The 72,089-nt window shown below is 32.8% G+C and overlaps 1 protein-coding gene across 1 annotated transcript; it reads left to right on the top strand.

Moving 5' to 3' along the window:
- Nucleotides 1-19,110: 19,110 nt before the first annotated feature.
- Nucleotides 19,111-57,114, top strand: LOC118189289 (BTB/POZ domain-containing protein 2-like). Its single transcript, XM_085823056.1, has 3 exons — nt 19,111-19,279; nt 47,572-47,818; nt 55,576-57,114. Exons 1-3 carry the CDS (start codon nt 19,111-19,113, stop codon nt 56,306-56,308), a joined length of 1,149 nt encoding a protein of 382 aa, XP_085679182.1. The 3' UTR covers nt 56,309-57,114.
- The last annotated feature ends 14,975 nt before the right edge of the window (nt 57,115-72,089 follow it).

The following is a 72,089-nucleotide window of genomic DNA, read 5'->3' as shown; positions in this document are numbered from 1 at the left end:
TGAATTTTGGTTTACTAATACCAGTCTTAATTTTCCTCAACTTTCATAGTTTAGAAGAGGTCTATTCATGTCAATTAGAGATTTTGTATAAATCCATATAAACCAATCGAAGGTTTAGTGACATCTCTTTCGGTATCAGTATTGATATCAGTATAATTCTATTGAAACCAGAAAAGGTGAATTCATACCAATACAAGCAGCCGAAAGTTCTGACCTTGATGCTAGTTACTTGGGTATCAGTTGATAACAGCCAAAAAAAAAAAAAAAAAAAAAAAAAAAATTCACAACTACACAGAGATTAGTACAAACAAGTTGATATCTATGGGTATCAGAAGAATTTAATGGTTTCTATGGACCATTTTGACACCAGTAAAAGAAACCAGTAGAGACCAATCGAAAACAGTAAAAGGCAGTAGAAACTCATATAATTCTATAGGTACCCGTGAAAGGTTTTACTGCTTTCTATGGTGCATTTTTAGCAGGGTATAGAATGTTCTAAATTATCATTATAATCTAAAATTATTTCATGGGGCTTATTTTGTTTGAATTATGAGTAATAATTTTTTGCCAGTACTTTTTATTAGAATCACAGTATAGACTCTTCTTCGGTTTCGTTTTCGGAACAAGAATTCTTTCAACAGATGCATGAGTTGAAGATGCATTAGTTTCCTTTTCGGAATAAGAAGTCTTTCAACAGATGCATGAGTTGAAGATGCATTAGTTTCCTTTTCGGAATAAGAAGTCTTTCAATAGATGCATAAGTCTAGAAAGAGTTGAAATGTTCAAGACATATATGATTAATGTCTAAGAACTTTGAAAAATTATCAATATTGTTTAAAACATTTTAACCATATGAAGTTCTCCCGAAGTAAACAAAATCATAAACCCGCAACTTATTTCCCAAGGATGAATTGGAGCTCTGGGAGGATTATGCGTAGTCTCCTGCCATGTACTGCAACTTTTAGGTGTGCTTGCAGTGTCAGAATCTATACGTAGCCATCATGTATTTATACGTGCGAGTGCTTTTATGCTCTGTATACTATCGGTAGTATTCTACCGAAACACGACCTTAATAACGACTTTACTCTCATTACAAGGTATTTTCTCCTTCTTTTCAATATGCGTTTCGTGGTGTAACGACTCGGCGCGTATTCGAAAGATCCGGGTTCGAGTCCCAGGGAGGGTATTGCGCATTTTTCACATCTCCCGCATGAAAGCAACCGAATGTCTCTCTACAATGGTCCCCGAACAATGGTGGATGATGTTTCTTCACCACCAGGATTGTATGATTGGGTTCCCTTATCCCCAATCGCCATTTGAAAGGGGGAGTATATAAGATATTTTCTCCCTCCTTTCTGCATGCCTTCGGGGTATTCGAAAGGTCCAGGTTCGAGTCCCAGCGAGGGCTTTGCTCATTTTTGAAATTTCCTATTTCGATATAACCTAATGACTCTACATTTATACTACATATATCGTTGGGTGCGTACGGGCTCGTCATAGATTGAATGCACAAGTCCGATAAAATATTGATAAAATTTATTCTTATCACAACCAGTGTAATAAAACGCTGGAATTATCCTCAGAGATATTCGCATAATATCACAGTTTAACGCAATATAATCAGTAGTTATATTTTAAACTACTAAACCGTTAAATAGAACGCACACCAAAGCTCAGAGAAAGCTAATCCGATCTCGCCACGAATCCGCTACAATCAACAACAACAGTTATCTAAACAACTGAGCTGAGATGTTTTTCTCCGGCTTTTATAGCTTTTTAAATTGACCGCGTGAGATATTTCTAGCAATTTCTGGAAAGTAAAAAGAGCAAAATTACGGTTACAGCTAAAATAATAGTTAAAATACATTTATTGAAATTAAATATCAATTACAGAAATAAATTTTATTTAATTATTAAATTAAATTTAAATATCACGTAATATACACATTGAGTTGGGCCATCGGCTGTCCATATTTATATTAAATAAATTAAAGCCCTAAATTATATTTAAATAAATTAAATAATGAAGAATTTGCATAAATATATGTATGTTTCTCGCTCTGTGAAAAATCAAGGCTGCCTAGAGACATCCAGTTCTGAATAACGTAGTCCTCCACTCGAATATGGCCATCTAGGAGTCTTTAGAATATGGAATTTATTATCTACGTACGTACGTAACTCAAAAACGAATAGTCTCATCCAATTTGTTACCCGGCTCAGTGATCTCAGTTTCTTTACTCTTATATGTTTGTAAATTGTACAATTTTCCTTTAAAAAATGATTGAATTATATTGTTCTTCTCTTCCGGTTAAGGTTTTTATGCCTTTAATAAATCTCTATGCAATATTTTTATAATTATCAACTATTTTAAAGTTGTTTCCGTGCCGCTAAGCCTCATAATTTTCTTAATGTTGGCCATTGTTTGCTTACATTTGAAACAGCAGGATAGTGGATTTGTTGCCAATCTAGATAATCTTAGCTTCGCAACAACAAAGATAACGCCTTCATTTATTATTGCGAATTAAATCATGCTTAATCTTTTCTGGAATTGTTTCGAGGAAATAAGTGTTTAAAATTTACTTCGTAATTTTTAATACAGATATTTTGAGTTTTTATGTATTTTCGCCTTGTCGCGAAGTGATAACTGAATTAATTGAATGAGAAATACTCAATCGTCTGTGAAAAACTTTTCTTTTTTGTTTTGTTTGCTTAATTTCTTTTATACATCGTTCTAGCTTTATTACAGTATTTGAATAGAACATGTGGCAACGATTAGATGATTCTTCAAATGATGTAAATTTTGTGCATTCTGATTTATAATATGAACGAAATATAATACTGTTAAGTGAACCTAGCGCCAGAGTGTCGCTATGGTAAACAAATAGAGTGAATTTTAAAGAATACATTTATTCTGTTGCGATTTATGCGCTGTCGGCGAAGTAGATTTAATTCAATCCAATACGTTTAAATGAAATGCAAGAAAAAATGCTTATAATTTAATATTCTGTACAAGGAAGTCATGTGGTGTACACATCAGATTTTTTATAATAAAGTTTTTTAAATGAATAATTAATAATTTATAATTCATATTTAAGCCAGAATTTAGAAAATGCTAATTAAAGTATTAAGTGATGTCAAATGAATGAAGGCCAGAAGTCTTCGAGCTGGTGAGCGTGTGGATAAAGGCAAGGTTAGGCGAACACGGGTAATTTGAATCCGACAAGTAAGACATAAATTTTGTGAACGTAAGACTAAAAAGAATACATAGCAGATACAATAAGAGAAGATTAACATAAATCGTAAAGGCATTATAATAAATATTACATAATATATACATTGAGTTGGACCATGGGCCTGTCCATTATTTGCTAGGCCGTTGTAGTCCATAATTGCAAATCTTAATGGTCGGTTTGTTAGTTGTTTTTTGTCTTTCGTGAAAGCTTTCAGCAAGTTTATAATAATATGAGCGTAGTTGCTCCACACCCAGTCCTTCATGATTTCCATTGTTGCAGATATACCACTCCGCTTTAACTATTTGCCTAAGAACCGAATTTTGGTAAGTCTGTAATTTTTTCCTATTACACTTTTTGTATAGGCCCAAACTGAACTAGCATAGCATAGTAATGGACGGAGAACGGTCTTATAAATGAGTAACTTGTTGTCAGTAGATAAAACACTGTTTAGAGCAATTAAAGGGTGTGATTTAACTTTACGAACTCGAAACTTTTGGATAATAGATGTAATGTATGGGTCCCATGTAAGAGTTTTGTTGAGGATCAGCCCATGATAAGGGACCGGCTTGGCCCTGGCAATTAGGATGCCATTAAAAATGAGATTTTTCTTGAATTTACTTTTTTTTTTGGGGGGGAGAAGCATAATAGCCAATGTTTTATCCACGTTGACTTGAATTTTCCATTTTATAAGCCAAGTCTCTAATGTTTGGATGTAGTTTTGTAATTGTTGAATCACTGTACCTACGAATACACTTTGTGCTAGGATAGCAGTGCCTTCTGCATACATAGCCAATATTGTGACACATATGACACACATACGTCGCAGACTCGCAGAGTCTTTTTCCAAGACCCCCCCCCCAGAATGACTCCAAAATTAAAAGGGGTGATTGACGGATTACTTATCTTGTTCCATTAGGATCACAGCGGGGCTGTTTCAGGAAAGTAAAGAATAGGGACAGTTGCCTCCAGATGCTACCAAAGAAATTCTAAGGGAGATTCTTTGTAGCTACCCCGTCAACGTGTGAGATCTACAGCAGCTTTCTCCCTTTCTATTAGCAAAAAACTCTGATGTGTGTGCGCCACACGACTTCCTTCTACGAAATGTTAAATTATATGCACTTTTTCTTGCATTTCATTTAAACTTATTGGATTGAATTAAATTTATTTCGTCATTAGCGCATAAACTGCAATAGAATTAATGCATTCTTTTAACATAGCCACACTCTGGTCCTAGGTTCGCTTAACAGCGTTAAATTTCATTCATTTTTTAACTCAGAATGCACAAAATTTATATCATCTTAAGAATTATCTAATCGTTGCCACATATTCTACTCAAATACTATAATAAATCTAAAACGATGTATAAAAGAAATTAAGCAAACAACACGAAAAAAAAAAAAAAAATAAGCTTTTCACAAAGTATTTCTCATTCAATTAATTCAGTTTTCTCTTCGCGACAAGGCAGAAATACATAAACTCAAAATATCTGTATTGGTTAATAATTCTAAAAATATCGCATGCAGATTTACTAAAGGCATAAAAACCTTAACCGGAAGATAAGAACAACATAATTCAATCATTTTTAAAGCAAAAAAATGAACAATTTACAAACATATAAGAGACAAACATATAAGACATTACTTTATGTCTTTATTATTACAAACGTATAAGAGAAACTGAACTCGCTGAGCTAGCTAACAGATTGAATATATAAATATATTTATATACGTTTGGTGCAGCCGATTGTAACCAAAATACGAGATGCACATCTACATGTTATAGCAGTCCTATATACAAAATTTAAACGTTCTGAGGCGAATCCTTTTTGAGTTTTGGGAGATACATACGTACGTACAGACACCACAAAAATTCTCTTCAGAGTTCATTTTAAATCAGTTTTATAATTTTTTTTGGGGGGAGAGTCCTTTATTCTGTCCTTATGTACGGATGTCATGGAAAAATGAATGTTAAATTGCATTCGATAACGGTCAAAATGAATATTTTCGTTGAAATATGATGCCTGAAGTTTTTCGCGATTACAATACTTTCTTTTTACTTCGTACAAGGAAGTAAAAATGAATATGAAGCCTTTAAATGCTGTCTTTTCAATTTTTATCGATTCCTTGAGGATCTGATCTGTATATTATTCTCTGAACTATGAATTGCATTGAAATGTTATGCCTAATATATGCATTTTATCACTTCACCAAATGGAAATATTACTTGCTTTAAATTTCACGATGACTATGATGTGTCAATTATGAATGACATTGTTGAACTGAAAATTTCGAAGTTGTATTTCATGGTGGAGGACCTTTTTAAAGAAAACTGGCTCGTATACACGTTACACATGGGGAAAACCACGAAAACACCCATGCAGCCAGTCCGTTCGCGGTATTCGAACCTCGGACCGAACTACCAGAGTTCAGCGACTTTACCGCTCGGCCACTAGTCGGCTGAAATTAAATAACGAAGAATCTGCATAAATGTATGTATGTTTTTCGCATTGCGATTAAACAACGGTACCTAGAGCCATCCAATTTCGAATAACGTAATCAGCCTGCGATTATGGGCATCTGGAAGCCTAAGTTTGAAATCTGGAATTTGTTTTGTTATCGATTTCATATTTTTTAAAACTTTAGCGAAATTTTTGATTAGCAAACTCAAGGCTTTCAAAGCGAGCAATGGCAACGTTATACAGAAAAAAACACTTTTATCTCCAGCGCACGAGAATGTTTATCAAAAATTCTAAACATATGCTCATTTTAAAATTATTTTGCGATATTGCTCTTGAACTGAATTTTATGGTTTTATTGTGTTTTTGTTAGTTACCGTAAGAACAGTGACATAATAGAGAATAAGAAAAGAAACTCGTTTTCACTGTAAAAAATGGGACGTAGGTTTATGTGCAGTCCCATGCTTTGAGATGTATCATACAAAAGAATAATTTTAATAAATAATAATTTTTGTGATATAAGCAAGTTATTATTTTTTAATGCGAAAGTATTATCTCAAATAAAAAATTTCGTTTTTTGAACATTATTTCAAACAAAACTGAGAGGCTAGTATTGATATGATGACAGGAAAAAAAATGTACTGTAACAATAAGGTAAGTTTAATTATATGATGTATGGTAAAAAGTACAAGAAGTTCCCCAATTTGAAAGTACGACAGAACTATATTTGAGAGTGAAATAACTGGAATACGATTGCGACATAAAATATTACTCTGGGAATTATGGCTCATCTGAGCGATCATATGATTTATATACGTCTGTGTAAATAATAGGTCCGAGAGAATTTCTTAAAATTTTTACTGTAGCCTCTGGTAAAGGACATTTTTTAAGGTACATTCAACGCAAAATCAGGCAAAGGAAGAGTTAGAAGCAAAACAAATTTGACTTATTTGTAAAGCTTATGTATTAAACAAAAGGTAAAGAGCAAAAAAAAATGCTATATGTTTGATATTATTAAAAACATTAGCGATTTTTTCTCCCTGGAGCAAATTACAAAAAAAAAAAAAAAAAAAAAAAAACCTATTTACAAGAAACCAATATTACATGGTTGGTATGATTGTTAACACATTCTTTGTCTCCCAGACGATGCAATACAGTCCGTACAACGCCTAAGCATGCTGAGTATCAAATTATCGATCTCATCTTGAGGAATATTACACCACTCAAAAAGCAATGATCTCCGAAGTTCCGGTAGACATGTAGGATGAGGTTGACAGGCTGCATATCGTCGGCCAAGCATGTCCCACACGTGCTGTACTGGATTCCAGTCCGGTGAGAATGCTGGTCAGTCCATACGGGTCATAATCTCCGATTGAAGGCATTCGCATACGATGTTTGCATGGTGAGGACAGGAGTTGTCATCCATAAACACAAATTGTGCGCCCATGGCGCCCCGAAACAAACGTACATGTTGTTCCAGAATGACGTCCCGATAGATTTGGCTTGTCATTGTTCCAATTTGAACAGGCAGGTCAGTTCTGGAACCCAGAATAATTCCACGGCAAACGAGCACTCCTGCGCCACCGTAACGGTGTCGTTCAATGATGTTTTCTTGGTGGTAACGGGTACCTGGAGCTCTCCATATGAAATTCCGGCGAGAATCAGACTGCAAGCTAAACCTGGACTCGTCGGAAAACATCACACAAGCCCACTGTTGCGGTGTCCACAATGTATGTTCTCTATTCCAGGCTAACCGCAGGCGACAGTGAGTTGCAGTAAGTGGAGCGCATCTTACAGGTCTACGAGCATATAGACCAATCTGCCCTAAGCGTCTGTACACGGTCTGCCTTGAAATTGTCGTACCAGTGGCTGAAGAGAGCTGACGAGACAGGTCTGAGGCTGTGCTCCGCCTGTTTCTTTTGGCAGTAACTGCCAAATACCGGTCCTCATTTGGCGTTGTTAACCCTGGGGCGACCTGTGCTGTAACGTCTACTCACATTACCATCATCTTGGAATCGTTGCCAAAGCCTGGAGATGACACTCTGGGCAATTCCAAGTTTGTCTGATACTTCCAGTTGAGTACGCCCACATTTTAGACGGCCGAAAATTCTACCATGTAAAAAATCATCCAAATGCGTCCTTTGTATCATAACTATTCGATTATTGCACTGAAATGCTTATAAAGCGCCTGCGAACAATTTTACTTCTTTGCCTGTATTCCTCATATATCACTCTCTTACGCTCTCGTCATTGTGACGTACCATCGGTGTCATCTGGTTACTTCCTGAAATTTGCGTATGATTCTTGAAGATGTGTGTAGTGATTTTACAGGTGATATATTTATTTTAGAGTTCGATTACCGCGTGACTCCGAATTATCCTTAATTTATGGCATTGAGTGTAAAAAGAATAAGAAGGGAAAATGGCTATAAGGGTTAGATGTATCTCATTTATACACGACTCTTTACGCAGTGTTACGTTTTCTCGGTATTTATTTAATACTTACAGACTTATGCTAACAGTTAAAATTTAGTATTTGAATCAACACATAATTTTAAAAACAATGTGAAAAACTCCATTTTATACATAATTATATCATTTAAAATATACAAGCTATAATGTGAGCCTACCTATACCAAACCAAACCTATACCCAAACTTTAAGAAATAAATTTAGATAAGTATTTTAATTCACCTAAACAAACTTTAAGGATACTGAAAATTTTAGTAGCCTTATCAAAGCAAAGTAAAGGGTAGCCTTATCAAATTAATAATAATTCTTGAATACATATATTCTATCTCTATGTATATCCAAGATATGTGAATTATATCCAAGACTATGTATATACATAGTCTCGGATATAATTCTAGAAGTTACTTACTTTTATGCGGCTAGAATAAGCAAAAAGGGAATATTAATGGCATTATAAAGAAAAACACTTATAATTTTAAAAATTAAAAAATGACCAAGAATTTGCTGCTTAATTTTATTATGAACATTGTTGAATTTTCAGTCCATTATTCAAAATAATGACCACTCCTCTAGTAATCTATTTAACAAGAACCGTTAAAAACGCTAGCTACTTTCTTATTCTTTGAAATAGGCACTTCACATAATTAAAACTTTCCTTGTTGTAGAAAAACTACAAGTTTAAAAAAAAAAAAAAAAAATACCCTAAATTAAAAAATTGCAATTTTTAATAAGAACCTTAAATATTTAAGCTAAAGAAAGATCTTTTTATCACATAAAGAAATTAAATCTTTTAATTAATTATATAAAATATACGGGAAATAAGTCGATCACTTTTTGTTACAGTGCATCAAGAAAATAATAAAACAAAATTCAAGGGCATTTCAAATAGACAATACTAGCTAATGCACTTATTTTTGATTTAAATAAAACTTTTACTTGACAATTAAAAATTAAATTTACATTGCAATAGATTTGGTGTTGGGTGCAAAGGGGAAAAATATCTGCTCTAAGGAGGAACTACACAAGTCTTTGTGTTTTATGTTGCTCGTTAGGGGGTCGTTATCCAGCATTCTTCAGTGTGACATGTATTTTGTTCAATCTGATTTGAACAGAATTTCTAAATAGGTTTTCACAGCTAGTGAAAGGGGGGGGAGAAATACTCTGAGCCAGTTTTTAGACACAAAAAGTTTACCTTTGGAATAAAAATGGCACGAAATGTTTGCGATTTTGCTAAGGGCGAACTTACTTTTGTGATAGGTTTAACTCCTTCTTGTATTGTTTGTTAGTAAGAATTCTGTAAAATATTTTACGTACGTCTTCGTTTTAACCCGAAATCCTCTAATTTTGCAACGCCATTGGCTGCTTAGAGTTTTCGTGATTTTGCCTGGATTACCATATTTCGCCTTTTATCACTTACTTGGCAAATAAAACAAATTAATGGCGCTGCTCAATATCAGTATAATAGTTGAGTATACGATAATTTTTAGCTATACTGATATAAACGTAGATTACAAAACTAATAAATAAAATAACGTTAACGAAAAAATAAAACATAAAATAAAGTTGGTTTTTTTTTTTTTTTTTTTTTTTTTTTTTTTTAGAAAGTACATCTAGTAAAATATTCAAGAAGAATTCTCATTCATCCTAATTACTGGGACGAAGCAGTTCAGATGAAACATTTTTCCAAATCAGCTATTATTAATATTCTTTTCATAAAAATAAATATGCAAATAAATTGTTGAACATGCTATTTTTGAATTTACTGACGTTTCGAGTACATTTTTCGCAAATTAAATTTCAAATTTTTAATTTCTTAGCTTTACATTATCTTTGATAGCACTGCAGGGAATTTTAATTATTCTCATTTCAATTATTTTTTTATTTATGAAAAAAAATACCGCATATATGATGAACAAAATTAAGTTAAGAGTGTTCAATTAAAAAGCAGTAATACTTAGAAAAGAGTGCATTTTATAAAAGTGGGCTTAACAAAAGTCATTAAAAATTTTCAATGACCAAGTTCTGAAATCCTCTTCTTAACATATTGTTAACAGAAACCTGAGAAGTATGCATAGTTGATTTCCAGATGTATGCAAAAATACTCCCTAATAATAAACAGCAGGTTTCACTTAATGAATTTTAACAATTAAAGGGTGTCATTGAACTTTAATGACCCCTTTAATTGTATCAACTTGCAAATTATTGAGACAATTTTTTTATTGCTCTTGTTGTTTTGTTTATATAATCATCTATAGCAGTAAAAGTAACGTCTGTTTTATGACTCTAAATGTATTTTCTACAGAAATATATCCCAATTTGCTGGTCCACTTTATTCAATTTACATTTTCAAAATTTCAGAATGCAAATCATATGTAGTTCAACATCGTCTGTAGTACCAAAGAATCTCTAAGAAATCACCTTAGAGAATCTCCTTAGAGAATCACAGAATCTCCTTAGAGATTCTTTGATAGTACAGCTCTCGAAAAATTTTATGCTTCTAAACTTATTAATCCTGAATGTACACTAATATAAGAGCCTTGTTAAAAATTTTCAGGAATTTGAATAATTTTTCTTAAGCTACCGTATTATCCAAATTAATTAAATGTCACTTCAGAAATCTGTCATAATTCAAGTCATTTTTCATAAATTATATATAATGTAACCCTTATTATGTTTCAGCAGTAAATATGAGAAAGAAACTATTACACAGATTAACTCGTACACAGTATTCACCCCTCCCCCAAAAAAAGGTTTAGCGTGCGTGACAAATATAATCTTACATTCTTCTGTATAAAATAAATGTTAAACAATCTGAATTTGAACATTAGTGAAATAACAATTTTAATGAAAGAAACTGGATTACGAATCTCTGTTTCAAGTGCTTTAAGAAATTCAGTACCAGCTAAGAGACTTGAAAATTAATTTGCATTACTAAAATTTTACAGTAATATCTTTTGGTAGTACTTCTCAGGAATATCTTTAAACGTCTTCCTTTTTTTATCGTACTGTCTATTGAATTCCATTCACAGCATTTTAAATTAATAGTAAGGTCCGTTTTCCAAAAAATACCTATATTTAACCTTAGAGAATTAAAAGATTAAGTACATGAGAGCATGTTTATATCATTTATTTTGTTTGATAAATTTTATAACTACCCCAACCCTTTTTTCTGCAGTAATCTTAAAATGTGTTTACAGAGGAAAAAGTGACCATCTCTTAATTTTTAAATGAATTCTCAGTAAATGTATTTAGATGTACAAAGCAGGATGTAATGAAGTTACAAGATAAGAATATTTTAAGAAGTAATTTTTTTCTTAAATAAATGATAAAATTAGCTACTAAGTAATTAAAAATTGCCTGATGATTTATGACAATTCAATTTTGAACCTTTTTTTTAACATTACTGTGCTACAGCAAACTGGTCGAGTCCCAACATTGTGTACATAATATTATCAACGCTTTTTATTAATTGCATCAATGCTGTAAGTGCTCATAAAGTTACCAGATAAATACGTTTAATGCATTATACATTTGTAATTAAGACATTTTATTAAAAATAAGATGAACACATAAATAATAACTATTACATATATTACTTTACATTTGCTCAATTATTACGTTTTAGATGCTCAGTTTCAGTCATGATTTTAAATATAAATATATCACATCAAATGGTAATTTTCTTGTAACTAGATTTTTGGCAGCTGCATGAATGAAAAAAAAATATTTTCTCGCAATGCTAATGTTTGCAATCTTGCAGGAATGATAAATGCAATTGCACAGTTATATATATGTAACATATTCAGGAGCAGGAAGTTTGATTGCGTAGAATTGTTGATCCATAATGACTAGGAAATTGGAGGCGAAGGCAAATCTTCAGTTTTATTTTCAGCAACATTTTGCGACTGCACAAAAGTCGGCACATTAAATGTAACTATTCCAAAAGGCTTACATTTTTGATAACTTTATAGCAAGAAAGCAGCAGTAGACAGACAGCAGTCTAGCTAGGCCAAAGCGTGGAAAGCAAGTGTGTAATGTTCAGGATGAAATCTTAGGTCAAACTGAGTTAGTTTTGGTTCTCAAAGCATGTTGATTAGATAGTTAATATTTCTGTAAAATTACTATTGGCTGGTTTAGTTCCATTTACATCATCATAATTACGTAAGAATCATATGACATAGATTTCTCTCGAAATGGCGCAGTGCAAATAGATGTTGCTATTTTTAGCATAGAGAAGGGACATTTTCATTGCTAATTTAATCTCTAACATATTACTTTTTCTTGCATATTTTTATATAGTTTATATATATATACATATATATGAACTATATAATATATAGCAGGTCCTGCCCATAAGTTTTTGTATATTTTGAGTAATAGCATACCGCTATTTATTTTTTCTGTACGGAATTGCTTTTCCATTTTTACACCTTAATGTGTGAATGTATGCGGACGCGTCGGGAAATTGGAACAGAGAATTGAGACTAAAGTTTTTTAGACATAGTAGGTTATTTAATACATTAAAAATTTGTCGCGCAAAGTGTTCAATTGTCTGTTTCGTCCAAACGCGTAATGGGGTTAGCTTAGTTCGAGGTTCATTTTAAAGAAATTTCCCTTGAAAAGCCAAAATGAGCTTCGAATTGGGCTAATTAACCATTTTCCGCTTCTTAATTTTAATATTTTTGTTTTTTACCTTGTTCAATTGATTAGTATTTTTCTGTGTTTATAATTAACTTTTTATTGAGCATATAGCCAATTATTTTACCATGTTCAATTCATTTTTACTATGTTAAAATTCCTAATAAGTTTAGCAAATAGTTTTTTTTATTAATTTAAAAAAAAAAAAAATTCTCCTTTTCACACTTTTCATAGATACTACATATGTTAACTCAAATTGTAAATATTCCAATTTTTTCCTCCTCTTTCACAATTTCATAATAACTAAATATACTTATAATGGAGTTTTCTCGGAGCCACAGTTTTTGGTAACTTTTTGGCGAGCTTTCTAAAATTTATCTTCTAATTTCCTTAATTTTGCAGCACAATGAGCAAAATTTTGACCGAAATTGGTCTTTTTTGTTTGTTCGTATATTATAAGCTAGAATAAATATAATTGCATTTATGGAAATTGAAAAATGATGGAAAAATTATGTCAGCTCTTGTGGAATTTTTTTTTTTTTTTTTTTTTTTTTTTTTTTAAATATGGTGTAAGGTCACCTCGCACAGATACGCTTACCTCACATCTTGATTTCGATCATTTTACGAAAGTGTTGATCAAGACTTGTGGAATTGCATGCCACTCTTCTGAAAGTGCACTTCTAAACCATACTACAGATGAAAGTATTAAAAAATTGTAATGAAACATATATGCTCGTTTCCTGCTGCAGAACAAATGAAATGTTGGTTAACCCTTTGACGCGCGCGATATTGTTTTTATATTTTTTTTTTAACTAAAAGCTTTAGAAATTGAATATTATAATCCTAGAGACAAATAATATATGAATTTAAAAAAAAAGTCTATTCTTGCGCATTGTTTTGTGGGTGGTGGTCGCACTATGAAACCACCGCGCGTCTAGGACTTTGAAACTTACCTAGGTACTAGGAAAAAAAAAAAACTTACCTTTCTCCGTGCGCGTTTACAATAAATAGCGAAATTTACGAATTTTAAAAAAGAAATGCATGTAGAAATTGAATAATATATATATTTTCACAGTATTTGACAAAGTAAAACGTCAGAAAAAATTAAAAAATAAACATTTATGTAATTTTTCTATAGCAGTGAAAGAACCTACATAATAAGGAAGTTTGGCTACATAGATTAAAAAATAAGGATAAAAAATTTTAATTTTTTTTTTTTTTTTTTTTTTTTTTTTTTTTTAAGAACAAATATTTTTTGTGGCACTGTTCAAAACAAGTTTTATCTTTTTTGGTACACGCATACACCCACATTGCAAGTTTCGCACATGTATCTTCTATACTGTTTCTTCCTTGTGCTACAAAATGTACACGGATTGGATCTAAATTTCATTGGTATATGTCCAGCGTTATTTAGTTTTATTTCATCTGGCATGTGAAATTTTTCTCTTTTTTTATGTTAATGGGGGGGGGCTTGATCTTTTTGACTTTGGTACGGATCATTCGTTTCCCATTTATACTTATTTTATTCGTATTTCGTCCCAAAATATTCAGAAAATAGTTTTAATTATAATAAAACTTTACCCGCTTTCTATTTTTAATTACAGCATTAAATTTAAACCACAAGAAATAATTTATAAAATCACAATACTAGCTTGGGGAGCATGTGTGTTGAAGTCAGAGAAAAGTCTCTGGAAAAGAAAGACCTTTTTACTGGGCAGGTGCATGTATTGTTTAGTAATAAAATAACTCTGTGGTTTCAAAACCCCTTATCTATATCCGGGTAAAATAAACATTCCTATTTGAGAAACAAGCAAAGGCCATTGTGAAGAGCAGTGGTTTCAAGGCGCGACCACCCAGTCAAAGAATATGTATAGACTTTCTTTGACCGAGCCTCGAGAGGATTGTGAGCATTGTGCATTGTGTCACAATGCTCTAGCATTGTGCATTGTGTCACAATGCTCTAGTGGTGCAGTGGTAGCGCCCTGAAACTACAACGCAAATGCGATACATGTAGAGGGATTTTTTTATATATGCAGTTTAATTATTGCTATTTTTTGTTGTTTATGATAGAAATCATGATGTGCGACAAATAACTTTTGAAATTTAAAGTTGTTCATATTAATATAAGGAAGTTATTTTGTCTCATTGAAAACGAATTTTAAAAGGCATCCGATTTAAAGTACTAAGGCCTAAAACATGTATGATTCTGCAGTCATTTTGTGTTATTTAGAGGTAAAAGATCAGTAATCAATCGGTTTTCACTCAAAAATTTCGGAAGGAAGAGGAGAAAAAAAATTCGAAGGGCACGACCACCACGCGTCAAAGGGTTAATATATAACACTGCTGGACATAAGCATCTTCACCATGTTTCAACATCGAATGACATTTGGTTTTAATTAGCTTTAAAGCTGAGGTAGAATAATTTGGGGAAAGCAGTATGTTGTGATTTTTAATACTAGCGGTAAGTTTTAGGGATAAAGGTCAATAATACTTGTATAAAATAAAATTAATATATCATTCTCATTCTAGTTTTATAAAATTATGTGGAGCTGAATGAGACAAGAACATTCCATAATGCCGCTTCAGAAATAGTGAGAAATTTAGTTCTAACTCCGATCAAAAATTCATCAAAGATTTTTGTGAAAACTCAAGTTTTAATTTTGAATTGCTGGATGGCTTTACAAAGTCCTTTTGCACTTTATAAAACAGGTAATTAATTTCCTTAATGTCTTTAAAAATTTAATCTTATTAACGTAATTCTTTAAGTCTTCTGAATGCAGTTTCTTTAAATTCAACTATTGAATTGAATTTTCGCAAACCCAAAATTTCTATTTGCAACCCCATTTGGTGTATTTTGATGTATTTTAATTCTGGCAAAGCACACGAGGGCTATCTGCCTAAGGGAAGGGATGCCTTCGTGGAGGACTTTCTAAGGGAAACTGGCTCGTATACACGTTACACATGGGGAAAACCACGAAAACGCCCATGCAGCCAGCCCGTTCGCGGGATTCGAACCTCGGACCGAACTACCAGTGTTCAGCGACTTTACCGCTCGGCCGCTGGTGGGCCGCAACCCCATTTGGAGTCACGACAATAGTTTAAGAAACTTTGATCCAGACAATCAACATTATTTTTCTTCAAAAATTTCCTTCAGGTTAAAGCATAAAATACCGTATATACCCGCGTGTAAGTCGATATCCCCAGGCTTTTGAAAAGAATTTTCATAAAAACAATTTTGTCGCATGAGCGGCGCCGCCGATAAAACAGCATGCCGATGTACTTGATAAAAATTACTTACTTTTAGTGAATTTTTGTTTATTTCCACTTTAGCACATGATAAAATTTTTAAATATGTACAAAAGTTTCAAAAAATTCCATTTCAATCCTTTAAAGTCAGAATCTGTAAATAAATCATGAAATTCTTTTTCAGTCATTAACGAGTCATCATAAATTTCACCACTGGATTCATCACAGCTAGTGTCATTATCATCACTTCCTAAACAGAAAATAAAATCAAAACAAACTTAATAAACAAAACTAAGAGATAAAATAGAAAGAATAAATAAAAATTTTGTATTTTTCCCACATGAATGATATATTTAATAATCAATTTCGCCAACATGTCATTGATTGGCAAATATATATATATATATATATATATTTTTCTTTAGGTTCCACATATAAGTCGAACCCCTTCTTCAAAGTTTGATTTTTTTTTAAGATTGTCAACTTACGCACGGTTATATACGGTATATGGAATCTCTAATTTGTAAACTTTCAAATTCTTTAGTGAAGTTTTTTTCATTAAATGGGCGGCGATCAATGAGCAAGTCCCTTAACTGTATTTCTAGTTCAAAGCGATTTGATCTAGAAACATTCAGGACAAAAATAACACCTCTGATTCTATTGTTTCCACACACAAGAAACTGTTAACAATATTTAAATGATTAAAAATGACTTGTAAAGTGAAAAAGATCTTTACATGTCGCAATACAGTTGAAAGAAAACTTTAACATCCATGGAGTATTGTCATAAATAAGAATTGCTAAAATACATCCACAAAGTTAAGCTAGTTGAAATATGAGTAAGATTAAAATTATAAAGTAATTACATAAATGCAAGAATTTTTTTTATTTCAATATATTTTGCAATTTCACTGATGCTATAACTTCGATAGCAAACTTATTAATGTTTTATAATTTTCATTAAAAAAATTGTCCTCTAAATGTCCTAAAAGCACTTATTTCCAAAAAAGCTATTTAAAATCAGACAATCTCGGAAACAAGGGCCATTGGGACTTAATAACAGGTCCCATTTTAAAATCAAATCAATATATTTGCTCTTATGTGAATAATTTTTAGACATAAAATATCACTATTTATAAATAGCCGGCATATGAAAGATCAAAATCCGAAGGAATATTGACAGCTTCTCAGTCAGAAGATTGGAGGCCATTCAATTATCAATTGCTTTTCTGCTTCAGTAGATTTTGTAATGGTGCTATCTGATGCAGGTTTTTGTAATTTAACATTTTTGTTTGGTGGTTTCCTTGTTTTAGAAGTTTTGAAACAGACTTAAACACACTAACTTGTAATAGAATTAAAAAATAATCTGATTGTTTACGTTCCTGTGTTAGAATGGCGCCAAAATGGATGATGTCGTTTAGATTTTAAATATCCTTAATAAATTCAACGACTCTTGGTCTATTTAAACCAAACTGAATACATTTAATAATAAAAATATTCATACGTAAACATTTAGTAATAATTCAACAGTACAGATAAGCTATAAAATAGGAATTACAGCCGTTACAGGTCAGCTACGCTTTTAGCGACCGAATTCTACGAACGACAAATCTCAAAAGCGTGTTGCCAACGCAGGGCAACGAAATGATGAAAATTAATTCGATAGGGGTGGAAGTGAACACTGATTGCAGTGTAATCAATTGTATTTATTACACAAAATGCAACAGAACATCCAGAATCAAATTCATCTATGATTAATCATGTGATTAAATGAAAATCATAAGGGTTCGTGCCTGTGCCATGAGTGCTATCAATACATATGCCCAATTTTATTATTATTATACATTTAAATGCATCCTATTCATTCTTCAAATCTAGTGATGAAATAAGTTTAGAAATTATGCAAATTTCTATTTCAAGACGAGTAAATTTTGTCTCTTCAAGATACACGGCATGTACATTTCACTGATGAAAAATGAAATTACAACGAGATAAAAATAATTTATCTGAAAAAAAAGAGCATATTTCTTTTCCAGTTGATAGCATTACGCATAGTAGATGATGGTAGAAATAAATTAAAAATTTTGGATGCAATCAATGGATGTTTACCAAACGGAATCCACGTGGAAAACACGATTTTGCACAAATTTTGTTCTATAAACCAGTGCTCCGCAACCTTTTCTCACCTGCGACGCACAAAAAATCTTTCTGGAATTTCGTGGCACACCAAAGAGTTCCGAGTTATTAAGGAAGTGCCGAAAAAATTCTTACAATCACACACACAACAGTGAAATATATAAAAACATTTAAAATAGACATTATTAAGGAAAAAAAAATTGTCATTGTGTATTAAATAGATGATAAAAAATAACAAAAATACATGTATTTGATTGCAGCACACCTATATCCTACTCATGGCACACCGGTTGCGGAGCACTGCTATAAACGATAAGCAGAACCACTGTACATTACAATCAGTACGCTATTTCATTATTATTTTTCATGTTTGACTAAACATGAAAAATATCTTATTTCCTTAGTGTTGTAAATGGTTTTAAGAAAATATAAACTACACATTTTCTTACCTTCGAAGTTGGAAAATGTAAGTTCATCGCATTCAAGTAATATATCGTGCATATCCCCAATATGCTCTCTTAATTGTTGATAGCTTAATGAATTTCTGCCGCAAGATGGACCAATTAAATTACCTTCTACTGATTCAGGTAGTACATTCATGCACATTACGTAAATGGAGAAATAAATAAGAATGAAATTGAAAATATCTTTCTGCAAAAAGTGCAAATTTCTTTTTTAAGAATAATCCATCCAGAATTAAATACCTTTGTACACAATGCTGGAATATTATGCAAGACCGACGGCTGGCTTTCAGTCCTGTCAAAAAAACTAAAATAGCGATGGAAAAATTTTGCTACACAAATTTTCGCCAACTCCTAAGACAACCCGAGAGGATTTCGGATAGAATTGAGACCCTCCTAATATTTTGGACCAAAAGGACTCACTTCTATAGTAACGAACGAACAGAGGTTTCTTAATGGAAGACATCCGGTATGCTTTCTAAAAGTTTCGGGGGGCATGGTTCCGCCACCCCTTCTCATTCTTGCCGTGAGGTATGGCAAGAAGTTGTAAAATGTGCAGTGAATTGGAGGAATCGAACATCTGCGAGTAGTTTAGTAGGTATGGATCACGAAGGCCGCAGTATGGACAAAGACTTTCTTGGTATGGATAACGCGAACGACAAGGTGAAAAGGTCGTTTTAGCCAAAGAATCTGTAGAAATCCAAAGAATCCCTTACAAATTCTTTGGTTTTAGCCCGGGTGCGCGGAAAAAAAAATCTTGCATGTCTTCTCTGTCTACATTTTGAACTCTTAGATTGTTTTGAACTCTTAGATCTCTTAGATTGTCGTAAGGCTGCATTTTGAACGCATCAAGATCGGATTTGAAACTATGGCTTTAGCAGGTAACTTAGTTTTTAATAATTTAGACTATTAATTTGATTTTTAATTATGCTTAAAATAATATGATGTAAGGATGCATTTATATTCCGTATAATAATGCCTTAGTACTTTATGAACATTTATAAAACTTCGTACTTTTGCGGTCAGCTGTATGTTTATTAAAATGACTCGCGGATCATTCTACCATGTGTCTTCATCCCCGAAAATATTTCGGTAATTCATCATAATTTATGAATTCGTAGAATTTACGAATGAACCTTGGCAGAAAAAAAAAAAAAAAAGTAAAACTAAACGTAAAAATAACAAAACTATAAAGATATACTCGAAATTTCGAAAATTCGTGTTCGAAAAATTAATAGATAAACGTATATTTTTTCTTTACAATATACACATATGAATTTAGGTATAATTCTTGAGATTGATCCGGCTTTATTCATATGTCTTAAGTATAATTTGCTTGTATTTCAAGGACTTAACGTATAATTTATAAGAATTTTAGTATATTTATGACGTATGCGTAAATTTTTCCATTTTTTTAGCGCAAGCATGTATTTTTAGCAAAAATGTAGTACATAAATATTTACATAATATTAGCATATTAATAAATAAAAATTTTCGTAATATCAGCGAAAATTTACATAAAATTACAGAAATATTCCAAATTTTTTAATGCCCATAAATATATATATCAGTTATAAATTGACGTAAATCTTCCTTATATTTTCCTTAACATGTACGTTTAATTTTAGTAAAAATTTAGGTAAAGCTCCTGTACATTATAGCGGGCAGAAATATGAATTTTGAGGAAAAAACACCGAACTATTATTTGGTGCTTTGGCTGAACCATGAATTGGCAATACGTTGAACCAAGTATGGGGAATGTTGAACCATAAATTGGGAACACATTAAATTAAAGTGGCCACATGTCCCGATTTTGGCGGGACAATCCGGCTTTTTGGAGGACTGTCCCGCATCCTACCGATTTTTAAAAATGTCCCGCTTTTTAGAAAACATCTGCATTTCTTATTTTAAATGTACTGTAAAAATATATTACGTACTTATTATTATAGTAAATATAAAGTAATAAAAATACATAAATAAAAAACACATAAAATGCATGCAGAGTAAACTAAATTAGGCGATGTAACAAGTTAGATTTACTAGGTGATGTTCGATCATTGTCGTTGCGTATCGTCAAGTAATATGTATTATTAACGGAGGAACAGCTAGCATTAGCTGAAGGGCTATTTGCTTTCCACACCTTTGCAAACAACAATCAAAGTTTCAGATCAACTGATTGTACGTCGCAAATGATCAAAACATTGTACCACAAAAAAATTTGCATGTGTAAGGACAAAAACCGAAGCAATTAGTCGTAATGTTTTTTCACCATATTCGTTTTCACAATTGCAGAAAGAATTAGATAAATGTACATTTATATCCATATACGAGTATTATGGTGCTTCCAACCACAAAGATTTAAAATTATTTCCCACAATTGTTATACTTTTTGATCCAGAAAGAGGAATTAAAATTAGAATATTAGATTTTGTTTCATTGCCGCGTGAAACTTCATAAATAATTTTTGATACAATAAGTACTATTTTAAAAAAGAATAATTTGAACAATAATATTATTGCCTATTGTGAGGACAACACTAACGCAAATTTTGGTTTTAAAGCTAGAAGAAGCATCAATAACATTTTAGTGAACATTTGAACCAAAAAATTATTGGAATAGGTTGTTCAGCGCACATTCTACACAGTACTATTCAAACAGCATTTGACTTACTTCCAGTGGAACTTGAAAATATTATTGCAAAAATTTATTCATATTTTTATATATATTTGTGCGTGTTGAAAGTTTGAAGGATTTTTGTGAAAGAAATAGAATATTAAAAAAGTAGGTTTTTGATCTGGTTTATTTAATTATGGCAAAGCGCACTAGGGCTATCTGCCTAAGGGGAGGGATGCCTTCGTGGAGCATTTTCTAAGGGAAACTGGCTCGTATACACGTTACACATGGGAAAAACCACGGAAACGCCCATGCAGCCAGCCCGTTCGCGGGATTCGAACATCGGACCGATCTACCAGTGTTCAGCGACTTTACCACTCGGCCGCTAAGAGATTTTATAGGAATATGGGGAAAAATCTTTTTAATATATTAGTAACCACTTTCCGAAAAACAATATTTGCGAAAATGATCTTTTTGATGAGATGTTAGTAGTATGAAAATGACAGTTCTGCATCAGGTGGATCAGGGGGCGTGGTCAATGACATCACAGAGGGCGGGGCCAAAGGCAACGTCATCACACTAGGAGGCGTGGTTTCGAGTGGAGTTGAGTTGTTCGTAGACTGCTGGTTGAGTTGTAGACCTCCTGCTTTTCATTTAAAGTTAGTTTTTTTAATTTGGCAACGGAGTCATGGCGTCCTCTAGGGATGAAAAATGAAAATAATCTATTTAGGAATTGCTCATGGCGTCCTCTATGGACGAAAAAAGAAAATAATTTATTTTAGAAATTTCTATTTAAAAAAAAAAATACTCTATTATTCAAAATATAGAATTGAACTCTAAAACAAAATATCTCACCAGCTGAGTAGTTTGAAGATTTTAACCACTAAGCTGACGGGATACATTCAGATTTAGGTAAAAAAGCCTATATAAGAAAATGGAATTTGAATCGACTCATCAATTTATTCTGATACTTTTATCCTTTCTAGTTTTTCATGAAACTTTAACTTATTTCTCAGGTTTTCTGTTTCATAATAACATATTCATTTACTGTCGTATTTTTTTAATACTTAACGTTTCTAATTTATTTGTAATATTTTATTTAATTTCCACATACTATTTTTTTCATACCTTTCATAAATTTCAGAATACCTGATTTTTAACTTATACGTTATATTTCACAAACGTTCCCGCACGTGCTGTTTATTTGTTACATTACTTAATTTTAGATGCAATTTCACACTTTTTTTAACGTTATAATGTTCAATATATTCTGAATTTTAACTTCATTTACTTTTTTTAAACCATTCTAGTATTCTATACACACTTTAACTTAGTGGTATGAAATTGTATTTAAAAAGAAACGTTTATTTTTCATGATCTTAGTTCTTTTACTAAATTTTCTACAGAATTTCTAATTTCTTTCACGTGTTTAACAATATCTTCCTTACATTACCGAATATTTTTTAAAAAAACTTAAGTCTATAACTGTTAATTGCTTTTCTTACGTTCATGATTTCCCTTCTGTGTTTATATTTCTTAATTCTAGTTTAACTTATTTATTATAATGTTTTTATTTCTGTCTCATCACTCGTAATTCCAACATTTTATCCCTTTTTATTCATTTTAACGATATGGATTGTTTTCATTTACTCCATATTCAAATATTTCCTTAAAATTTTTATAATACTTGTTTTATTCCTCGATCATAATAGATCATCTACAGGTTTTACTCAGAAATTTCCATTCACAACTTTACAGTTTAATACCATTTATATCTAAATGTATTTCTTTCTCATATAGTTTTATGGTCTTCAAAGTTTCTAACATCATGTTTAGTTTTAAATCCCGATTACCTTTAAGTGTGTTGATAATTTTCATTTCTAATTTTACAACCACGTTCAGTGTTTCATCCACACATACCAAAATATTTCTTACATTTTCTGATATTTAGTCTATGTCATATTTCAGTACTTCAAATGAATTTACACTGCTCACACTATTATTTTTCATGTTTTAGAGACACTAACTATACTAATTTTACTATTTTTCCTGCACTAATTGCATCTATGTCAGCACTCATGATAAACTAGCAATTGTTTTGCATCACATGCATAAAGAAATTCTTAAAACCAACTTTTTCAATATCGTACTCAAATTACTGTTTTCCAGATGGGAATTACCAGTATTCTTTGGTTTTACTCTGTTACATCTTTTTAAATTTTAACATCTTACTTTTAATTCTAACATACATCTTTTAAACAGTTTTTTCTTTTAATGATAACCTTACCTTATTTGTTCAAATTAATTCTTTCATTCACCTTCTTTGCTACCTTTCAGTTCCTTCATAATTCACTATGCAAACGCAATGTCTTTCACTGACATTCTGTTTAATAATACCACAAGTTTCCTTAATTGACAAAAAGCGAATTATTTCTCATTTCAAAATAGAACTACTATATTTTTGCACAAACATTACCTTTATCCATTCAAGCCACCCCTTAACCTGTAATTGACGTAGCGATAGGAAAGGAGATTCTTATCATATGCTCTTTCGACATTTGAGGTTTCTAGAACTTCTTTGACAAGTATATCAATACCATCAGAAAATATACTTAACACTTTTACCCAGTTTAAAGGCAACATACTGTTATAAGAAGGGTTTTAGTTAAATTTATAACACAAATAAACGCATTTTGTGCTAAATAGGCATAAACATTTAGATTCAGAATATTTCTTTTTAATCCGATGTAAGACTTGAATTTCATTCATGATACGGATTGTCTCTTGATTTTCTTTTTGTTTACCTTACACTAATAGAAAATTTTTATTTTACAAGTTCAGCTTTTAATGAAATAGAAATAAAAACTACGATACACCTGCTGTTTTTAAGAAAAGGAACTTTGATATATTTCTGGAAATGTAAATGCTTTTAGAGTTTTCTTTCAATAACGTTGATTTTCATTACTTTACTAACTTCAATAATTCTCTTATTAGCTAATATGAATGAAAGAAGATTGTCAAAAATGTGACACAGTATAATTCTTACGAACATACATACCTTTACCAGCATACAGATATTACCGATTGAAATGAAGAAAGATACAGATATTTTACTCCAATCTACATTAAATTAAAAAAAAATCTTTAAACTTTCATACATTCCAAAGAATAAACGAAAACTCAATAGATATTGTCATGTTTGTATATATGAGATAAAAGTTTTATGAATGGTATTTAAAGTAATGCTTAGAACTTCATAAAAGCGAACATTCACTATGTTAATACACATATCATCAGTTATTTACATTAATCAATGTAATATTAATCATTACATATACTATATGCATATATATTTAAAGTTTAATTGTCTTACAATTGAATAATTAACTATTGAGAGAAAGAGGTTCATATCTTACACTATTTAATTCACATGGAACAAATTTTTCCATCAATTACATTGAACCACGTTTATTAAATTCGCCAAAGCTCTTTTATTTCTGCATTTTCACACTCACGACACATTTTAAATGTAACTATTGATTACCATTTCAAACACCGATATCATAACTCAGTGTAAAACTACATCATAACTCATTTTTTCCCTACTAACTACAATTTTATATGTTCAGAAGTACATCTAAGACATGATCATTTTCTATGTTCTAGCAAATCGATTCAATTGCGAACATACTATTAAGACTTGCGATTTTAGAAGACTTGCATGTATTAACGATGTCAACGTTTCTTCGTTTTTGTAAGATTCGCATCAAATCATGTCGCATTCGAATGTGGTGTAAGAGATCACTTTTTCTTTTAAACACTTGTAAACAATGGATGCAATTTATAAGAAGAGAAGTATCATGCTGTTTCAAAACATCATCATCAGCATATTTCTGTTTCTTTTGACACCGGCAACATTTAAAAAAAAAAGTTTCGTGAGATATTCTTCAAATTCTGTTTTACTTGAAAAAATGTCCGAACTTTCAATACGATGTAAAGTTTCATATTGTTTTAAATTCTTATGCTCACTAAATATTTTTTATCACGATTTATTCTTAAAAGTAACTTTATAAGTTTTCATATCCTTTTTACATGAAAAGAACTTGTGATTATTCACTACAAAATTCTAAGGCGACTTTTCAAACTACAAACTTAAATTTCTTAGGACATACACTACATCTGATGTTTCTTTCATGAGATTTCAAATATCTCTTCAGATTACTCGTATTCAAGAAACCTTACAAATATATCACATAAGTTCAGCGAATAATCGCTTCATAAACTCTTAAATTTTCAACACGAATGAATCACTTGAAGCATATACTGCACTGTAAACATACAATACTTAAAAAAATTGTTATAAAAAATAAAAATACATTCATTTCACCAAGAAGCTTTTCTATTTAAATACATTTATTTATTTCCAAAGAACAAGTTTCTGTATTATACATAAAATATACTTAGAATTTTCTTTCATTAGTTAATATCAAATTAACAACAATATCCATTTACTGATATTTGATATACATGTTTGCTTTAAAATTAAAACTAAAATTTCAATATATTTCTATTAAAAAAAACATAATGAAAAAAAAAAAAAAAAAAAATACTCATAACATCAAATAAAGACAGAAATTTAAATAGAATAGCTGTACTTATATTAGTGCATTTTTATAATCTTCATAACATTTCGATTCAAAAAACCTATTACAAAATAAATGAAACATTTTTTTCTGCCTTAAAGAATCTCTTATATTTTTAAAATTAATACATAAAAATATATCTTCACCAATATATTTAATTCTGTCCTCAACACTTATTATAATGCAATCATGTCTTGTTTGTGAAGGATGATTTACAATGCAACCTTCGCATTTATATAGCTTTTTTATCACTGAATTTAATTCAGTTTTGATAGAGTTTATGAGTTCTTTATAAAGTTCATCATCATCACTTACCATACCCGAACAATTGTTTTTACATTTGATTTGCAACGGTAAAGTAATTTCAAAAATACTTTTATATAAAGTATTAGATACATCAGAATTAATTTCTTTCAATTTTTTTAAAATATCACAGTTTACTTTTAGGTATGTAGGTTTTAGTTTAAAAGAATTTTCATCTTGTTTAAAAACTTGTTGAAAAATACACTCACCTTCTTTGTTGAAAACTACCAACTCATTATTGCAAATGATGCTGGCACTCATATAGACAAGATTAAATTCATATATTTTTGAGGAAAATTCTTGCCATGTTGCAGGAGTTATAACAACACCGCGTGTAGTAGGGTATAATATTTTATTTTGTTCCACACATTCACGTAGATGAATGTTCATTCTGTTTTCAAACTGATTTATGGACACAAAATATCCCCAACCAAGAGTCCACTGTGCAATCAACTTCGAACTTTCTTTTTTCTGTTCTCGATTATTCGGCATGAAGATATTTTCAGGAACAGACTTCATATAGTGGGCAAACAGTCATCCTCTGGAAGTTCATCCTCATTATCTTCCAAGCGTCGTTTTTTAATTTTCGAAATTTTTATGTTTCGGAATGTGATACTAATTCTAGGATCTTTAACGTCAGGTTGAGAGGGTATTCCGTGCATCCAAAATTGATTCGTTGGGTGTTTCATTACAAGGAGAGTTCCATGAGTTAAGTCCACGCTTCGAGATGTGAAATTTCGCCTGGTAAATACCATTTGACGTTTTGCACCTAAACTGATGATAGGTATATCAGTTTCAGGTTCGAGACAAGTTTCATTGTCTTTATGCGTTGAAATTTTCGCCACTCCGTCAGGATAATAGTTCAATAAAGCAAAATTATATTTTTTTGCCAGTTATCGTTTCAACATAATCTTTTACATTTAGAAGAGTTTGAGTCCATGGTTCTGCACAAATGCTCGTTCCAGAGAATTCGTAACTAAGTCCTTCATCACCAAAACCGAGTACTTTTCTTCGTGGAACATACTGAGTCCCATTAATTTCAAAACTAATATTTTTAAAATCATAATTTGATAGTTCATCTAGCAAAATATCAGCTTCATTTCGTGAATAAAATTCTTCGTATAATTCCACATTTAACTCTGTATCACATATATTCCTCATATTCGCTTTTGAATCTAACGACAATTCTGAATGATATAGAAATACGTAGCATTCTTAAATAGCAAAAATTATCTAAAACATACATTAACGAAATGATTTCATCAACACTTATCGTAATACATTCTTGTCATGTCTTGTTTGTGAAGCCAGTCTTTCCGGCGTCATATGTGTAAAAATAATCATGATAGGATAGTGGGAAAGAGTTATAGTGTCCTAATGTTATTATTCTGAACCTCGATATTACATATATGCATAAGGAGAATCTTAAAAGCATCATCCACTTATCATGATAGAGTAATGGAAAATTTCTAAAACTCTGATAATCATACGCGAAAGAATGTATTATCTTAAGGTTGTTGTTGCTATTCCAAGTTTGACAATACATACAGAAGTGAAGGAAGATCCTTGATAAGCGCTGTAGACTTCACGTTATCATGATAACGTGCAGCGCTGCTGAATGTTGTACAAAAATACATGTAACCATATGTTAAGAAATTACATCACTTATACTGTGCTGTACAGATTTAATTTAATAACACGAAGCTACTCATGTAGTCTGTGAAATGATGATGTATATTTTAATCATTATTTTTCAGAATTTAATAACAAATACTTCTGAATAATCAGTACAAATTACTATGCTTATATAGGAACAGTATATTCATCAATAACACCTTTCTAACTTGAAAAAATTATTTGTATAGAAAAAATAAGGTAAACTTACTTGTAAAATATGTGTAATATTTTTAATCTCTACATATAATAAAAGAAAGAGTCTGTTTGTGTGTGTGTCTTTCGTTCGCGTAAGCTAATAGACTCACGGCTACGAAATATGGTACATAGGTGCATCTAGACAAGAGCCAGTGCACCTCGCAGCGATTTTTTCGAAATTCGAATTCGAATTTTTTTTTATTTTATGTTTTGTGACGAAATCGCGTCATTTTGTGACATAATGGGCTATAGGAAAGCGAAATTTTACTCTACATACTCCATTTTCACATCGTCATGAAACGTAGACACTTAGCTATTTTACAAACTCAAAATAAACTTCGTGTTTCAATAAATCGATTAAATATAATTTATTTAAGAAAGTGAGCTTAACACCTTCCCGACGGGATTTTTTTTTTTTTTTTTTTTTTTTTTTTTTTTTTTTTTTAAGTTTGTTTTTAAAAATGTACAGTTTATTTTTCTTTGATTTTGGGACACGTTAAACTTTTATCCTTGTGACTGCTTTTACAAAAAGAATTTTGGGAAAATGATAATATTCTGTATTTTTATAAAATATTTTTAAATGAAGCTTCCGAGTACACTTCTCACATATCACATCTTTAAAAATGTGTATATGGCAACAATTTTCCTTTTTTATTGTTGATAGATTTTTGATGAAATCGCATCATTTTGAATAGTCTCATTCTTTTAGAAATATGGTTTTGGCAATAATTTTTCATCGTATTTCTTATGTCACTGTTTTTAAGAGATTGGCATATTTCATTAGCATTTTTTTTTATATATATAATACATTTTTATTGATTTTTTTTTTTTTTTTTTTTTTTTTTTTTTGATAAAGTTGTTCTACAGAGTAAAATTCTGCGCGGAATTTTTCGTTTTTTTGAGTACTTGTAAGATATTAAAAAGTTTTGCATGATTTTTTTTTCTTCAACGGAAAGTTGGTTAATTTTTAATTCGGATAATTAATATTTGTATTAAGGGATATAGCTTATTTCATTGTAATTTTTTCTCTTGAAAATATAAGATAAAATATCATTAATTATGCTTTGCTTTTCATAATTTTTTGTTTTCTGTATTCTTTTATGTTGTTTATTGCTCATTTCACTATTTTTAAGATATTGAAAAGTTTTGAGTGATTTTTTTAGGAACCTCCTTTATACCATTTGAGTTCTTAAGATTTTGCAAAGGGAAGTTGGTTTATTTATTTATTAGAATAATTAATATTTGTATTAAGGGATATTGCTTATTTCATTGTAATTTTGTTATGCGTAATAACTTTTTTTTTATGAAGTTGTTCTGCAGAGTAAAATTCTACGGAGTTTTTAAATTTAACGTTTGGTGTTCCCTTCAGCCATTTTTCCGGTACATTTAAAAGCCAGACGAAGGCTGGCAGCGAAGCTGCTAGTATTTAATAAATAAAGGTAACAGACATAATGTTAAAAAAAACGCCCCTTTGGAAGTAATTTAAAATCTGAAACCTTTCAGATTTTTATTATTATTTTAAATTTTACAAATGTAAGCAATGTATATTGCCCAGAAACAAACTCACAGACTTGAAATTCAATTTTAATTGCACAAAGATTAACTAATGTTATATGTGTATTGAAGTTATTTTTTTAACATATGGCATGAAACTGTTTAATACTTAAATCACCTCCATCAGAAATATTCAATCTGTTTCTTGTTCCCCATACTAAATTACTGACTTGACATAAGCCACTTATACTAAATAAGAAGAGGAAAAAGGCAATGTTGGTTCATTAAAAACTTTTATTTTGGGATATTTCTCTTGTATGACTTTTAAAATCTAAAATTTAGCATGCATGTGAAAGTCTGGAATCAATGCAATTTTAACTATGATTAATTGCCATTGCATATTCTGCTATCAATGTCCAGATCATCACTGGCCCACCATAAAATTTCAATGACCCTCATTGGGAACCCTTGATATAATGATATGACAGCAAAAGGCATTGTTAGCTAAGAAAGTGGAATAGGAAATTCCACTTTCAAATCAAAAATGGAGGAAATAAAAAATGCAACTTTTTGTAGTACATATTTTTAAAATGTAACAGCTTAAAAAGGACTATATTTTAAATATTATAGCAGTTTGAAGTAATAGAAACAAAACTGGAGCATTTACTAATACAAATCAGAATTTATATTCTGAGAATTTAAACCGAAAATTTTCTTTACCCTTATTACTGTCATCTTGAAAGTACTTATTACTGTCATCTTCTCATCATAATATTAATATTTATGTCGAAATAACTATATATATTTTATTTAAATTTATTAAATATTTTAATTGTATTGATGTATAGGCACTTAAAGGTTACCTAAAATAATTACGAAAAAGATCAAGAACAAATAGCCCTCTGCGTATTATTTGAAATAAAAAAAAAAAAAATGGATATCTCAAAACCAAAATGTTATTTTGGATGATTTCATAAGTTAAGTGAAAAGTTAAAAATTATTCAAATAAAAATAAGGTTTAGATAATACAAAGCAAAAATCAACTTGTAAAAATATTCAAAGGAAATTACAGGGCATCAGTTTTGCATAATTATCTTGATCTGTTTCTCTCAGGCACTAATATAATGTTTTTTAAAAGATGTTAATCATATCTGGCGATATTTTTTGCTCTTGACAAGAACAAATTATACTGTACAGTTAAAAAAATAGTATTCAAATTAAATCGTTGTGTTATGCTTTGTAATTATGAAAGAAGATAATGCATTTACGAATTGCTGATACCAAATAAGAAATGGAAATGAATATTAGTTACTCCATCATTTAATATTCTGCCATATTTACCACTAACAAAATGGTATATGAAGAAGTAATACTTAGCTCATATTTTAATTGGTTAGAAGTAATCACTTATAGTTTTAAACAATCAAACTTCGTTTGAAGAGTTAAACAGATAAAAATACAATCCCAATAGCACCTGTTAACCACTTCAGGAAAAAAAAAAAAAAAAAAAAAGCATCTTAATTGCTATTACTCTAAATACATAATATTAATTAAATTCTTAATTTACATGCAAAGTTTGCACTTTATGAGAAAAGCTACACATAAAGCTTTTTCCATAAAGTGCAAAACCTTATTTGTTGAAATCAGAAACCATATTTCATATATAAGTCATTTAAGTTCCACCTCGAACTAGGAAGAAACATGATTTTGCAGGATTATCAGAGAGGTTAAGATGTAAAATATATTTTTGACATAATAAACACAACTGTTCAAATTTCCGGGTGGCCATAATTAAACTGACAGTGCTCACAGTGTTCAAAATTAGTTTCAAAAGTCCCCGCTAGGGAAATATTTGGCGCTGTGAAATAGAAAATAGAGTGTTAACAAATGCAAATTAATACGGAATAAAATTTATCGTAGGTCCATTCTTCTATGAGAACATTACCCGACAGGACCGGAAACCTGTTCTGTTACCGGAGAGAAATATCGCCACATGTTGAACAGCTTTGTCATTTCGGCACTTCAGCAAAGACAATGCCTGGGGGAAATCATTTTCATGCAAGATGGAGCCACTCCACACGTTGCTGTACGGGTGCAATAGATGCTACGACAGAAATTCACAACAGAAAGAGTCATTAGCCGCTACTTTGCAACTGCATGGCCACCTCGGTCGCCTGATCTTACCCCATGCGACTTCTGGCTATGGGGTTACCTTAAGTCGAAGGTCTATCAAGGAGTAGTCCAGGACCTGGCTACGTTGAAGGATAACATATCACGGACTGTACGGGAGATTCCTACAGACATGTTACTTTCTGCTGTTGTGCATACTGTGCACAGAATGCAATATGTGATCCACAACAACGGCACCCACATTGAACCTCATTTAAATGCAAAATAAAAGGTAATTTTCGTATTGATTTACATTTGTTAACACTCTATTTTCTATTACACAGCGCCAAATATTCCCCTAGCGGTGACTTTTGGAACTAATTTTTTTTTTTTTTTTTTCCGCAGAATCCTTCGTCCCCCGTCTTATTTAATCTTCCTACAAAATGTGGCGTCATTCTCGAAAATAGATCGCGCTACAGAACACTGTAAGCACTGTTAATTATGGCCACTCGTTATATTATTGTATGAAGTAAAGAAAGACAAAACTATTAAACATTAAGCTTGGTCTAATAACCATGCTTTCAGAGTATTTGTCCATATACCTAAATAATTTAATGCACTCTTATCAAAAAATTCTTCTTGTAAAAAGGAAGATTATATTTCAAAATAGCTTTAATCAAACAATAAGATTTAATAAAAAAAAGTTTTAACAAAGCAATAAAAACTTGATAATACTTGAACAAAATATTTGAAATGCTTTTTTTAGACTTAATTGATTATTTTTAATTTTGCTGTGAGCCTCAGGAAAAGATTTCATAATCAACATAATCTTTGAAATCATCAGCACATTTTTGCAGAGAAAGAAAAACCTTGATATTAAGCATACTTAATAACAGTAGACTGATGATAATTTGGAATTTCTCTCACTTTGACTGACGATTGACACTGTACCACGATTTTCATCTAGAGAAAAATTAAACCATAAATTTAGTTTCCTGTAACATTATTTAAATTTTCACGTCAAACATGTTTTTAAAGCCTTTTAGATGAATTATGTGTTTTTTTATCACTCGTATTCACAAACATCATCACTTGCATTCTTATAGAACACTTTTTAAAAGTTAAATTGACAAAAGTAAAGCTTTATTATTACTTTACAATGCACATTATTTAAACTATTATTTGGAATAAAATTTTCCTACTTCTTCCACAATTAAATCTAAAATAGATGACTATACACATAAAATATTCATACATACACACATAATTTTCTTATTTTTCAAAAATGATTTAATAAATGTATCAAGACATTACTTACTTAGGGTTTCGAGAGCTGGTATGGCCAACCAGCGGCCGAGCGGTAAAGTCGCTGAACACTGGTAGCTCGGTCCGAGGTTCGAATCCCTCGAACGAGCTGGCTGCATGGGCGTTTTCCTGGTTTTCCCCATGTGTAACGTGTATACGAGCCTTTTTCCCTTATAGAGTTCTCCACGAAGGCATCCCTCCCTTTAAGCAGATAGCCGTCGAGGCTTAATCACATACATGATGCGTCGAGCCATAATCACATACACACGAGAGTATAATTTCTAATCCTTCATTGGTTACATCCTCAGCTAGTTATTTACAGTGCATTCTATGTTCATTGGGTAGGAATATAGAAATTTATAGATATATGCTGAACGACACCTATAAAAAGGTCCTCTGGGTACATCCTAGGGGCATTATACTCATGTAGAAAAAGCATCGCAAATATGTTTCCTACAGAATGAATATAATGTATTTTACAAAAATACACGTTATGCAATTTCTATGCAGAAATACACATTATGCTATGACTAATGTTTTTTACTACGAATGTTCGAGAATATCTTTTTATGTTCAGCTACGTTAAATACAGTAGTAATAACCAAAGATGAAAATAGGCTTAAGCACGAAGGTAATTGGAAACATCTAAACGAGCTTTACAGCTTTACCAACCAAACGAAATTGGAAGAACCTATATATATATATATATATATATATATATAATTATTAAAATTTCTTTTAGGTATATCAATTTATTTTTATTTAATGGCTCATATTTTGTTTTCTCATCCTTATTCTTAAATGATTCTTAATTTAATGATTCAGTGCTATTACAAGCTCTAATTTACTGATTTGATATGTCTCACACGTAACTGAACGTAAAATTTGAATCAATAATGATAAAAAAGATTACGAATATTAGAACTGAAGTGCCTGGTGAAAGAAAACGTTTTACATATATTTTTCAGAGGAAACCTAACGCAAATTAAATGGTAAAGGAATTAAAATGCACTTTAAAAATTATACTTTGCAATTGTTAACTAGAAAAAATATTAACGTAGAAAATTCTTACTTTCAGCTGATTGTCAAAAATGTGTAAAAATCGAAACCTCTTACTTGTAACCTTCGTAAATTGCTGGGTGGAAAACGTGTATTAAAACATTGAATCCCCAAAAAATATTATCTACTGTTAAGAACCAGGGTGAAAACATAGTGTTTTGGGTATGTTTCGCTGCCTCTGGTATAGGAAATGTAATTTTTATGGAAAATAATATGGTTGAGAATAAATGCATAAAGTTTCTTAACGAAAACCTGAAAGCATGGAGTTGTCCAAATTCCTTAATGTCCACTTAAATCCTATCGAACATAAAACAAGTGAGATGGAGAAAGAATAGGGAAACTTGATACTTTTGAGTACTAAAAGGTTGTTTTTTGGTTTCTTAGGTTATAGCAAAGCACTCGAGGGCTATTTGCCTAAAAGGAGGTATGGCTTCATGGAGGACTTTCTAAGGGAAGCTGGCTTGTATACACGTTACACATCTGGTGTGGCGTATTTAATTATGGCAAAGCCTCGACAGCTATCTGCCTAAGGGGAGGGATGCCTTCGTGGAGGACTTTCTAAGGAAAACTGACTCGTATACACGTTACACATGGGGAAAACCACGAAAACGCCCATGCAGCCAGCCCTTTCGCGGGATTCGAACCTCTCACCGAACTACCAGTGTTCAGCGACTTTACCGCTCGGCCGCTGGTGGGGCCCCGTTACACATCTGGAAAACAACTAAAACGCCCATGCAGCCAGCTGGTTCGCGGGACGTGCTGGGCAGCTGAAGATGTGATGGCGAGACAGTGGGATGTCATCTGGGCAATGAGGACAAATGTTGGTGTAACTACGCTGTCCGTCTGCAGAAATCCTCATCCCTTTTAAGTGATTTGTCCTAAGTCTGGTTATGATAGTTGATATGGCTCTGTCACAGTTCAATTCCGGGATGGAGTTTCCCTTAACTTGACCGATTAGTCTTTGGCTGGCAACTGCATTGGCATCAACGAGGGTTAGGCAGTTGGATGGCTGAAGAGAATGCGGACCAACAGGCAGAGGCTTCTGGCTTCTTCGAGGCTCTGGCAGCTTCTTTTTCTATCATTTTCAAATATACTGTAGATAATGATTTTGTATTTTGTAAATTTCAACACAGTTTTCCCTCTGTGGGTTATTTTCAAATGTGTGTAGTTCCAATAATTATTCTTATTTTCTTGTAATGTATCTTAATACGTGCTTGAATTCTAAACTGTTTCAGAATTCTATATTTACTTAGCATGTGTCAATTGTAAAGCATTCGAACTACAATTCGAATTTTGTTTACCTACTTAGAGGTGGAAAATAAGCCTCTTCTTAGATTGCATTTGGACGTTTTTCTGTTAATTACATTTACACTTTACGTCCCAGACCATTGTTGTTTGATCTGCTATTAAAGTGGGTTGTTGAAAAGGTTGTTGTGACTTAGGTCACTTGTCGGCTCAGGCAAACTCGAGAAGGTTCGCTGGGACGGAGGACTTTAGAAATTAGTTTTTTAAAGTTTTTGTGTTTTCAACAAGAAAATTTATACATATACGTATTATAACATCAGTTTATAAAATATATGTTCAAAATTTTAATTTATTTTAAATTAAAAATTTTTAAAACAAATACTTAATTATTTTAATTAAAGATTTAAAATTCTCCTTGCGCGATAATTTTCAATATTTTTTCCTAATTTTTCCTTTAAGTTTGTTACAAAAACTTGACAAAAAATTTTTTGTATCCGTTATTGAATATGATGGATCAGAAATTTTTGTGAACTTAAATCCAGTTTTCGGAAAAATATCACCTTTTGTTAAACATTATCACAAGTTTAAACTTCTTAATAACCTCATATCCCAAAACGCATACGCACATCTATTGTAACATTTAATAAGATAGTTCTTCTAAATATCATTCACTTTTAACTAAAAATGAGACGCATGAAGCATTTTCAAGATATACGAACTGAGAAAATTTTTGTTTTGAGAAAACCGAGTTTAAAGTTTTTCTTCAAACTTATCTTTAATACATGGTCGTGAGAAACAGCAAATTAACTTTAAAAATGAATATGTAGACACTAGATAACATTTTCGTATCATTTAACTATTTTTAATCTCATAATATTAATATGAGAGAAAAAATCATATCGCAAATTGGTTCGTGATTCAAAGTTTGATGTAGAAAAATTTATGCATTATTTCCAATGAAACTTTTAAAATCCACTCGCATCATATGTTTCACTTTCATTTGTTACATTTACATTATCTTTTAATGCTTTACAATATTTTTTACTCTTTTTTTTTTCCAAGGAGGTAAACTTCTCTTTTTGCTTTGGATCAAGCGACGCTGATCACGCTTTTTTGTAACGAGTAGAGAAAACGAGATTGTTTCTTTCTGTTCTAAGCGTATAACATTCACATATCCAAAGTTAAATTCATTAATAGTTGTAAATGCTGACATTTTTAGCCTTTTTTCAGAAATAAACACTTCTTTTGGGCAAATATATAAATTATTACATCAGTAAATAACTGTTGAAATACATTTTTAAAGATTTTTCTCCACAATTTAAAGGGAAAAATTTACTTTTTTTACACATTTTAAATGCTTGTAACTTTTTTAAAAATTAGAATATTTGAACTAGTTTTTTTTTTTTTTTTTTTTTTTTTTTTTTTTTTTTTTTGCATACGATGTAGCTACGTATATGGAATATTATGAGAGTAAAAAAAAACAAATTCAGTATTTTGGTTGATTTTTAGCTATTTTAAAGTCCACCGTCCTCTTAAAGGTGGCCGCGTGTAGACGCTGTCCCGGCTTAATGATTTCCGATTCTTTGAGTATTCGAACAGTTTACGAATAAGAAATTGAAAGTTAACTGAGAGCAGTTCACTAGGGGTGAGCACGTAGATATGAGTCCAACGGAAACACACCTGCGGTGCAGGCCTTGAGGCGAAGATAAGTGCGCAAGTAAAAGATAAGCAATTACATGTCAAACGTAAATGAAAAGAAATGTCTTAGATTGCTGAATCAGAGAGTCACTCTTGTGTTGTATTAACAAGTAGGAAGTGGGTAACATTAAATAAAACAGTTTACATAAATGCATAAATATATAAAAAAGAAAATACAGTCAAAAGTCTTTAATACGGACTTCCATAATCCGGAATGATCTATAATCCGGACCTCAAAGCTACAAACTTTCTGCGCATGCGTAAATGCATAATACCTTTACGCATGCACAAAATACAGAAGCTTGAACTTTCGATTATGTCAAAAAGAATATCCGATTCTGGAGCTGCCGAAGGATCTACAAAACGAAAGCATATTTCGATGTCCATCAAACAAAAAGTGGAATTGCTGCAAAAAAATGGATAAAGGCATATCCTTTGATTCTCTAACCATTCCGAAATATGTTTATCAATTTCATGCTGTTCTGCGGATGTAACGGAAACGACGCGGCGCGCATTGAACTGGAAGTTGATCTGTCAGCACTATCCTTATCTTCAGGGCAGATGTTTTTATTTTATTCGGCTTATAATTCCTTACTAAATGTAGTATTTCATCTCTATGTACTCCGTCTTTGATATGATTTAAATCAAATTCCTAGTCATTATAAATATTATGAATACACATCAAATAGTTTTCTGGTCGCAATTTTCTAATTTCGACGATGTGTAATGTATGCTTTACGCATGCGCGCGTTGAAAAGAAAAATTCATAAAGTAAACAAATAAATATTAAGTTTTTTTTTGTAAATTTTGATACCATTTAGATCATAATTGCTCTATTTCATAAATTACGATTTCATAGTTTTAATTTTATAATTTCTGCATGCCATCTTACCACACATACGTCAGCAACTTAACAGAAAAGCGGAACAGTAAGAGATTATGCATAGGAATAAGTAAAGGTGTCAGTAAAGAGTATTTGTATTTAACATTTTAGTAGTTAATTATTAAGATATATTAGAACCGCAAGCGGTCGTTTACGATTGCTGTCAGAGTTCTAGTCATAATTAAGCACTGGTATGGTGCTATTGTTTACATCTAGTATTTTTTGAAAAAAAAAAATATTGGCAAGTTTTGCAAAGTAAACACATGATTTTGAAATGTCAAACTCTTGGTGAATTGCTGAGTTTCTAACGAACTATCATCAATTATTGGCCGCTTGTCTAAGTAAGATATTCTGAAGAACTTGCAATTTCATGACATTAGTAAAACTGGCATATCCCCAAACAGGGCAGGCATATGAGAGGATGGGACGCAAAAGGATCTTGTAAATGAGTTGTCAATAGAGAGTTGTCTGACAGTAGCACCAGAACAAGCCTACGTGGCAAGGACTGCAAGTTTGGATCCGTCTTTGGCAGGAGTGCACCATATAGGTGATAGCATTGCTCCGTTTCGCCTCCTAGTTTTGATGGAGCCCCCTCTTTACCTACCAATGACCTCTTAAGAGGACTTCGGCTCGACATATATTTAGAGCGCCCTATGCCGCAAAAGACATTCTCTCCAGCTTACCAGACGCCGCTATATACTCACGTGACAAAGTAATCACACCCTCTTTCACTTTGCATCCTGTCCTCCGTACATACTAATGCATTTACTATACCTGCAGTGTACTTATTAATTCATGATAGCCGGTATACAGATTGCTATCTGCAAGCTACGGCAATAGTGGGAAAAGGAAAGGAAAGCAAAAGACATTATATATTTACAAACATCCATGCCTTCTCTGGGATTCGAACCCGGGTCCTTAGGTACCACAGAATTAAAGAAAGCACCCGGACGTAAAAAAAAAAGATCTCTGATAACCAAAGCCACATTTTCGGAATCGGGACATGCGACATGTCGACTGAATTTCGAGACGAAATTTATTAAGGTATAACTTTTCTCAAAATAAACTTATACACTTGATTCTTTTTTTCATTTAAAATGCATAGATTACAAATTACAGAAAACACATAAAATATATATTAAATGCCTAATATTTTTAAAAACCACATGTTTTATTTCACTTACCTTTGACGAATCTCTTCTGACAATGTGCTAGTTCGGTACACTTTTCTTAAAAAGTACTGCACCAATCGTCCTCAAATCGTGCATGGTAGTTAAAAACATATCATTTAAGAATAATAAGCAGTATTTTACATTTTACTTAAAAAGAAAAAATATTAAAAATAAATTAGTAAAATGCTTTGAAAAATCACAAAAAAATTAGTATTAAATTATTAATATATCCTATACTAATGCTCGTAAATTTTATATCCTGCATAGTTTCAAAGAAATAGTAATGATAAACAACTATGGAAAATTGGAACCTTCCAGGTCGAATAGTTTTCAAGAAAAATGTACCGAAAATTAAGAAAAACACATTTTGAGATAAACGAAAAAAAACATTTAAACACCAATAATTTATAAAAAATATCATTTTAATATTTTCCTGCACCATAATCATCTTGCACTCATATTTATATCATCATATTTATACCATAATCATCTTTACTCATATTTATTTATTATACTTGCACTCATATCTCAGATGCACTCATATTTAGGGGAGACTTACATTACGGGTAACATCTTCCACATAGGTATGTTGATTTCCGATATATTTTCTCCCCCCGAATGATTTTTTTCTCGGCATTTCCTTATTTACAACTTTTATTCACTAACATAACACAATAAAACAATCAAAAATAAACACAGAAAGCACGAATTTAAATGAAAAAGAACGAAAAGAATAGCGAAACACAAAATAAACAAAGCCAAGTTGTAAACACGAAATTCGACATTTATCCACCACACAGCTTAGTGAATAAGCCAATTTAAAAACGTGTTACCAAATGCCTTTCAAAAAATCATATTCTGACCAAGGAAGTAATAAAAACTGCTAAAACATTTGTATGTGCAAGCGATAATGGAATTTAAACATCTGTCCCTTTAAACTTGTGGGCGTGCCAGTGCTTGTTTACATTTTAAATGAGAGATTTCGGCCTTTTAAAATTTCGAAACATGCATAAATTATATATTTTTGGAATCGTCTGAGTCTACTTTATTTTTCTAGCCCAAGATTGAAAATTCGAAAATTTGAAAATTTTTATGTCGTATGTCCCCTTAATTTCTCTCTACCTTTAAGCTTATCAGGTTCAATGTTTCTTCTAACCTTCTTCGGAAACATACAATGACCTGACTAGAACAGAGAGCTTACTAAAGCTATGTTCACTAATTGTAGTAAGTAGACAGGATACAGACGAAGGGTATACAAAACCCTTTATTTTTTTCTTTATATACAATGACTTCCGTACTTCGGAATACAATGACCCTCCACTCGGGGTCTAACTTAAAAGATATCAAAATAAAACTAAACTCTAATTTAACTTTAGAATAAGATTGGCCTTATAATAACAGGAAGCGTATGTAGCACAGAGACTGTGAACACTACAATACGTTTAATTTATCAAGAGGATTAAAACCTCTGGCCTGGAAGGCAAAGTAGCAACTGCGTAACTTCTAAGGTAAGCGGCCTGCTTCGAACTCACGGCTTCCTCTCCTCTGCTTGGCAAAAAGGCCACACTTAAATACTTGGCGTTCGCCAGACAACTTTGCATAAACTCCTTCACGCTTATAATTCTGGCCGGAAGTAGAAAATAAGAAGTGATAGTAAAGATTTAAAATAAAATAAACGTTAGTAAAACTTAAGATCCTTACATACTTCCCGCCAGAGTTAATTAGTTTGAAACTGAGGTCTAAAACGACCTTGTTAAAAACTTTTAGCTCTAGAAACTAACGCGAGGCCAACCTTTTACAATCATAACTTAGCTAGAAACTAGAAAATTTTAAAAGAAAGAAATTTGTTACAATAGCAGCTCCCGGAATATACAACAATCTTTTTTCTTTTTCATCTGTACTGCATCTAAACAGGAGCTTTATTCAATCCTGGTTCCTTCCAGAGATCTGGAAGGAAAACTAGTTTAATGAAATGTTACAGAATGACATTGCAAATAACATATAGAATATACTTTTCTTAACATTCTTATTTCATTCATGACTATTTTAATTATCTCTCCCCGTGCTCTCTGACATGTGTTGTAAAAACACCAAACACGAATGTGTTTCTGTCTATGTGTTCAACACTTCCTCCTACAATCAAAACACTAACGTGTTAAAATTCAACATACGAGACCTCTTAACACACCCTAATTTCAACTCTAGACCCTGAGGTACTATTCTGAAAGTGGCTAACTCTAAAGTGTAGCGTCAGAGAGCCTAACTACATCATTCAACCTTTAACACATATTCACCATGATTTAATCTTTACAGTCACACGAATAACAAATTTTTAACATTACTTTCACTTTTACCATATCACGGTATTTCTTAACATTCAAAATAACAGTTCACATGTATACAAGAACATATCAAGATGCCGTTAATTTTACACATTTGAAAACATACATTAGTAGTACATTGTTAACTTCTATTCTTTTCAAAGCAAGTGCCAATTCTTTCTACATTGAAATAATACTACATTTCAAAAAGTCTTTCAGACTAAAACTTCTTTCTTGCTAGAATGTTTTAAATAAAATTTATACAATAACTTTTTACAATATTTAAGTCTTTACACAACGCTATCATACATCAACTTTAGTTTTACGCGCGAGTAATTGAAAAACATAATAAGAAAATCGGTCGCAACTCATTTCTCGCACTTTTGGCGATAAAGGTAGACCTCGCATGAGGTAAAACTTCTTGAAATCTGCCACTTGCAGTAAGAATGAAAGATTAACTTAAGTTTGTAAAGTAACATAAAATTTTACTTATCTTTGCAATATTCAGACATCCTTTTCTGGGCCCAGTCTTTAAAGGTGCTGCAGACCGTAGCTTGGTTGATCCTCCTTCTTGTACGGGCTCGCCCTTCAGTGCTTTCCTCTGGAAGCTTCCGTTTTTCACCACTACGGCCACCCTTGAACATCTTCCTTTTGTGCTCTGCTTGTGGTCTTGGCCGTTTGAAGGCAGCTGGTCTTGGTGGAACCGGGAAACTTCTGTCGTGATCCTGCTTGGACCTCGTTGTTGGCCGTTCAAATTTTTCTTGTACTTTTTCCTCCGCCGCTGATGGCCTTTCCGCAGTTCGGCGACTTTTGCTGCGGAGAGTTCTGTCGGATGAGTCAATCTTCCGTTTCACAGCCGGGTTATAGTTGCCGTCCTTTCTCCCGGTCCTTTCCACATACGTCGTCCTTCTCCCTTCTTCATTCTGGGGGTGTTCGTGAACTCTGTTTTCTGGACGGTGGAACGGCTTCTTTTTCTTTGTACCTTCAATTTTTCCGCGGGGCAATTTTCTTTTCACTTGCTTCTGTCTCTCATTGGCTTGCCCTTGTACTTGTCGTTTTCCCACCTCTGGAACTTGTACCTGCGGTGTCTGCCGTACCGGATCCTGCAAAAGATCTGAAAAGATTTGCATTTTATTACGATCGAAGTAGGGCTTGATTTGATCGATGTTTGCGGAACAGGTTTCACCATTTCTTGCTTTAACACTACAACAGCGTGAGTTATTTTTTCTATAACATATGGTCCTTCAAAGCGTGGAAAAAATTTGGCAGTTTTATCTTCTGGCGCTGAAGAAAGTGAATGCTTAATTTTTAGTACTTCATCCCCTACTTTATAAGTTACTCCCCGTCGTTTCAAGTCATAATACAATTTTTGTTTTCTTTGTGCTACTTCCGTATTCTTTTTTGCTTCTTTTATTAGTTTTTCTATATCACCCATTTTAAATTCTGGGGCTCTTTGTTGCACATAAAATAGTTTATCTAACGGTGTTATAACCTTTCTGCCTAGAAATAACTCAGCAGGAGTTTTGCCCGTTGTATCATGTTTTGCGGTCCTAAGGGCGAAAGCAAATTCATTGACATAGTTATCCCAGCTTTTATGAAAATTTTTAACATAACTACGGATAATTTTCACTATATTTCTGTTGACCCGTTCCGCTATATTTGATTGCGGCCGATACGGGACCATTTTTAAATGACGTATGCCCAGTTTTTGGCACATGTCTTCAAATATATTACTTACAAATTGAGGACCATTATCCGATATAACTTTTAGGGGCGCCCCGTATTTTAAAATATATTTATTTAAAATAGAATCGGTAACTAATTTCGCGGAGGCTCGTTTTAAGGGAACAATTTCGGTCCATTTACTAAAATGATCAACTATAACAAGGAGATAGCGACTTTTGTTTAACTGACTTTTTGGGAAAGGGCCCAATAAATCGATGCCGATTATTTCATTTGGAAATTCGGATTTAATACTATTTAGAAACCCGGCCGGGCGGAAATTAATATAATTAACGGCTTGACATGTTGGGCAGGACTGGACATACGCCCTTGTTAACTTTTGCAGTTCAGGAAAGTAGACTGCCTCGCGTACGCGTTGGATAGTTTTTCGAATACCAGCATGAGAAGCTAAAGGGCTGTCATGGAGCTCTTCCAGGATATTTAATCTAAGACTAGCTGGGATAACAGGTCGAAATTCGTTGTTGGAATTCGTAGTTTTTGTATAAAATAATAGACCATCTATTAGTTCGTAATGGGCCGCCCTATTTCTTATCGCCACAATATCTTGGTGGCTAAAATTTTCAGGATCCTTCAAATACTCACAAATACTTCCAAACTCAGGATCCTTATCCAGTTCGGTTATTACAGTTTCTCGGGAATTTATTGTACACGCTGTCAGCATTGCAACTTTTACGGTATTACCCTGTTCGTCTAATTTAATTCGTGATAGGGCATCTGCTACGATATTTTCCTTTCCGGGGGTATGCTTGATTACCAGATTATATTCTTGCAGCTTGAGTGCCCATCTTATTAACCTTGGGGATAAATTTTCCCAGAGTACAATCTAGTTACCGCCGCATGATCAGAATATACTGTTATCGGCGCCTTTCCAAAATAGACTCGGAACTTTTGCACTGCTAACAGAACTGCAAGTGCCTCTCTCTCGGTCGCGGAATAGTTTCTTTGTGTTTGATTTAAAGTTCGGCTAAAAAATGCCACTGGCTGCTGATTTTGCGAAAGTACCGCTCCTACCGCATAATCCGAAGCATCCGCTGAAATTTCTAAATTTTCATCCTTTTCAGGAAATTTCAACACAGGGGCTTGCGTTAATGCTTGTTTTAATTTTTCGAAAGCACTATTGGCTTCGGCCGTCCACGAGAATCTTGCCTTTTTCCTTTTTAATTTTAACAATGGCTCAGCGATAGCCGCAAAATCTTTTATAAAGGACCTATAATATGAACAAAGTCCTAGAAAAGAAGAGAGCTTCTTTGCCGTGTTTGGAGTCGGATACTTTTGTACAGCGATTATTTTTGATTCATCTGTCTCGATCCCTTTTTGCGATATTTTGTAACCTAAATATTTTAATTCAGGGGCTGCAAATTTGCATTTTTCGACATTAACTTTTAGACCGGCCTCATTTAATAAAAAAAAACACCTGTCTTAAATCCTGTACATGTTGGTCTAGATTATCACTAGTAATAATGATATCGTCTAAATAGATAAATGTGGACTTTCCGAGAACAGGTCTTAACACAATGTCCATGCATCGCTGAAATGTTGCTGGGGCGCCTGAAAGGCCAAACGGCATTCGCAAAAATGCATAAGTGCCAGACTTGGTTATAAAAGCAGTCTTAGGCACGTCCTCAGGCCTGATCCCTATTTGAAAATAACCATTCGTTAAGTCTAAAGTCGTCATAAATTTGGTTGATTTTATGTTCCTTAAAATTTCTTCTATAATCGGTAACGGATATACCGGATATTTCGTTATGGAATTTAATTTACGGTAATCAATAGCGAATCTCCACCTTTTTGGATGCTCCAAAGAATAATCATTATTTTTCTTACATAAAACCACCGGACTAGCATAACTACTTGAGATAGGCGTTATGATCTTTTTACGTAGCATATCGGTAATATGCCATTCTATAATTTTTTCCTTATTCTTATCATACCGGTATGGTTTTTGACGAACCGGCAATGCATCTCCGGTGTCAATACTATGGTTAGTAACCTGGGTAAATCCTGGAATATCACTAAATAAGGAAGCAAATTCACTTACCACTTGTCGGATTCTATTTTGCTCGTCATTAGGCAGGTGGTCGAGATTTAACCTTGGCGTTTCAACCTTTTCTACACGCACTGGTTTCATCGTCAGCTTAAGAGACGCTTCATTAAAATCCAGTGTAGCTTGTGCGTCTGAAAGAAAGTCTATTCCTAGTATTAAGTGTGCTTGCAAATTCTTTACTATAAAAAACATCACCTTTACTTGTTCGTCCTTGATACGGATGTACAAAGGTACTTTACCTACGCACTTACATTGTTCTTCTTGCGCCGCTAATACTGTTGTATTATCCGCATTATATATGCGGTATTTGCGAAAATACTTTCTAAAAAAGACTTCTGCCACACAGGAACACTGCGCGCCGGTATCCAGGAGTGCGGTGGCCGGGATATTATTTACCAAGACTTCAATCTTCGGAAGAGTTAAATTTTTCACCATTACTGTATTTAACTTGTAGGAAGAGGGGTTTTCGTGGCCTTCGGATTTCCGCACCCTCTCGTCAGCAGAAATCCGTTTTAGTTTAAATTATTTTTCCTTTCGGTGCTTTCCTTCTTTCTCCACTGGCCTTGAGACTTTTTTCCTGGGTTGCTATTGAACTGTCGACGTTCGCCGGCTGTTTTTGAATGCTCGGGTTTCCTTGCCCACTGATTCGCTTTTTCTCCGTAGCCATGTGCTTGAGTTTGCTGTAGTCTTGGCGTACCAAATTGGTTTCGCTGTTGATATTGGCGTCTTCTTTCGACGTCCGCCGTTCTTCTACTTTCAAACTGGATTGCTAGCTCAAATAATTTTTCCAGTGTAGTCGGATTTCTCAATTCAATAAAGTCTTGCACTTGGGGTAGTAACCTCGGCAAAATCACTTGAATTATTTCAGGATCCGGACGGTTTCCATACAAGAGCTTGAAAACGTGAATTTTTCTTAAAATAAAGCTCGAGAGGTTTTCCATTCTTTGTTGATATATACTGAAAAGTTCTGTTTCTAATTTCGCACGATCCCTTACAACAGGGAAGGCTTTTAGTAGGACAGTCTTGAAATTTTCGTAGGTATAGGTGGGACTTCCTGCTTGACCCAAGAGACTTCTGCCGATACATTTGAACCAGTTAAGCGCTTGGCCCCTCAAAGCGCTGGTAGCTAAGGTAACTTTTTGAAACTCGTGCACGGGGTAGAGCATGAAGTGGTCATCCAATTTTTCCAAAAACCTGGTTACCTGTGAGTTTCCATTAAACGCTGCTTCTGGTTTCATCGAAGCGCGCATGGTCTGGACAATGTATCCAAATCCTTCCAGGGCGGCAGCTGGCATTTCTGGATTCTGAGCTGTTTCTGCAGGCAGCACAGGTTCTTCTTGAAACTCGGCCATGGTTATTCTTCGTCGGGCGCCACTATCAGGTTCAATGTTTCTTCTAACCTTCTTCGGAAACATACAATGACCTGACTAGAACAGAGAGCTTACTAAAGCTATGTTCACTAATTGTAGTAAGTAGACAGGATACAGACGAAGGGTATACAAAACCCTTTATTTTTTTCTTTATATACAATGACTTCCGTACTTCGGAATACAATGACCCTCCACTCGGGGTCTAACTTAAAAGATATCAAAATAAAACTAAACTCTAAGTTAACTTTAGAATAAGATTGGCCTTATAATAACAGGAAGCGTATGTAGCACAGAGACTGTGAACACTACAATACGTTTAATTTATCAAGAGGATTAAAACCTCTGGCCTGGAAGGCAAAGTAGCAACTGCGTAACTTCTAAGGTAAGCGGCCTGCTTCGAACTCACAGCTTCCTCTCCTCTGCTTGGCAAAAAGGCCACACTTAAATACTTGGCGTTCGCCAGACAAATTTGCATAAACTCCTTCACGCTTATAATTCTGGCCGGAAGTAGAAAATAAGAAGTGATAGTAAAGATTTAAAATAAAATAAACGTTAGTAAAACTTAAGATCCTTACAAGCTTTTCACAGTAATTTCGTCCTGGCATGAAGAATGTTGTAATCCTGCATGAACTGTCATAGAGGAACATTTACCTGAGAGTAAAGTTGTTACAAAGATAAGTAAAATATCAAAAAATGAAATTCATAGATGAATAAGGAATTAAAATGAATGTTCTGATCGTTTTCATTCTTTTATAATTTTACGTTTTACTTCTAAGAATCCATCGTCTCAAATTTCGAAAGAGTTTCGAGATTCTGCAAAAATTTTGGAGTGGAGCTGCAAAATATTGTTCTAAATACATGTTTTTATTTTTTATTTACATCATTTCAGCAGCTTAATACTTTGCCACTATGTGTATTTATGTGAATAGTTCATATTCATTTTTTTTTTCAAAGATAGCGAGTGTTCAAGCTTGATAGGCCTTCCATCCTTGGCCGTAACTGATTAAAGAAACAATCATCTATCTTCTGAAGAAAATATTAAAAGTATCTTTTTTCAGGTGGCTGGAGGTCAGGTTCTAAAAATGTGACTGAAGCATGGGGAAAGGCGAGACAAACGGGTCGTTTCACGGATGTCTCCTTCATTATTGGATGTGAAGATGTGAAGCAGATTTTCCACGCTCACAAATGTGTGCTGGCCTTTGGCAGTCCCGTCTTCGAAGCTATGTTCTATGGACCAATGCAAGAGAAAAATAATCCAATTACAATTGTTGGTATGAATCCTGCAGCCTTCGAAAATCTTCTAAGGTAAGAAATTCTTTTATTATTTTTTTAAACTGAGGAATCAAATTAAGTGTGATAAGCAAATTTAGCTTTTAACGACATAAGTAGCAATTTTTCATGTTAATACATAGGCTGTTCGTACATTTTTTGGATGATTTTGCTTTGTTATAAAGAAAAATCGTCTGGAATTATTTTTTTTAATGCAATCAAATTTTTGAAAGTATAAATTATCATCCGTTACAGCTTTGTTTTCATGCCAAATGGCGGTTTTAAAGAAGCAATCGATATAAGGCTATGTTTGTGCTCGGTTCCGAAGAAAATATATGTATCTAGTTATTAAACAACGCTGTAAAAACCATAGTTTTTCGATATGTAAAGCTAAGATAGTTAATATTTTCAACAAGAAAGGGGAACAAAATCATCAAAATTTAGCTTCCAGAGGAAAATTTGTTCCAAATACATATTCAAGGGGAAAATGGAATAGTTCAGATTTGTATCTTAAAAGGTTTGGTTTATTGAGATTACGGCAAAGCACACTAGGGTTATCTGCCTAAGGGGAGGGATGCCTTCGTGGAGGACTTTCTAAGGGAAACTAGCTTATATACACGTTACACATGGTGAAAAACACGAAAACGCCCATGCAGCCAGCCCGTTCACGGGATTCGAACCGAACTACCAGTGTTCAGCGACTTTACCGCTCCGCCGCTTGTGGGCGCTATCTTAAAAAGGCGATAAAACATAATGGGCATCGTCTTTCTCCACGACATACCGTCGAAAGCAGGACGCGATGGAGAATTCTTTATGAGAAACATTTATGCGAACAAAAAAAGGGAAACATTTGTCACAATATTAAAGATGCAATATTTTTGCACAATATATTGGTGTGCAAAAGGAATGCAATAAATATATACCTATTTATTATCCTCAAAACAAAAAAGTCTTAAAACGTGGTTCAAAAAACCTAAAGCGAGTTTTTCTAAGGGATTTATTATTGTTGCTGTTTTTTCATATAAGGGCAATTAAGAATAAACAGAATAGGAAAAAAAGTTAAGATCAACTACACATATTATCAAGAATATATTTTATGCCCAGTTTTCAAATATCAAATACCTTCTCTTTATCCACCGCGGGCCCACTAGCGGCCGAGCGGTAAAGTCGCTGAACACTGGTAGTTCGGTCCGAGGTTCGAATCCCGCGAACGGGCTGGCTGCATGGTGTTTTTGTGGTTTTCCCCATGTGTAACGTGTATACGAGCCAGTTTCCCTTAGAAAGTCCTCCACGAAGGCATCCCTCCCCTTAGGCAGATAGCCCTAGTGTGCTTTGCCATAATTAAATACACCACACCACACCACTTTATCCACCGCGCGATCATTCAGTGGCACTACTTCAAGGCAAAACAAGCGGCCGTGCGTCAAAAGCCACTTAATTTCCTAGAAAAAATAGAACAAGAACCTGGTAATTATCAAGGCCATACACTTCATTCATATACCTATAAATCTCCTGATGCATCATCCATGGATTTTTGCAACTTAGGGGAATTTTAAAAAGCGAATTGTCCAAATGTCGACCTACGAATTTCCATGGACTTTGGAAAGCTGTTCAAGAGGAATGAAATAAAATACCTCTTCCAATACCACAAAAATCTTTACTGTCCTGGGGTAGCAGGAATTATGGTATAGAAAGGTACTGAAGAACAAGAGTTACCAAACAAAACATTCAGAACACACAAATTTTAGGTAAAGTATTCTGGTTCATCCAATGAAAATCATCTAAAAATGTGCAATCAGCCTCTGTATAGATGTAAATGATGGTTTATGAATTGTTTGTTATTTACGTCTATATTAACGTAAAAAAATATTTTCATGTTTTTCCCCATGTGTAACGTGTATATGTGCAATCAGCCTCTGTATAGATGTAAATGATGGTTTATGAATTGTTTGTTATTTGCGTCTATGTTAACGTAAAAAAATATTTTACATAATCTCAATTTTTTACAAGAATTCTTCACGTTTAAATCAACCAATTGCATGCTATTCGGTTATCGAACGAAAGCCGATATGTGTATAAACTAAGAGAATTTTGTAGCACAAATTCAGCCAGAACTGAAAACCTATGTGTAATCCGAATTTTAAATAACCTTACATATGCATCTGTACACGTACGGAATGTAATGCCTTAAATGTTGACTCCTTAACTATAGTGGAGCGTTGAAGTATCCCCAAATTTTTTCTTGAATTAATTTTTACTTCCTTGTACGAAGTAAAGGAAGTATTGTAATCGCGAAAAATTTCGGGGCATATTTCAACGAAAATATTAATTTCGCCGCGCTTGAAACCATATGAACGATATTTTTGTGTGACAGATTTACGTACGGACGGTTTCCCCAAACCGTTTGTAAATTGGATTCAGAAGAGATTTCTTCTTGACATCTGCATGTACGTAGTTAGGTATGTATCTCGCATAACGCATAAAACGTGTAGCCTTAGAACATTGAAATTTTGTATCTAGGACTACTACAACATGTAGTCCTGCATCTCCCTTTTTGGTTTCAATTGGCTGCATCAAAAGTATACATACTCGTATGTAGAATAAAAAATATAAAACCAAACTTCTAATTTTAATTGGCTATAACCTCTTTTTTTAAAATTTAATTTGGGGACTTCATTTCTCTGTCTTAAAAAAGTCTTAAAAATAACGCTATAAGTCTAAACTGCGCCATTTAAATTAATCATGTGATCCTGCGTAACGCTTAATGCGTTACGTAGGATCACCTTCCTCGTATTGCCACGTAGGATCACATTACCTCTTGCCCAGTCAAATAATTGTAGACCAAAACGTTTTCTAACTCGAACTCAAACTTTTGACTCCTTTCTTTTTCCTCTGAAATGATGCATCCTTGTAATTTTGAGACTAAACTGTCTTCACCCTGCGTCTCAGTTTCATTTCCCTCATCTGACTCCAAAGATGAAGGTATTTCGAGAGGGAATAATACTCTCTGGATTGGTTGAACTAATTCTCTAGACATGGTTTTGACACTAACTAATCGAATGTTGCTGTTTTTTCGGGGTATAATTCAATCACTTTTGCTAGAGGCCACAACACCTTGCGTTTGTCATCACATTCGATAAGAACTATATTCTCGACTTTTATCTGTTGAGAAATCGGCACTGTAGATGGACATTGCACTAGCAGGCCGAGATATTCATTTCTAAATCTCTTTCTCAAGAGCTCTCGTAAATTCTGTAAATGTCTCAGTCTCTTGTTGAAATCAACTTTATCAAGATGATCCAAGTCAGGAACTCCAAAAACTGGAATTTCACCTAAAAACAAGGACGGTGTCAAAGGGATGAGATCATCAGAGTCCTCTGACACATAAGTGAGTGGTCTGGCATTCACAGTTGCTTCGCAGTCGCCACAGCACAGTTATCAGTTCTTCATAATTCAGACATGACTGGCCTAGGACTCGATGCAAACGCTTCTTAATCATTTGAACAAGTCGTTCCCCAATTCCCCAAAGCCCCCCTCACCATGGTGTTACGGGTGGACTGAACTTCCAATCGATCTTGTTTGTGGCGGCTTCTGTCTCGATGGCATTCCAATTAATCGATCTCAAGAGATTATTGGATCCGACAAAATTGTTTCCCTTGTCGCTATAAATTATCGATGGCCTCTCTCTACGAGCAACAAATCTTCTAAGGCAAAGTAAAAATCCTTGAGTTGAAAGGGACAAAATCAGTTCCAAATGGACCGCCCTGAAAACAGCACATGTGAAAAGTAAGATCCAAGCATTTTCTTTTATCCTTCAAAATTAATGGGCCAGCTAAATCAACGCCGACAATCTCGAAAACACAAGCATCTCTAACTCTGTTTTCTGGTAGAGTAGCAGGCACAGTCTGTAGTCGTTTACCTCCATGTCTCCTTCACCTGACACGTGCATATAAAGCTTTTCGAATCGTAGCTCTGCTTTTTTAGGATCCAAAACGTCTCGCTAAGTGTTAACATCAGTACGTGAATTCCTGCATGAAACATAGAGAAATGTTTATCAATTATCAATTTCTCCACAATCTTATAATTCTTCGAAAGTAACATGGGATAAATAAAATTTTCATGGTCAATTTCAGTCAACCTAGACCTTACACGTAAAATGCCTTCGTCATCTTTGAACACACTTATTGACTTCAGCTTCCTAATATCATCAGATGAAAAAGAATCATGTTGAATAATCTTCACGACAGATTTCTCAGCCCTTGTTAATTCATAAACTTTTAACTCTCCTGCTTCTCTTTCTTTTTTCCTCTTTCGGATATTTAGTATGAATCTGTGTATCCACCCAATTATTATAAGTACTTTCTTATACTTTGAAAAATAGCCAAAGAACTGTGAAGACATATCGCTAACATAGCTTAACGAAACTATAACTGCTTTCCGTTTTTCAGTATTAACCTCTTCTTTATTATCGATTTTGATAGAACGAGGCTATTCTTTTTCCGGCAGTGCCAACCAAGGTGGGCCCTCCCACCATCTTGATTCAATGAGTTTCTTCACAGAACATCCTTTTGATGGCATATCGGCTGGGTTTTCCGAACCTGGTACATGATGCCAATTTTCACGGTCCGATAGGATTCTAATTTCTGAAACTCTGTTATTCACAAAAGTGGTCCAAACTTCTACGTTCTTTATCCAGAATAGTGCTGTTGAAGAATCTGTCCAGTAATATTCCTTTGGAATTTCTACCATAAGGTTCTTCTTGACAAATGAGGCTGGCTGATCGCACCCCAATAAGAAAAGCAACCAATTCAAGTCGTGGTATAGTTATTTTTTTCAAGGGAGCTACTCGTGCTTTGGCTTGCAGTAGCGTCACTTTAACTTCTATATTTTGACTTCTTAAATATACTGCACTTGCATAAGATCCCTGTTAAGCATCGGCAAACGTATGCAAACTAAAAGATTGTCCTTCTATCAATGAAAGTAGTCTGGGTATCTTCTCAGATGATAACAAAGGCAATTCTTTGACCCACTTCAAGAATTTTCTTTTGATATCTTCAGGTAGCTCTGCATCCCAGCTCAATTTAGTTTCCCAACCTTTTTGCAAGTATAAGAAGAAAGATAGAAAAGAAAGATAACAACTGAGGCGGGGTTCTAACAATCGTACTTCACGCTTCATCAGCTATTTCTTATCTTATTTTAGAAAAAACATTCCTCCGCTCTCTCATGGTATCGTAAAAGTAATTAAAAAAATTATCGATATTTGTACAAATTAAGATATATAAAAGAAGACAATGAAAAAATGCTTAAATGAATACATTTATTTTAGATTAAAATTTTCTTTTATATTCAAACTCAAAATCATAAGTAAAAATAAAATTTATAGATTCTTTAGTATTAAAACGTTAATTTCAAAATCAAAAATAAACTGAGTATATTATTTTAGATTAAAACGTTCTTTTATAATTAAACCCAAAATCGAAAGTAAAAATAAAATCTCTTCTTTCTGACAGATTAAAATGTTAATTTCAAAATCAAAAGTAAAATCAGAATTTATATATTCCTTTAAATTAATATGTTAACTTAAAATAGACATTTACGTACTAATTAAGAACAATGCCAGGAAGGAAACGAAAATTAACTTACTTGTCTGCAAATTTTAAAGCGAAATGGCTGTAAATGAAATGAGGAATAAATTATCATAATGCTATTAGTTAACAGGCTTAAATATAGTATTTAAAACTTGCTTTCTTAAGATAGTAATTTACAAATTTATCTGGTAATAAATTATTTTTAAGTATCTGAATTAGTATTAATATTTCGTTTTGATATCAAGTATATTTATCAAGTATATTGTATCTGTACAAATATTTTGGAATCAATGTGTTTGACCAATGACTTTGTTACTACTTACTTTTTTGAAAATGTTGTAAGTCCAATTAATTTATTTATTAGTTGCAAATTTAAAGCTCGTGTTTTTCTCATAGTGTTTCTGTGTGTGTATAGTTAACTATTTGAAGATCTAGAAATTCGTCAACGCTCTGTCAAGAATTAGTTTTATTAAAAATGAGACTTTCGGAATAAATTTGAGAATTTTGTATTTTTTTAATTGTTAAAACTGATAAGATCATCAAAGTATCTGAAAATAGGCACATAGTAAATTACACCTTCTTATTAAAGCGCTTTTTGAAATTTAAATTCTTGAATAAAGAAAAAAAAAATGATTAGAGATACTCGTAGATGTATAAGCTCAGATTGGTATTCCTTTTAATTGTTTAAAAAGTTGATTATCAAATTTAATGTAATTAGTAAATGTAGTGCAGTGAAGGAATTTTTTTCAGTTTTGAAAGTCTAGAACAATGAGTACTGAACGAAATAATTTTGGGAGTTAGAGTAGACTATTAACTATTTCTTCTAATGGAAGAGAAGTATATAATTTTTCTAAGTCATTGCAGTTAATATTTTGTACATTGGTAGTCTTAAGGTATTAAATTCAGCAATGTTAGTATTAATAATTCAACAAAAATGGTTTTCTGTCTAACAAGTAGTGAAAATTAAGATACAGATCCTTTTTAAAAGTTGTGCAAATATATAGTCTATATTTTTCTTGTAGCTAATAGTGCAATTCGCTATGAATCTGAATTTAAATGGGGATTTATGAAACTTAGGAAGAGCATAAAGGTTAGCGAATCTATTAAATGAGTATTATAGAAATGCTGAGTTTTATTTTGTTTATTATTGTAGTCTCAGTTGGGTAGTTAGTTGGAAAATATCGGCTTTTTATGTTCTGTTTGAAGAATTTGTTTGTAGTAAATTTTTCAAATAATACTACAATCTATTTTAGTGATTGTAAATTGCGTTTTAAAATTTTTAATAGTATACAATATTTTGGGCCAATTTTAAAGTACTATTAAATTTTTAAAGTTTGATTTTAGTTTTAATTTGTCCTTCCAGTTCGAAAAAACAGTATTAGGTAAACTAAATTGAATGCTACTCTTTATTATCAATTCGTTAATTTTTTTTCTATATTTTTTAAGCAAAATTTTTCATTCACATATCTGACAGGTGTGTATTTTGTTCCATATTTCATTCATTTTTTTTAAGTTGTAAGTTTCTGATGATATCCAAGTTTCCTGGGTTGTTATGTTGATAGTAGCTAGATAACGACTGAGATGGGTTACCAACACTCTTACTAGCAAATGTTCTTATTGCTAGGAGTAGGAAAATTGGTTTGTATACAAAATGGCGTGTCAGAAGCTCTTGGAATATTTCGGGTAAACATCACATCCGAAACATTTTATACATACTGTAAAAAAAAAAAAAAAAAAAAAAAAAAAACGCAACCAAGGGAATTAAAGCTTCCCGACATTATACAAATCCCGGGCTGTATACAAATCGCGTCTCAGAAGGTCTTGGAATATTTAGGGTAAACACATACCACACATGAAACATTTTATATACATACTGGCAAAAAATGCAGCCAAGGGATATTAAAGGTTCCCGACATTTGGGGTGCAGAATATTTATTAATGCGTTTATAGAATACATGCCTTCAGTTACTGGTTATGTTAAGACATTGATCAACAAAGTGAGTCAAGTTTTGAGATGATTAAAATAATTACTTGGGTCTTTTGAAGTTTATTGGCTCCTATGAGACCCGCGTAATTCCAGAATCAAAAGCATGCGTGATTTGGGAGTTTTATGTTAAGTATTGAAAACTTTAACCGATAATAGATGTTGATAATAAGATTTATTAGATTTTTCTGTAATAAAAATTAACTTGTTCTATCTTTTAGATGTCTTTATGCGGAAACCATCCATCTGGAAGATGAATCATGTGCTTTTGATACATATGAAGCAGCAGAAAGATACGATGTACCACAGCTTGGAATAGAATGTGAAGAATACATATCCAGAGTAGTGAATTATAAAACAGTGTGGACAATTCTGACAAAAGCACTTTTTTTTAATATGTACAAAGCAAAAGATGCAAGTTTGAATTTTATTTCTAAAAATGCTCAAAAACTGCTACTGTCGAAAGAATTTAAGAATGTAACTCTAGAAGCAGTACAGAAGATTTTGCAGTGCAGAAGGTTGGAGATTTCAGAGTATAAACTACTACATGCACTTACGGAATGGGCTATAGCTAATAAGGAAAATGGGTCTTTGAAGGAGCTTCTGAAAGAGATACATTTTGATAAAATTAGTGCGGGAGATTTTTGCAAGTTTACTGAAGATTATCCTGATGTGTTCTCCACGACCGATGCTCTAGCACTTATGAAACACATACAGAATCCTATTTACAAAAAGCCTGACTGGTGTTCGAGCATATTCATTCGTGAGGCTACAGAAGAAATTATTTTTGACGTACATGAGAGTAATGCTGGTATAAGTGTTTTTCAAGGGTCTAATACTGTACGTTCTGGGATACGTTCTGCTTTGAATATCGTTACACTTGCTCCAGCATTTTATTCTAGAAGTGGTTTTCAAGGGTATAATACTGGACGTATGGAATACATTCGGCTTTGAATATTACTACACTTGCTCCTGAATGTATTGCTACACGTGCTCCTCAGGGTAATCCTGCTCATTATCGAAATCACTCATCCATGCCCGTACATCCCGCGACCTCTGTGGACCTACAGCTGCTCCTGAATATATTGCTGCACGTGCTCCTCATGGTAATCCTGTTCATTATCGAAATCATCGTTTCCATTATAAATTATGCATTCAGAATAAAGGTTTACTTGTAGCCAAACGGATTTGTTAGAATAATTAATCTTTAATGAGCCTTTAAGTGAGTGAAAACAAATCTATTAGAGTTCATGTAAACGCAGATAGCAGTTTTAGTGAAAAAGGGATTAGATGTTATTTACAATAAAACCATGAAATTGTTGGAAAAATACACATCTAACATATTGGGTGATACAGCTATTCTGTAGATTTCGCGAAATTTTTAAATTTCGTCAAAAGGTTCGCCATAGATGATAAAATTAATCAGTAAGCTCGACAATGGTGAGCAAAACTTCGTTTTTAACAATTGACTTTCTGATCTATACAATGTGAACATCTGTTTTCTTTTATGTATTTCCAGATCTGCATACATTTTTTTGAGAAAAACTGAGTGTTCCAGCTTAAAAGAGCTTTCTTTTAAGTGCAATAGAAATATAGACTTCCAGTTGATTTGGAATAACTTCACAGCCCATTATCAAAATGACACTATGATTTCTTTACGATTGCAATGCGAATATTCTCCGCTGTTCAGGCTTCTTGTGAGTGCATGGCCTGAGTGTTCATTAACGCAATATTGCGTTTCATTCTACTCGTATGTTCGGATCTGCTGCGACACATATCTAGCAGAATAAACAATAAATTTTTGATTGAATTATATCTTGGTCTTAGTTTTCAAGTAGTAATGCGCAACAAATCCTCGTTTAAAGGACCTCGAACCAGTAAACTCAGAATTAATAGACGTAATTTGACGAATGTAGCAAATGCCGTTGACACTTTCACTACTAACCCCCCCCCCCCCATATAGTGCTCATGGAGGTAGGAAGTAAGAAGGAGTCGCCCTAAACAAGTTTCTCCGTACCCTGCTCTGAAGCACCGGCGATCCCTACGTGGTGACCAAAACATTGGGTCATTTACCATTGAGTTCTATGGGATTTGACGCGTTCGGGTGTAAATATTTTGTAATTACGTCGCAAATATACATATAAATGTATATATTTTCTTTTTCTACAACACTTCAGAGTCCTAAGTATGTGAAAACAACATTTCATTCTGAACGGAATTAAATGCTATACTTTTCACAGGACAGTTTTCTCAGAATGGTTTAATTTGAATGAAATATTTTCACAAGTTTTCGTTAATTACATTAGAAAAAAAAAATTAAGGTAATTCGATTTTATTCGGTTAAGGTACAAAAATTAAGATCAAAGTTTATTGTATTATTAATATTAAAATTATACATTATTTCTTTTCTATTTATAGAGCTTCTTCCTAAAATACTTTCTTAAATATGACATGATTTTTTGGCTTCTTTTAAATAGAAAAATGTAAGTCAATTTATAATTAATGCTCTATTCGGTTCATTTTAAATTAGAGAATTATTAGGAAAATAGTATTTGACTTTCTCTGAACATTTCTGAAAGGGAATAAAATAAGTTTTTTTTTTTTTTTTTTTTTTTTTTTTTTTTTTTTTTTTTTAAGTATTATTTAAAACTTGTAACTGAGTTATTATAAAATGTAAAGGGAATAATTCTTTTAATTATACTTATCAGATTTTTTTTTTTTTTTTTTTTTACCCTTCATTTCAACAATACATATTCCAAAACTCTTTATTACGTTCTTAAGTGCGCATCTCATAGCATTTGCTTTACAATACCTTTTAACAGATTGCTTTCCAATACGAACAGTTCTTGCTTAAATAGTTTTATAACGTATTTGTCAACAGGATTTCAATTTATGTTTACAGTTCAATATTAAGGTTATTATATATTTAGATAACATTTATAATCATTATAAATTAGATACATTTAATCATTAGATTTCTTTACAGTACTATCACAGTTGTTTATAAGTGAATAAATTCTTCATTTCAAATACATTTATAAATAATTTAATGAATATTTAAGTATTTTGTCAAAGGCAGATACATGCTTTTTGCAAGCACATGCATAAATACCCACACATATTTCCTACTTATCATTTCCGGCATGTGCGAATCTTTAATTTCTGTGTATTCACTATATTTTTCGTGTAAAGTAATTTACACTAATTTAGCATACACCCGAAAGTTTTACATAAAAAATATATATGAATATAATTTGAATGAAAATTATAAGTATTATTTTTAATACTCACTCAAAGGTCAGTTTTTCTTCAAAATTCCCCCACGATGGCATCTCTCTCTTTAGGCAGATAGCCCTTGCATGCGTTACTCTATTTAATAAAAACTTAATCTGACCTATGTGCCTAATTACAAATATTTTAACATACATAATTTTATATTTACATTTAGCCATCAAGTTTCAAACTTTTCAAATCTTCTAGAAAATAAATTTTGGCAGATCTCTTTTAGCAATTTTCTTAAAATCTATATTTTTGTAGTGCAACAGCTTAAAATTTTATAAAACAAATTCATAATCAAAATCGCTGTTGTTTGTTATCGAAAAATAACCAAGATGTGATTTTTGCGTAAATGTCAGTAAACTATACAAATTGCTGTTATCCATCACACTATGAATGTTTCTTTCATGCGAGAGTATCCCTTTTTTGATTTCTATGGAACTGTCGTGTGTCGAAATACTATCAGAATTTTGTCAAGCGAGCTTCTGAATGTAAACAAATAACACCCCGTCTGGTGACCCAAGCTTCAAAGCAGTGCTTCACTTCTAGCGCGGAATGGCCCCTCCTCCCTTTCCTACCTCCATGATAGCGCTCCTTAAATTCAAACGATCAACGGTCGTCCGTACGGCATAGATCGCAAAGCTCTCTTCGACTCTTTCCCTAAGGTACTGTTTGCCAAATGAATTGTAATTAGTTCATCTTTATTGTAGATGGTCTTGTCATAATATGTTTTTCGTGGTTCCTCATTTTTTCATTTTTTGGAAGGTGACTGAGAGGTAAATGGCAGCTACTTTGTTAGGAACTAAAATCGGTATCGTTTAAAACTTTTACACCGGTTTGTTTGTTAATGGACTAGAGGATTTTGGCTTCCCTGTTCCGGGAACTTAATCCCACACTACAGGTCTACTCCCCCTTTGGGCACGTCGTGGAGGTTCAACCTCCACTATTACCCTCCAGGAGAGCAGCGCACCACCTGGGGACAGGCCCCAGGCAGCACCGGTCGTCTAATGCTCCTACCAGTTGCTTGGGCGAGCCCGTCGCAGCGGGACATTACCCAGCGATCCCGGGGAAGACCCCCGGGTTACTAGAAACACGCCGCGCTAGGACGTGCCAGACTCCGGGGCCTGCCAATAAGTGACCTTTCCCAGAGCCTTCAGAACCACCAAGTTCATAAATTTTATACCCCCGTGGCCGAGACTGCCTAGGTACAGATCCTAGTACAGTGTTTCTGTTTCTGTATTTTAAGCAAACAGATCAGCGAAGGCCCTGACCTTGTAAGGGTTAGAGAAGAAAATGTTGAGGGAAATTCTTCTACAAGATTTTTAATGTGGCTACGAAGGCATAGTTATAAACATAGTTATAAAAATTATAAACATAGTTAATTATTGCTATTTGCAACAACTGAATAGTTAATTTTTAGCACAGCTTAGTTTTAAATGTTTTAATTTATAAATATTAATTTCATAAACGTTGAATATTCGCGTTTAAAGACAGATTTGTCAGTTTAAAGATAATTTATAAGATTCCAGATTCAAAATATGGTACATATGTGTTATCCTATCATCTGTGAAACTGCGCGATTTAGCGCTAGTTATATTCTAGTTATGTTAAACTATTTGGTGTGGGGTCCCCATAATATTTACGAAATCATAATCATTCCGCAAATCCAACACACGCCTGAGTGAAACTGTCAGTTTCTTCACTTGTAACGTAATATACTATTGCAGTTTTAGGTCACAAACTTTAATTTTTAAAGCAAAGTCAACGTTTCTATTATAAAAAATGCGTCAAACCTTTTCGTTTTTTCTTTGTCTGTATTGTCTTATCTTTACTTATTTTCAGATGCATTATGTAAAAATATTTGGTAATTGAAAATTTACTGTAATATGTTAAAGAAATATTAAAATTGATAAAATTTTTGGCGATACCCTGCTGCAGGTCCCTCGACCCCAATAGGGGTTGCGACCCACAGTTTAAGAAAACTCTGTTCTAGAGGGATGCGGCAACTTAAACATAACACCTGTTGTTCTGTATGATGTATGCAGGACTGATTCTCCATAGTCTACGTTTTTCATGAGTTATTATTGTTCTATCTTTTCACTGTATTTTGAAAAAAAAAAAAAAAAAAAATAAATAATTGAGACCTGCCTTTCGCAGAACAAAAAGTAGTAGGTTATTTTCAAAGTTAAGGAATCCTATCATTAAACAAAGAGTGTAATGTAATAAACGAGTGTACTGCAACCCTCTGGCCGATAATATTCGGCCTTATGGGGTTGAGGCAGCGTACCCAACCAACACCTCCTTATAGAAGGAAGCCGGGACACTGAAGCGAGGGGAAGCTCTGACGTCACAGGTAGTCGTCTCTGACTCACCTCGCTCCTTCAAACAAATTCAAAGCCCCGTAGTTGAGCCAAGAGCGACGAACGTGGAGCGGTTATTTGCGTTAGCGACAGAGTTTTTATATTGTCTCGTGCTTTTTTTATATATTGTCTCGTGCTTTTATAATTTCATACGATGCCTCATAAATGTGCTGTAGCCACATGTCGTGGTAATTATAAAAACGGACCAAAAGTGGCTGTATTCAAGTTTCCAAATGAGACTCAACTCCGGATGAAATGGTTAAGGAGTCTACGAAGAAAAGATGGCTTTCAACCTACTAAACATACCAGAGTAAGTTCAATTTTACTGCATTTTTTATGTTCTGTATCTTTACATTTTTTTATTACTTTTATTGATAGGTATGTGATGTTTATGCTTACGATATTAGATTTTGATCTGTGGGTAAGAAGTTTTATGTTTGAAAGAATTTAATCTTGCCTGTTTTAATCATTTCAAAAAAATATTTTCCTTCAAAGTTTTATGAATGAAATAAAGTTCCATATAACAGGAATAATTCTAAATTTAGTAGTTACATAAATGCCAATAATTTGTAAATGCTTTCTAGTATACTGTGCATGCAGATTCTGTAGTTATTCCAAATTTATCATAATTTATATGACAAGGAACTACTAAGTAATCATAATAGGTTTCATTTTAAAATTTTTGTAATGATATATGAAAGTTTGGTATGATGTATTCAAGGTAATTATTTGTATTTGGTAACCAGTGTTTGTTGTAAACAATTATCTCAAATATATAATTTTCTTTAAATGTAAATAAAGCTGTAATCATTATGATGAGCATTCCAGATTTTACAAATTACTTAAATTATACACGTAATTGAAATGATATTACTGGTTTTTTAATTCGTATTTATGTATCAAATTATTTATTTAAATCATAGGGCTTATTGACTTCTGTTACTAAATATTAACATGCATCTAACTTTTGTACTCACAACAAGTTGATTTTTGAATATTTTCTTTTATAGGTATGTGAATTACATTTTCGATCAGATGAAATAATACGAGAAATCGAAATGTATGATGAGAAATCAGCGAAGTTAATTAAAGCCCCAATTTCTAGGCCACGTTTGAAGAAAGGATGCATACCTTCTCAGTTCCCTGATGGCCCATCCTACATGTCATCAAATTCTGTATCGAGAATGTCACCAGAAAAGAAGAAAGCTCGTTTAGAAGAGAAATACCTGGAGAAAGCGATAGAAGAAAGTTTGAAAATGAAAGAACGGTATGATAATGAACGATCATTTGAAAGTTTAATTGAATTCAATAATTGCCTAGAACATCAGATTTTAGAAACATTTTGGACAACTGTACATACTGAAAATTCAACTATGTTACTTGATATTTTAAGTGACCCAGCTCCAGAAATTCAGAAATCGGTAGTAATAAATGAGGATTTAACAGTATGTGTTTATATTAAAAACATCGCTATAAAATCTATTGGTAAATTTGTTTTCCCTCTAAAAATTAGTAATGTAAATATGTTTCTAGAAGTACTAAAGGAAGTTGAAAGTCTGTCTCATAACTTACAAAATGAAGAATATATTAAGAATTCTATACAAATTGTGGATGATATGCTTTCAGAATTGAAAAGAGTGTTACCTGAAAAAGAAACTGAACTGAACTTCCTTTCAGAGCAAGTAAATAAACTAAATGTAAAGAAAGAGAAGTATCGATATACTCCAGATTTACTTATTTTTTGCAGTTTGTTAAACTCGATCTCACCGCATGCATACAAGTTTTTACGACATTCAGGTTACATTTCTATTCCCCATCCAAGTACTATTCGTAGAATTTGTTCAATGTTTTCTCTTAATCCTATTACTGAGCAATTTAATTATGACTTTTTAGGATATGTTAAACAAAGATGCAAGGATTTAGAAGAAAATGATAAAACTGTAATTATTATGATGGATGAAGTGCATTTAAATTCATGTTTCGATTTTAAAGGAGGAAATTTGTGTGGCATGGCCTACAACTGTGAAAAAGCTGCTACAAGTGCTTATGTTTTTATGATACGTAGCTTATTATCACCTTTCAAGGATGTGGCACATATATTACCAGTTAAATCATTAAATGCTGAGGATCTGTATCAATATCTTAAGAAAATTCTAATTGGTTTAGAAAATATAGGTTATAGAATTGTGGCAGTTGTCTCTGACAATAATTCAATAAATAAAAAAGCCATGTCATTATTTTGTATGCCTCCAAAAATTAGTATTGTGTATAAAAACCCTGCAGACTTATCTCGGCCACTATTTTTTGTTATTGACTCAGTGCACATCTTGAAGTGTGTCAGGAACAACTGGATAAATCAAAAAACTTCTGGGCAATGTTTATTTTATCCAAATTTTGAAAATTTTTCCAAGGTCGAATCAGCGGCATTTGCATGCATAAAAAGTCTCCATTCATTAGAGGCAGGCAGAATTGTAAAATATAGTTATGGTTTGACTCTGAAAGCTCTGTATCCAACCAATTTGGAAAGACAAAATGTCAAGCTAGCATTACAAATATTTGACAGTCGTCTTGCAGAGGCAATAATGGTTATTGGTAAAGAAAATAGTATTTTAAATTACGAAACAACAGCTGAATTTATTAAAATTATATCTACATGGTGGTCAATAGTCAATGTCAAAAGTATCTTTAAAGGACACCATAAGATGAATGAGTATCAAAAGCCGTTAACTGTGCAAAATGATGATGTTAGATATATTTATTTAAATAAGTTACTTGAGTGGTTAGATCAGTGGAAACTTTTAGGCTGTTCTAGTGGTGGACTAACTAAGGAAACACATTTTGCATTAACACATACTAGCTATTCGTTGCTCGAAATGGCAAGGTATTGCATTGAGGAGCTAAAATTTACTTACTTTTTACCAGGAAAAGTTCAGACAGATCTCCTAGAGAATAGATTCGGAAAATATAGACAGCTGGCTGGTTCACAACATAATATTTCTATAAGGCAAGTATATGAAACTGAAGCAAAATTAAGATTACAAAGTCTTCTGCCAACTGTTATTAAATCATCAAAGTATGGAGGAATTCCTATTTATCTAAATTGTAAAAACCTGTGTATTGAATCTCTGGAGCAAGAAAATATTGGATGCACTTTCTCAGGAAGAATAACTATTACAAATGAAGATATACAAAATGTTCAAAATGACATACCAATTTTAATGTATATAGCTGGTTACTGTAGTTATAAAGTTGTGAAACTATTAAGCTGTGATATTTGTAAAGGCAATCTAACTATTGATAAAGAATTAATTGTAGAAAATGAAGGACAGTCTAGGATGAAAAGATTTGATAGAGGACTTCTATATCCTCATCCTGATGTACTAAATTCAGTAATATATAATTATGTTGTTATTCAAAAACTTGTATCTGAAGAATTTGAGAATGAATTTTTATTTTCTGCAAATCAGAGGGATATAGCATGTAACTTTAACTCTAGACATACTGATAGAAAATGACATTTTTTTAAATCTAGATGATTGCCCTAAAGCTCATGAGTCACAGAAAGTGTTAAAGCAGACTCTTTGGTCATCAACGAACACATTTTTAAATAATTATTGCAAATTAAAGAATGATACACTAAACCAGAAAAGCATTGCAAAAGAGCGCAAATTGAAAACTTTAAAGCATAAATAAAAATATAATGGGTGTTTAGCAATTAAACATTTAAAAAATGTAGGTTTTAATTCAAATGATGCTGTATTTCATAGACTAGTAAGTTTAGTAACTATAATGCATGTAACAAGACACAAAAAATTAATTGCAAAACCTAGTGATGTTAGTTCAGATTTATTTCTGTTGAAAAAATATTTTCGCATCTAACAGTTACTGTTACACATTATTGTGAATTCCTTATTTTTTGTATGCTTATTTTTTTGAATGAATATGAATTCCTTATTTTTTTGTATGCATGTATGCTGTCTGTTTAACCTTGAGATCACTTGAAAAGTAATAGTAACGAAAAATTCATTTCTATGCATCTATGTAAATAAGTGTCTGGGTTGTATTTTAAGTGGTCCTTATTATTAATGTGGATATCAAATTAATGTTAGCATATGGTAAGATTCTTTATCATTATAATTGACTTGAAATATTGAAAAATTCATTTCCTTGCCCTTAATTTGTTGTGTAAAAAAGTGCCTGCGTTATGTTTTTATGTGGCCACTACTTTTATCATTTGGGTATAATTTTGGTGTTAACATGATAAAATACTTTATCAAAGTAACAGTTATATGTTTCAAAATGCTTACAAAATGTTATGTATATAATAACTGCCACTGTTATACTGGTAATGGGTCATTATACTTTTGTTGATATGGACAGATACTGACTGTTAAACATTCAGATGACTTGAAATATTGAAGAAGGCATTTCCTTGCCTTTAAATTGTCATTGCGTAAAAAGGTGTCTCGGTTTGTGTTTTAGCGCAGCCACTACTTTTATCATTTGGGTATAAGTTTGGTGTTGACATATGGTAAAATGCGTTCTCCTGATAAAAGTTATGTTTCAGCATGCTTACCGAATGATATGTATATAATAACTGCCACTGTTATACTGGTAATGGGTCATTATAATTTTGTTGATATGAACATATACTGACTGTTTTATATTTAGATGACTTGAAATATTGAAGAAGGCATGTCCTTTTTTTTAATTTGTCATCGCGTAAAAAAGTATCTCGGTTTGTGTTTTAGTGCGGCCACTACTTTTATCATTTGGGTATAAGTTTGGTGTTGACATATGGTAAAATGCTTTCTCCTGATAAAAGTGATGTTTCAGCATGCTTACCGAATGATATGTATATAATAACTGCCACTGTTATACTGGTAATGGGTCATTATAATTTTGTTGATATGAACATATACTGACTGTTTTATATTTAGATGACTTGAAATATTGAAGAAGGTATGTCCTTTTTACTTCCTTGTACGAAGTAAAAAGGAAGTATTGTAATCGCGAAAAGTTTCAGGCAGCATATTTCACCGAAAATATCCATTTTGACCGCTATCGAATGCAATTTAACGATGTTTTTGCACCATATCTGTACGTAAGGACAGAATAAAATACTATTTTCCTTCAAAAAAATTATAAAACTGCTTAAAAAAACTTAAATTAATTCTGAAGAGAATTTTTCGTGGCTTCTGTACGAACGTATGTATGTACGTTCGTGCGTACGTACATATCTCACATAACTCAAAAACGAGTAGCCTCAGAACGTTGAAATTTTGTATATAGGACTGCTATAACATGTATATGTGCACCTATATATATCCACTCTATGACTTGAAATATTGAAGAAGGAATTTCCTTGCCTTTAATTTGTCATCGCATAAAAATGTGTGTGGGTTATGTTTTAAGTGGCCACTACTCTTATCATTTTGATATAATTTTTGTGTTAACATATGGTAAAATGTTTTATCGAGGTAACAGTTATATGTTTCCAGCATGATTAGAAAATTGTATGTTTATAATAGCTGCTGCTATTATACTGGGAATGGGTCATTATAATTTTGTTCATATGGACATGCACTGACTGTTTTATATTCAGAGCACTTGAAAGATGATAATATTGAAAAATTCATTTTCGTGCTGTTGAGTGTTTGCTGCATAAAATGGTATCTGGGTTGTATTTAAATGGCTACCACTTAATGTTTAGTAAGTGGTTATCATTTGGTGTTAACATACTGTAAAATGCTTTCTCATGATAAAAGTTGTGTTTCAGCATGCTTACAAGATGACAAGTTTATGGTAACTGCTGCTTTTATACTGAGAATGAGTCATTATAATTTATATTTTTTATATGGGCATGTACTGACTGTTTTACACTTAAAAATATTGAAAAATTCATTTCCTTGTCTTTAATTTGTTGTTGTGTAAAAAAGGGTCTATGTTGTGTCTTTAAGTGGCCATTACTTATATCATTTGAGTATAATTTTCATGTTACCATATGATAAATTACTTTATCAAGATAACAGTTATGTGTTTCAGCATGGCGACAAAATAACTGGTTTGTAATAACTCCTACTATTATTCTGGGAATTGGCTGAATAAAGGGTGTCTCTGATTAGGAGCACTCATTTCACAAACCTGTGATTTTCATGTGCATTTTGAAATTACCGGTGTCCCATAATTAAGACTGGTGGCTTTCTGGACAAATCATTTTGATATATTCTTTGCTTAAATTAAACAAGCCTGATAGCGAGTAACTTAGAAGATCACGATTTTAGCTTGGAAAAATTACAACAAAATTGTGTTGCATGTAGTGACCAGATACTTTCAAATTGGATACTGGTGCATAGGTAAAACATTTTTATTATTTTCTATATTTGAAACATTAACTGATAATCACTTCCTTTACACAACATCAATAAATGTTTTTACATAACTGGTGATGCTGACATCCATTTGCTGTTGAATGTATCTTTATATGCTTCATAAATAATAATAGCCATCGTATAAAATTTAATATCATTTGTGCACCTGAAGTGTTTTAAATGGTAATGGACGGTCTTCTCAAGTGTTTGCCCGATATTTATCCATATTATGGCAGTATCGTAATACATTTTGAAACTATTAATTGGCTGTTGTAAAAAGTTAATAACGGTGTTTGTAATTGCCAGACAAAATGGGTTGAAATTTAACGAATAGAAACTTGAACTTGCAGTATCAAAATTTAAATATTAAGGTCACATAGTCTCATCTTATTGTTCCTGATGAGACCCAATTAATATAGAAGCAGTTTTGAAATTTTCACACCTGTTAATAAATAAGAATTGATGAGATTTCTTAGTATGGCAATATGCTTAATGAGATTTCTGCTTCAATTTTTACAAGAAAGTTTGAATAATTTATTGATAAAAAGAGATCAGCTGGTTTTAACTTATTTGTATGTTATAACTTAGGTGTTGTGTTGTTATGCTGACTGCTTCCATAAAATTGTAAATAATTTTTTTTTTTATTTTTCACTTGTGAATCTTTATTTTCAAGTTCAGCTATATAACTAACACAATACAGTTAAGTACATATACAACTAATATTATTGGTTCTACAGATTTAAGCAATAATTTTAAATTGCACATTGAATTATTTGCTAAGCAAACCTCTGATATACTAATTTATTTGAAACTTGCAAGACACATAGCATATTATAGACAAAATTTAGTGCATTTTTATACCATTTTCTTTTAAAGACAAATTACTGATTGGAAGAAAAATGAAATGATAAGTAATAGTTTGTATGCAGATAATTTGGGTTTTTTTCATAAATATTAGAAAAATATAAAGCAATATTAAATTATGAGGAAAAAGTCAGAAATTCCTTTTTTGAGTTAGTATGGCTGATTTTTAACTTTTTAAATGCTGCTGTGAAACCTACAAGGAAGTATAATTCATTAAAGTCAAGAAATAAGAAACAAAAAATTCTTAAATTTATGTCAAATTTTATTGTGTCAAATTTTGAAGTAATTAAATTATTCATTATATATAATTGAATCTCTGAATAAAATCCCACCCAAGTATCTATATCAAATAGTGAAATCAACGTTAAGTACGGCACTAGCGCGCAGCCTGTTTTGTTTCGTTGCTCTCTCGGGGTTTCGACATAGACGACTACGCGTGACGTCACAATCCAGTGTCCCGGCTTCCTTCTATAAGGAGGTGTTGACCCAACACGGACAAACAAAAATGCGGTTAAAAGATTAAAACAGAAATGCAATTCAAACATCAAACTTAAATTCCCACTATGGTTCTATTGACATTTATAAAGTTAATCAAATCCTTTCCTAATCCAAAATCTCTAATGTCCACTATATGGTGAACTGAATACGCAAAACGTTAAAAAAAACGCCCATTAAAAATATGCCTCTTTGAGCGTAATATAATATGTGAAAGCTTACATTTTTTTTCGTTATTTCTTCTGTTCTTTTTTTATTATTTTTAGCTTTTTCTACTGTTTATCTGTTTTGGTTAAACTCCATGTGATTTTGCAAAAAGCATTATTTACATAATTTCGATTTCGCTAGAAATTTTAGTTTATGGGCTAAAAATTTCAGTGTAAATGTAAAGGGATCAATCCTCATATCCATTTTATTTGTAACATTGCATTTTGTTCTCTTTTAAAGTTACAGACTCTTTCTCTTTTGTTTTATTCACTTCTTCCGTTGTTTTATAAGATATTTCTCCATCCTTCTTGGCAAGCTTTCGTGGTGTAGTGGTTCTGCACGCTGGGCCGGTAATCCAGAAGTCCGTGGTTCGATTCGCGGCGAAGGCATTTGCTACTTTTTCAATTCTCTTGCTTCCAAAAAATCCTAATGTCTTTACACTGGCGCCCGAACTAAAAGGCTGTTGGATGAGGATTCTCGACACCCAGGATTTGGCGATTGGGTCCCCTAAAAATCCCAGTCGCCCTTTAAAAGAGGGAGGATATAAAGTATTTCTCTCACCTTCCTAGCGTGCGTTTGTGGTGTAGTGTCAGCACACTGGGGTCCGTGGTTCGATTCCCGGCGAAGGCGTTTGCTCATTTTCATCTTGCCTGCTTCCAAAAAATACCTAATGTCACTACAGTGGCCCCGAACTAAAAGTGTCATGGATCATGATTTCACCTCGCCTAGAATTTGGCGATTGGGTCCCCTAAAAAACCCAGTTGCCCTTTAAAAGGAGGAGTATATAAGGTATTTTCTACCTTCGTGGTGTAGTGGTTCTGCACGCTGGGCTGGTATTCCAGACGTCCGTGGTTCGATTCCCGGAGAAGGCGGTTGCTTATTTTTCATCTTTTCGAGTTTTAAAATTAGCCTAATGACTCTACAATTTAATTAATTATTTTCGAAACTGGAACAGAATTTGAACTATTTTATGGTAGTAGTAAATTTGTACACTTGTAGATGCTTCACTAACAAGAAGAACGTAGGGGGGAAACATTGTTCTGTTTTGTGAATGTATAAACGTGGTCACTCTTAACGGACGAAGAGTTCTTTTATTTTGAAATAGGCTTAATTCTTTCCTGTGTTGTTTTTCAGTAATAGTGATGGGCAACTTCTTTACATTCTTGTACCCGGTACGAGAGTAACGGGTACAGACAAGTACCCGTTACTCAAGTAACCGTTACTTTGAAAAGTACCGAAAACCGATTTCAAGGACCGAGTACCCAAGTAACGATTTGGAGTACCGAAGTAACGGTTTGCTGTACCGGAGTACCCTAGTAACGGTTTACTGTACCGGAGTACCCTAGTAACGATTTGGAGTACCGAAGTACCCTAGTAACGATTTGGAGTACCGAAGTACCCTAGTAACGATTTGGAGTACCGAAATACGCAGCTAACGATTTTGCGCACTGAAGGAACTCTGCCACGTCACCACGTGTTTGATTTTACCTGTACGGAATAAGATTTTGAATATCAGAAAGCATGTCAACTACGGAAGTGTCTGAGGAGCAGACCATTCATGGACACAAGGAGCGCATATCACCATTTCGCAAATACAACCAGATACTACTGTCATCGTACCAAAACCGAAGTGAGCTGAACCCTCATCGATCCTCCAGTAACGAATACCGAGAAAAGACGCATATTTTCGTTACAAAGTAACGAATATAGAAAAGCACCCGTTTCGGTACAGAAGTAACGAATACCGAAAAGTATCTGTTTCGGTATAGAAGTAGCGAATACCGAAAAGTGCCCGTTTCGGTACAGAAGTAACGAATACCGAAAAGTACCCGTTTCGGTACAGAAGTAACGAATACCGAAAAGTACCGATTTCGGTACTGAAGTAACGGGTACTTGGATGTACCGATTTTCAGTACCCGTTACAAAATACCCGGTTCGGTAGTACCGACTCATCACTAGTCAGTAAGAACTCTGAAAAGAATTTTGGACCAAAAGGGCTCCCTTCTAGGAATGAATTTCGATGAACAAAGGTTTCTTAGTGGCTAGACATCCGGTATGCTCTCTAGAGCAGTGTTTCTTAACCGTTTTTCCGCAAGAAATATTTGCCGGTCCGCGAAATACACAGCTATCTGTCCAAAATCCAAAGTGTCATCGGCCGACAACCGATATTACAACAGCATCTACATTACAATAACAATAGTTTAGCAGTTGAGCATTTATTTATGCGGAAACATTGTGCCAATGGGTGGAATTATTAAACTTACCGGCTCGCGAGAACATACCGAAATATTTTAGCGGTCTTTGGAGTTAATCCGCTTGAGAAACACTGCTCTTATCACCATCAATTATTCGGACCATGCAATATTTCGTAAGAATTGATGGATTTTGGACCTCAAGTCTGAGTCCCTTGTTGCTAACACTACTTCCACACCTCATAGAAATGGACATTGTGATAATGATAGTTCTTTGATCGTTGCTGAAAATAGCTTTTCGTATGTATTTTAGTCCAAAAATACCGGTATTCATGCCCTTTAGCTTTGCAATCTTGAGTCAATGATTGCCTGTGGCATTACAGTAGTCCACCACATATGTCCAGATATTTTGCTAGTATGGCGAAAAATTTATGCTTACAAGGTTCTTCCCTTGGAGAATTCCTATATTGATACATACTTTTATTGCTTTATGTTTCACAAGCGTTGCAATCATCGGAGTATCTAGTCCTGAAACCTACCTCCACCAAAAAATTGGTTACTTGCTAATAAGTATAGCATTGTGAAATAGCTGAGGTAATACGATGGCGTAAAATTAAATAGTTCTAACGCATATAGATATACGGGCTGACATTACGATTACTCTTCACGAAAGTAAATAAGAAACAAGGCTTTCGAGTTTGTGAGGGTACAACAACAACAATTACTATATATAATTTTAAAATTAAAGAAACAAAGCGAATTATTAGGGCATCAGAATGTAAAAAAGAAAAAAATTGAAAAGCAAATATAGAGAGGAACGATACCATCACTGTTGTTGTTACTAATCTCCATGTCTAGGAATATACTAGACGAGGTCCACGAGTCCATTCACCTTTAGAAAATTGAAAACAAGCTTAGGAGACTTGGAAAGGTCCTCAAGAGACAACTCCAGGCACTCAAAGATATGGGC

This window comes from Stegodyphus dumicola, chromosome 8 (genome assembly GCF_044657685.1).
Source record: "Stegodyphus dumicola isolate Sdum_Otavi_A_Nest chromosome 8, ASM4465768v1".
NCBI lineage: Eukaryota > Metazoa > Arthropoda > Arachnida > Araneae > Eresidae > Stegodyphus > Stegodyphus dumicola.
This window is presented reverse-complemented; position numbering and strand designations above follow the sequence as displayed.

Bases quoted from the DNA above. Each gene is read 5' to 3' on its own strand.
- LOC118189289 (XM_085823056.1), top strand. From the start codon at position 19,111: ATGCTTTCTAAAAGTTTCGGGGGGCATGGTTCCGCCACCCCTTCTCAT. The intron at 19,280-47,571 runs GTATGGATAACG...ATCTTTTTTCAG, and splicing joins TATGGACAAAGACTTTCTTG to GTGGCTGGAGGTCAGGTTCT. The intron at 47,819-55,575 runs GTAAGAAATTCT...TCTATCTTTTAG, and splicing joins GCCTTCGAAAATCTTCTAAG to ATGTCTTTATGCGGAAACCA.